General features: G+C 38.9%; 5 protein-coding genes across 17 annotated transcripts in view; all 5 read right to left on the minus strand.

Annotated features, from left to right (window-relative positions):
• Window positions 1–6,298: 6,298 nt before the first annotated feature.
• On the minus strand, window positions 6,299–45,621 carry LOC124854460. Of its 5 annotated transcripts, none has more exons than XM_047341961.1 (7): window positions 45,359–45,621; window positions 43,353–43,658; window positions 42,975–43,268; window positions 42,173–42,295; window positions 41,993–42,036; window positions 41,673–41,790; window positions 6,299–6,359 (listed from the first exon to the last, which is right to left on the minus strand). In XM_047341961.1, the coding sequence occupies exons 1-6, from the start codon at window positions 45,414–45,416 to the stop codon at window positions 41,674–41,676; spliced, it is 942 nt and encodes a 313-aa protein (XP_047197917.1). In that variant the 5' UTR covers window positions 45,417–45,621; the 3' UTR covers window positions 6,299–6,359; window position 41,673. The 5 variants fall into 5 exon arrangements, with proteins under 5 accessions (XP_047197917.1, XP_047197918.1, XP_047197915.1 ...); XM_047341959.1 differs by lacking the exon at window positions 6,299–6,359 and adding an exon at window positions 28,620–28,699 and having other exon boundaries at window positions 45,359–45,620; XM_047341960.1 differs by lacking the exon at window positions 6,299–6,359 and adding an exon at window positions 40,915–41,423.
• On the minus strand, window positions 13,183–17,316 carry LOC124854461. Its single transcript, XM_047341974.1, has 3 exons — window positions 17,172–17,316; window positions 13,539–13,844; window positions 13,183–13,454 (listed from the first exon to the last, which is right to left on the minus strand). Exons 1-3 carry the CDS (start codon window positions 17,227–17,229, stop codon window positions 13,183–13,185), a joined length of 636 nt encoding a protein of 211 aa, XP_047197930.1. The 5' UTR covers window positions 17,230–17,316.
• On the minus strand, window positions 17,668–39,596 carry LOC124851144. Its single transcript, XM_047341973.1, has 7 exons — window positions 39,448–39,596; window positions 37,422–37,727; window positions 37,044–37,337; window positions 36,499–36,609; window positions 36,035–36,078; window positions 35,551–35,927; window positions 17,668–18,033 (listed from the first exon to the last, which is right to left on the minus strand). Exons 1-6 carry the CDS (start codon window positions 39,503–39,505, stop codon window positions 35,883–35,885), a joined length of 858 nt encoding a protein of 285 aa, XP_047197929.1. The 5' UTR covers window positions 39,506–39,596; the 3' UTR covers window positions 17,668–18,033; window positions 35,551–35,882.
• LOC124854462 lies at window positions 19,319–24,038 on the minus strand. The gene is made up of 4 exons (XM_047341975.1): window positions 23,861–24,038; window positions 20,486–20,791; window positions 20,112–20,403; window positions 19,319–19,430 (listed from the first exon to the last, which is right to left on the minus strand). Exons 1-3 carry the CDS (start codon window positions 23,916–23,918, stop codon window positions 20,144–20,146), a joined length of 624 nt encoding a protein of 207 aa, XP_047197931.1. The 5' UTR covers window positions 23,919–24,038; the 3' UTR covers window positions 19,319–19,430; window positions 20,112–20,143.
• Window positions 45,622–47,036: 1,415 nt separating the features above from the next.
• LOC118118196 overlaps window positions 47,037–71,394 on the minus strand; it is a 30,525-nt gene continuing 6,167 nt past the window's right edge. The window contains exons 1-6 of one of the 9 annotated variants that reach the window (XM_047341972.1): window positions 50,920–51,095; window positions 49,550–49,855; window positions 49,172–49,465; window positions 48,388–48,503; window positions 47,379–47,422; window positions 47,037–47,271 (exon numbers count right to left, since the gene is read on the minus strand). In XM_047341972.1, the coding sequence (XP_047197928.1) occupies window positions 47,259–47,271; window positions 47,379–47,422; window positions 48,388–48,503; window positions 49,172–49,465; window positions 49,550–49,855; window positions 50,920–50,977 (831 nt within the window). In that variant the 5' untranslated portion in view covers window positions 50,978–51,095 and the 3' untranslated portion in view covers window positions 47,037–47,258. Of the gene's footprint in view, window positions 47,272–47,378; window positions 47,423–48,387; window positions 48,504–49,171; window positions 49,466–49,549; window positions 49,856–50,919; window positions 51,096–54,742; window positions 55,760–55,866; window positions 55,911–56,330; window positions 56,442–56,875; window positions 57,072–60,860; window positions 61,618–61,724; window positions 61,769–61,904; window positions 62,022–62,453; window positions 62,748–62,831; window positions 63,138–67,094; window positions 67,681–67,787; window positions 67,832–68,253; window positions 68,365–68,797; window positions 69,092–69,175; window positions 69,482–71,394 lie in introns of those variants that run through there. The other 8 variants (XM_047341964.1, XM_047341969.1, XM_047341970.1 and 5 more) reach the window with 8 other exon arrangements.

The following is a 71,394-nucleotide window of genomic DNA, read 5'->3' on the forward strand; positions in this document are numbered from 1 at the left end:
CACTGTGTCTACATTAGCCGCTTGTATAGTTTGCTGTATGTGCTTGTATCCTTAGCCGCACATGTTGGTATTGTTAGCTGCTAGCGTTAGCCGCATGCGTAGTATAATGGCTGCACGTCCTGGCTTGGTAAGAAGAAATGCCTAATTTTAAATAACTTATTTGTAAACAGAATTGCTCTAGATATACAGGTTCAATTGCCCAAGCTTTCAAATATTGCAAGTTCTCTAGTGGATGGTCTTATGTATGGGAGGTTGCAAGGAGTCAAAAGTGTTTCTTCTGTGGGTGTCAAGACCACCATGATGTTTGGAGAGGAGAGGCTTCTGCAGGAGATTTTTGGCAAAATGGCCCCTTTTTCTTCCAACAAGGATCTTGCTTGAACTGCAAAAACCAGAATTCTAATGAGCATGTTGAAGACCTCTTGTCTGCACAACAAAATTCAAATGAGTTAGGTAAGTGTTTCCTCTTTAAAAGCTTCTGAGACGCTAAATCAAATCTGTTGCATAATCATGATTTAAGTGTATTTTCATTTGTAAGTATTCTGACAATGTTATATTTTCATGTACTTTGCACCAAGGTTGGGACAGTGACCTGTATAGCATTCTGCTGTTGGTTTACCTACTTCCCCAACCTCAAAAGGCCACAAGAAGAATGCTAGAATTAGCTCATATCACGCTGTCAATCATGTTGTGAGATATCTGAGGTAGGCATTATTATTATTTATTTTTTATGCAGTGTTATAACACTGACACCGCTTTTATTTGAGTGCTTTCTCATAGTGCTCTATATCTCGTTTTGCAGGTTGGAACCAGTGTTGAGACCTTCCTTGCGTTTGGAACCAGGACAGCCCGCGTTCCTGCTGTGCGTTGGTGACAGAAGAACAACATCAACGGTTCTGTCATGCGTTGACCTGGGCCATCCCTTGCAGTGCCCAAACATCCTGGCCATAGCCGATGAACTCTTCAAAGCCATCAATCAATCAATCAATCCAAATTTTATTTGTATAGCCCATATTCACAAATCACAATTTGTCTCATAGGAGCTTTAACATGGTGTGACATCCTCTGCCCTTAACCCTCAACAAGAGCAGAAAAACTACTTAAAGCTATTTTAACAGGAAAAAGAACGTAGAAAACCTCCAGAGCCACATGTGAGGATCCCTCTCCCAGGACGGACAGAAGTGCAATGGATGTCAAGTGTAAGAGAACATCAAGATAAAGGTTTAGCAGCATTGATTAGGGTAAACATTTTGAGAGAGTATAACTGAAGGTCCAGTAGATTGGTGGATTAATGTCATTAATGGTCAAGTGTCTGAGGAGAAATACTATGTATCGAGCAGTCCTGCTGCAATCATAGTCCATGGTCAGCAGCAGCAAGATCATGATCCACCATCAAGATCGGATGCCACTATAGTCCACAGTTATTGTCCACTGCCGCCATTAGGATCATCATCAGCTGCCACCTCGGTCGTGGTCACTACCAGTATCCTGATGCCAACACGATAAAGGATCTGCCTTTGTTATCACGATCAGCCAGCACGATGCAGAATCGCCATACTGGATCCCACCATTACGACCTCGATCGTGATCCACAGATCTAATCATGATGTGGCCACAGCCGCGGCCCTGGGTCTGCGGACAATAAAACAAAGGACTCCAGGAGAGAAATCCAAGTCAATAACATGTATTGATGGGATATATATGAATTACTTTGATGTGACTAAAGATTGAGAAGGGGAAGGAGAAGCTGGAAAGAGAAGCTCCGTGTGTCATGTGTCCCCGACCTTCTAAACCTATAGCAGCTAACTAAGAGGCAGTCTAGGACAAGCCTGGACCGCTCTAACTATAAACTTTATCAAAAAGGAAGGTTTTAAGCCTACTCTTAAACGTACAGATGGTGTCTGCCTCCCGAACTGAGAGTGGAGATGATTCCACAGGAGAGGAGCTTGATAGCTGAAAGCTCTGGCTCCTACTCTACTTTGGGAACTTTAGGGACGACAAGTAAGCCTGAATTCTGGGGCCCAGCAGTGCTCTAGTGGAGTTGATAAGGTATACGCTCTTTAAAAGATATAATGGTGCCATATTGTTAAGGGCCTTGAAGGTGAGGAGGAGAATTTTAAATTCTATTCTAGATTTAACCGGAAGCCAGTGTAGTGAAGCTAATACTGGAGAAATGTGCTCTCTTTCTCGGTTCTTGTCAGGACACGTGCTGCGGCATTTTGGACAAGCTGCAGAGTCTTTAGGCTTACTGCTGGAGCCTGATAATAAAGATTACAATAATCAGTCTGGATGTAACAAGGCGTGGATTAGTTTTTCTGCATCCTTTTGAGAAAGGACATGTCTGATTTTGGAGATATTACGCCAAGTGAAAAAGGCGGTCCTAGAATTTGTTTAAGTGAGAATTAAAGGATAAATCCAGGATCAGTCACTCCCAAGTTCCTGACTGTTTCTGGAAATTTGGAAGCAAGGGCAATGTCGTCTAGCGCAGCTATATGGATTAGATAATGTATCTCTAAGGTGTTTAGGGCCAAATATTAGAACCTCTGTTTTATCTGAGTTTAATAAAGAAGGTGCAGGTCATCAGGTTTTATGTCCTTGAGACATGCTTGGAGTTTAGTTATTTGATTACTTTGTTCAGGTTTATTGACAAGTATAACTGGGTGTCCATCCGCATAGCAATTGGAAATTTACAGTGTGTCCTGATAATGTTTCCAAGTGGAAGCATATATAATGAGAATAAAATTGGGCCGAGCACAGAGCCTTGTGGAACACCATGGTTAACTTTTAGTGCGCTGAATGACTCATCATTAATTTGCACAATTGGGAGCGGTCTGAAAAATAGGATTTAAACCATTTGGGGCGGTTCCTTTAATGCTAATTAACTGTTCTAGTCTCTGTAATAAAATATTATGGTCAATTGTGTCCATCCTGCACTAAGATCTAACAGAACGAGGACAGACACAAACCCCCGATCTGAAGCTATTAGAAGATCGTTAGTGACTTACTGCCAGGCTGTCTCTGTGCTGTGATTGGCTCTAAGCCCTGACTGAAAGTCTTCATATATATTATTTTCTGGAGAAACTCACACAGCTGATTGGCTAGCTTTTCAGTTTTTAGACAGGAAGGGAGATTAGATATCAGACGATAATTGGCTAAACCTGCGGTCTAAGGTGGGTTTTGAGGGAGGGTTTGATTACAGCTATTTTAAAAGACTGTGGTACATATCCTGATGATAATGACAGATGTATTGTGTTCAGTAATGAACTGTCAATTAGGGAGCAGAATTTCTTTAAGTAATTTGTAGGAATGGGGTCTAGAGATAAATTGAGCTGGTTTAGAAGATGAGATTATTTTGGTCAGCTGATCGAGGCTGATCAGAAATATCTAAATAATTGGTAAGATTCTTAGCCGTTTCTGAGTTTTCTATTCTTGATGGGGTATTAGTGCTAGTGAGGGCAGGAGATGGTTGATTTGATTTCTAATGGTTAGAATTTTATCATTGAAATTCATAAAGATATTGCTTTTAGGGATCGAGAATACTGGAGTTCGGTGGAGTGTGACTCTCAGTCAGCCTGGCTACAGTGCTGAAAGAGAAACCTGGGTTGTTTTATTCTCTTCTATTAGTTTTGAATAGTAGGCAGCTCTTGCTTTGTGGAGGGCCTTCTTATATGCTTTAACGCTATTCTTCCAGTCTAGGAGATTTTCCAGCACGGTTGCTGGGCGCCACTTCCTTTCTAGTTTTCTTGATACTTGTTTTAACTCATGTGTCTTGGGATTATACCACGGAGCTAATTTACTATGTTTTATGTGTTTCTTTTAGAGGCGCTATTGAGTCTAATGTGTCGTAATGACCTTACAGAGCTATCGTGAGATGGGTAATCTCAGTGGAGCTAGGGTTTTTAATGAATTTGTTGTTTATATCTGACGGATAGTACGGGTTTAAACCATGGCAATCGGAATTATTTCCTTAAATTTAGCTTCTGTACACTTCATCTTCAGTGTTAACTACTCAGCAGCTTCTACACGTTCATCAAACCACGGTGTTCAACATAGATGGGAAGTGCAGGGTATCCCAGAGTCAAAGAGCTCAAGAGCAAGGGTTCCTGCACACTGACATTTGAAGTAAACACACATCGTTGGATTTAAAAATGCTCATTTGTTTATTTATGAGGACTTTACAAAAGTTCTGCATTGCTATGTCAGCATTTGAAATGTCACCATGGTTTGTATCCGGGGAAAGACATTCACGTTTGAAATGTGGTGAGCCGGAATGTTCCTTATCATTTGCACTTATTCAGGGTTAAGGAAACACCTCATCCGTTTGCACCCAGGGACACTGGTTCGATAATGCTATGGACATTGTGGACACTCAAAGAAAGGGATGAGCCATCAAGTTCTCCAGGCAGTCTGTGCCCCAGCCTCCAGTAACCAGAATGTGTGGTTCTGTTGTAGCAGAGATTGGGGCATCAGGTGTTACTGAGAGCACTGTCAAAGCAATGGTAGTTTATTCAAAAGCATCACTTTATGATACATTCTCCAAGGTGTATTCGAAAATAGGTTCTCCTCCACGTATGGTGCATGAGATTTGAGGCCAAACATAATTTTTTCCAAAAAGATCAGTTAAGATTTCAAAAATATCACAAAACCTTGGAAAAGACAACACCAGAGACAAGTAGCTTATCACTGGGATTTCCATTTCAGAGTTTGAGTTTGGTCTAGTGCGGAAGGAAATGATTAGGCAACTTGGAGGGTGGTGAACATAAGTGCAGTGTTTAATGTAAATGCATGCTGCAGCATGTCAACTACTAACTGGGTGAAGAACTATGGAACTGAGTATCACATTGGAATGTTTGTTTTGATTAGAACCGATACAGAAATTTCTGTTTGAAGATCAACAATATCATTATAAATGAAGATCAAGCTTCGTTTTTGACTGCAAAAGTTGACACACTTTATTTTGATGACCTTTAATGCATACTGTGTTGAGGAAAATTATTCATTTTCTGTAATTTCTTTGGAGGATTTAATCTATTGCAGACCCTATGACAAACAGTTTTCTAATGAGATGGATGAAAAAACATACATATTGCCACATTGCCATATTGTGTGAACTTTGCTTTTGAGGACTGATGGGAAAAGATGTAAAGCCAATGCTGTGTTATGTGGTGTGCGCACACAAATACAGTTTCATGTTAACTGCAAACTTCTTTGAATTGCTGATTCTTTCTTTCTTTCTTGTATATAGTTAACAGCCCCTGGCGTGAGTGAAGCTCGTTAAAAAAGGACAACAAATTACTAATTTAAATAACAGGATACATACTTCGAACATAAGTACAAAATAAAGCCCAACACAATAAAATCAATCTGTCAGTTTTACAATAGTTATAGTTTTAAAGGAATAATATCCACACAGTAAAGTGGGATTGGGGATTATAAATCGACTCCTAGAAGTGTTTTTAAAATATGAATCAACTCTATAAAGAGTTAAATATTGATTACATTTACATCCTCAATAGTGTTAATATGAAACTTTAACTCTAGTGTTAAAAAATCATACTTGTGGTGTTAACTTTGGACACTTTTCAATAGTGTTGCTTCAATTTAACACTGTAGTGTTGACGGTGTTAAATTTCAACTATAGAGAAGTTGCTGAACTCTGTCTGAGTGTTAATTCTTTAACACTTTCAAAAGTGTAGTTTTAACTCCCTACAGGTTGGACTGTAAACACTTGGAAGTTTTGTATTTGACTCTGTAGGAGTTGAATAAACTTACTGTTGTGCATGATAGTATAAAGGAAGGTTTTATACAAACAAGACAGAAAGCCGACAGGAAATGTCTGCTGTTTGGAATCATTCTGATTATTGGCTGTTAAACCTTCCTCGTCATCATATTAGTATTTTTTAAAGGAAGCATAACATGGTGAAGTAAGAACTTTTTTCATCAAAAATAATGTAGCAGCAAAATCACTTGAATTCATCCAAAATGAAACACTCATCAGGAATCTTTTTCCATAAGATATTAAATATATTACAATAACAGTTTTAAGTGCGTGAGCTGTTCCAGATATCCTGGTTCTGGTTCTGGATGAAAAAAACACTTCCCAGTGAAAATATAACATGACTCACGGCAACAATAATACTGGAAATTGTCCAAAAGGCAGAATGTGGAAGACAATTTCCAGATTTTCTTGAAGGCCAGGGCCGACTTGTCCACCTGAGCATACAGGCTCTCCAGGCTGATCGTGTCTCCGGCCTCAGTGGATTTCATGGACCTGCTTCGATCAAGCTGTAGATGGAGGACGGAGAAGGAGCTGCAGCATCATCAGTTGGATTCTGATCCACAAGTGGGTTCACGCTTTTGACCTGGAGATGAAATTAAATAAACTTTTTGCTACCGAGGTGGTGGCTCCGAAGTTTCCATTTTTAAATCACAGATTATATATCACTATTTTTAGTGGTGTGGTCGTACTGTGGCAACAAGTAAAGTAATCTCACTAAGTCTATATGACTCTTCTAATGCGGTGATGTGATTTGGGCCGTTGGCAGTTTAGTGGGAGACACATTGAAGAGTCAGCACACAAGCACAGCTCAGACACACAGGCTACAGACCTCAGAGGGATGTTTGGATGAATACAGCACAGTGCAGCTGGAAATTCGTCGCTTGATCCGCAGCAAAGTGTTTTGTTCGGTACAAGCAAACGGCACGAGCAGCGAGGCACACGTAGTGCTGCAGGAGCAAGCAACAGGACCAGGATCAGCAAAGGGTCAAGGTCATGTACAGTAACTACACCCCCTGTCGACAGATGAATTACAGCTGTGGATTTTATTTCATTGTTTATCTATTTATTTTTGCCCATTTCCTTTGCTCAAAACCATAAAATCTTGTTCTTGGAAGACAGATGTTAGAAAGATGACGTAACTTTACCTGAACAGTTTCTGCAGTGTATTTTCATTTCCTCTCCGTTTCATCTGCAAGAGAAGGTGACAAAAAGAATGTTCATTGGCTTTAATCACAAATTAATTTTAGACTGTTTTTTCTACTGAATCACATTTACATCACTGCAGCCACTGATTTTGGTGTTTGTGTGTTTGAGTTTCTCTGACGTACGTTTTCATTTTTCGATGTCCAACAAAAGCTGCTGTTACATGGCAAATATCACCAAAACCTTAATGACAGTGACAGAGACAAAGGCGATGAAAGCGCCCGATTTCAGAGGCTGTAATGTAAACAGAAAAAACTGATATTAGTTATTTTCAGAACTAATCACTTTAAAACATAAAAAATATTTCTTTAAAAACAATTACATGCTCTAAATTCAACTGAAAACTCTGCATTATAACCATAAAAATATAATTTATAATTTAAATATAATATGTACAAATACTTTTCTTACCAAGTTAAAAGAATGTTACAAATGAATTAAACAATAAGTGAAGCAGAGATAAAGTAGTTTTTCTTTTAAATAGAGTAAAGTTGAGAGATCGTTGTAGAAAGTCTAATGTCAACTGGTCATTCAGGTGTTTGAGAGGCCTGTCCGGCAAAAAGCGACAACCTAAACACCAATCAGGCTCTGAAAACTACCAGGAAACAAATATCAAGCTGAACTAAGATGCCACCCAGCATGACACATAGAAACCTGGTTTGTGTGAAGTCAATAATAAAATCTTAAAACAATGCAAGAAATGAACAGGGAGCCAGAATGTGAGTCATATGATCATGTTGTCTTAGAGCCAGTTATAATCAAAGCAGCAGCATTTTTGAACCAACTGAAGGAGAAAGTCTTTATGTCTAGTGCTAAATGTTGGAAAGATTTAATATTCAAATGAACTTAGTTGGAACTACTTCTATAAAAAAACTTATCAGCTGCTTGTGTTGTCGGTCACTTACCAGGATTTAGAAACAAAAGTCCCTAATCATTGTTGTGTGCTCGTCCGAGCAGCCTGGTGCTATGGTTACAGATAACTGAGAAGCCTTTGGACAGGTGGACACGGAGGAGTGCCAGAGGTCGTGACCTTGGACCTCTCCTCCTCCTCCTGGCTGCAGGTGTTGGTGTCACATCTAAAAGTGCTGTTGATGTGATGGGAGTCCTGTGTGCTGCAGGTCACTGTGAGGTTACAGGAGTCGGAGCTATTGAGAGTAAGTCCACTGTCCCATTAACCGGAGACACTGGATCTGAGGGGGAGGGACACAGGCATTAATGGGTTTAGAAGTTGGGCAGCTACTGTGTGTCGATATTTAAAATCTGAAGAAACCTACCTTGAACTGTGACGCTGTATTTACCCACATAATCGTCATTGTCCCCGAAAACACCTGCAGTGTAACGTCCACTGTCGGCTTGTTGCACATTCTTCAAAAGCAAAGAGTGATTTTGGAGAAAAATCTCGACCCTTCCATCATAGGGGCCAATTATTATTGTTTTGTTATCATGAAATAATCTTAATATGTTTGAATCATTAAATTGCCATCTAAAATCACTCCGTTTAACTATTTTAACAGGAGCCGTGACGTTGAGAAGCAGATCCTTCCCCTTCTGCACAAATACAGGAGTCACAGTGTCGGAGCCTGTAGAAACAACACAGCATCACTTTATTAGAAAGAAAAGACTTTGATTTAAACTGTAGTTTTTGTCCATTTTTACTTCTACTCATTAAACAGAGACTCATGAGACAAAACTACCTCGGCCCAGCAGGTTGTGTTTGCCCCTGTCTGTTGGTTGGTTGGTTTAATGATCAGCAGGTTTACTTAGAAACTGGATTTCCACAAGACTTGGTGGAAGGATGGGACATGGGCCGAGAAAGTTACATTTCAGGAAGATTCAGGATTTATTTTGTGAGACGCGGCTGTTTTTTATATTTTCCATGATTTCCCAGAGAATGAAATCAGGCATATTGAGGGGACTGAGACTTCTGATTACTTTAGTGCAGCTTGACTGAATTTAAGAACTTCTGGACCTCGGTGGAGGTAAATTGACATTCTAGTGTCTACAAATCTATTTTATTTGTATTGTTTTTCTCTTAACTTATTTCTAATTCATCCTCTTTATTTCTTTTACCTCTTTTATTCTACTCTTTTTATTCTTTTATTTGGCTTGTAAATTGTAAATAAAAGTGCCCTGCCTTGCCCGTCAGCAGGATTATTTAAAAGCCACTAAACTTTTTCCTTTAAATTTTGACGTGGATTCTGTGGATGCGAGAATTTTCTTTCACGTTCTTTAACATGGTGAGATACTATGTGTCTTCTGAAATATATTCCTCCTCATATAGGGCAGAATTATTATTATGAGCTAAATAAAAGCTTGTAGTCGTTGCTTTTCTTTCTCAGACCTAATTGCACACAGTGAGCAAAACTATTGGCGTTTAATAAATAATGTTCCTGCTGTGATGTTATTATTATTTATTGATTTGTAAATATCGGTTCTAGCAACATAGATTTGTCTGATTAATTAAAATGTTTTCAGTAGAGAATGAAAAGAGAGAAGTTTAGTTTCTGACGAGCTCGTGGTGTACATGTGGTTTGAGTCACAGTATTGACCCTTGACTACTTGTCTTCAGTGGAACCTGATGAATGTGGGAGGATGTGAACGTTACACTTATAACCAAAGTTAGCACTTTGAATATATAATCAAGCTTCCGTGAAAAGATAAATAACGAGTCCATCACACAACAGTTTCTGGAACTTAAACAAAACGTGTGAAAGAGGAAGTGACTCTGCAACGGTAGATGTTCCTCAACAGCTCATTTCTGACACGAAAAATTTACAGTGGACGTACAGAAATAGAGAGACAGACAGACAGACAGACAGACAGACAGACAGACAGACAGACAGACAGACAGACAGACAGACAGACAGACAGACAGAAAGACAGACAGACAGACAGACACGGACATGTAACAGGAAGCATCACTCTACGTTCCCTTCCTGTCACCGAGCCCTGTTTTAATATCTAGCTTCCTCTAGGTTAAGTTTCCTAATAAATCTGTTCTGTTCTTTGAGTCGCTGCCACAGGACATTACATTAATATTCAGTTTTGTTGGTTTTACAAGCTTTTAATAAAGTTTCTCCACGTCTGTTATCAATCATTATATATTTTATAATGAATTCAAGCGTAGAACTCAACTTGAAAAACCACAGATATATGGAAGGAAGTTTTACTGAGTGAATCGTCAATCAACGAGTCATAATTTGAATATAGTTATCATTTTAATATTTATAGAATAATGAAATAAACAATTATTAACAACAACAACACAATTCTAAACAAGGTACATTGCTGAAACAGTCACAAAGTGCAACAAGAACAGAGCAATAAAACTATATTTGAAGAAGAAATGTGATAAAAATGTAGTGTTTACCTCGGGCTTCATATGCGTGAAGCAGAGAAATGACAAAGAGAAGAATGATGGGATGCATTCTGTCAAATGTGCCGTACGAGGAAGTGGATCAGAGTTTAGACCTCAATCAGCCCAGCAGCAGTCAGGGTGCTCGTCTCTCATCCACACGTCTCAGTGTTTTCAAACTGACTCACGGAAATACCTCAGGTTTATGAATATGTTTAGACAAATCTGCAGTGAGGAGGTGTAAACTCTGTGGGCGTGGCCTAATACTCAGAGTGTCGTCCACATGAACCAAAACATGACAATAGATGAATAACAATGATTGTCTCCTAACAAGAGAACATATCGAGGTCTGTCAGTAAACACTTTGATCTTGTTCAAGTTTTGATAATGTGAGGAACTGACTGCTGGTTTCAGGGGAGATGTTTCAGCACCAGGACAGACTGCTTGGTGGATTGTGTGGAACATCTTGGTTTGTTTTCCATGTGTCGCGTGAGGGAAGCGGGGAAATGAGGTATGGCAACAGCGCCACCTGGCGACTTTCACCTCCAGGAAAGGTGCAACAGCACAGGTTCGTTGATGTCACGAGGCAAGAGACGGCTTTACTTGTAGAAAAGACACAACTTTTATTTAACTTAATAAATGCATAATTCAACAAAAAGCTAAATGAAACAACAATCACCAGAAACAAACCATCACATGAAGTTAAACACTGAGACAAGAGAAGAGCACCGGGACTTTTGAGTGAGTGAGAGAGAGAGAGAGAGAGAGAGAGAGAGAGAGAGAGAGAGAGAGAGAGAGAGAGAGAGAGAGAGATATTAACTGTGTTAAAATGTTATTTTTTGGTCTGTTAAACCTTCCTCGTCATCATATTAGTATTTTTTACGTATGTTTTGTAAATTTCAGGATGTTGATTTAACTAAAACATTTATAATCCCCAATATTTTTTAAAACACTTGGGTGAAGTAAGAACTTTATTGTACGTGCACCAACACTGGACACTCATCAAAAATAATGTAGCAGCCAAAATCACTTTAGGTTTTTATTGAGTTTTTCATGGAAATTTGGTCAAATTAACACAATGTACAATAAAAGAATATTAAACTCTCTTTTAAAAAAAATAAAAAATCTAATAACACAAGACTCAATCGAGATTAACTTAAAGGAACAATTCAAAGAACCATTACAAACTTTTGTCTTTTAAAACATTGAAAAGCTGCTTAAGCTGCAACACATGAATGAGTTGAACCAGGTCTTTAGAAAGAATGTATTTGTATTTATCTGTACGAGAAATACTATATTTACAACAGCATTCATCCACAATGTCAAACACTCATCAGGAATCTTTTTAAATAAGATATGAAATATATTACAATAACAGTTTTAAAGTGGGCGGAGCTGTTCCAGATGCTCCTGGTTCTGGTTCTGGATGAAAAAAAATCCCAAAACTTCCCAGGGAAAATATAACATGACGCACAGCAACAATAATACTGGAAATTGTCCAAAAGGCAGAATGTGGAAGACAATTTCAGATTTTCTTCAGGCCAGGGCCGACTTGTCCACCTGAGCATACAGGCTCTCAGGCTGAGTCGTGTCTCCGGCCTCAGTGGATTTCATGGACCTGCTTCGATCAAGCTGTAGATGGAGGACGGAGAAGGAGCTGCAGCATCATCGGTTGGATTCTGATCCAGAAGTGGTGTTCACACTTTTGACCTGGAGAGATAAAGTCAAATAGAAGTTAGTACACAGTTCAACGTATTGTGGCAACAAGTAAAGTAATCTCACTTAGACAGATGTTAGAAAAGATGACGTAACTTTACCTGAGCATTTTCGTACACTGTATTTTCCGTGTCCACACTTTCATCTGCAAGAAGGTCACAAAGAATGTTCATTGGCTTTAAATCACAAATTAATTTAGACTGTTTTCTACTGAATCACATTTACATCACTGCACCCACTGATTTTGGTTTTCGTGTGTTTTGTCATTTTTGTGATTTTGGTGACCCCTAGTGGTTTTATATAAACACAGCATTGCTTTTCTAAAATTCTGTTGATAGACAGATACAATCAAATAAAACCTACACACACAGACATTCATCTTGATATTATCTATATGCTAAATAACGAACAGTGGATTCCCATCCGTACTGTAAACTGGGAAAGGATCTCAGATATTGTCAATGACCCTAAAGGTGGTGGATCAGTGAATAAAGTGAAGGACACAGTGAAAATGCTGAATTCCCATTTACAATATTTGCAGAGTTGAATTTTTACTCTAACGTACGTTTTCCTTTTATTCGATGTCCAACAAAAGCTGCTGTTATGGCAATTATCACCAAAACCTTAATGACAGTGACAGAGACAAAGGCGATGAAAGCGCCCGGTGGTTCAGGGGCTGTAATGGAAAAAAGAAAAACTGATTTTAGTTATTTTCAGAACTTATTCACTTTGACACGTAAAAATATTTCTTAAAAAATAAATTACATGCTCTAAATTCAACTGACAACTCTGCATTATTACCATAAAAATATAATTTATAATTTACATATAATCTGTACAGTACTTTTCTTACCAAAGTTAAAAGTGTTACAAAGGAATTTAACAACAATTAAAACAAAGATAAAAGTAGTTTTTTCTTTTAAATGAAGTAAAGTTGAGAATTTGTCGTAGATATAATCCAAGCAGCAGCATTTTGAACCAATTGAAGGAGAAAGTCTTTATCTAGTCTTTAAATGTTGGGAAAGATTTAAATTTCAAAATGAACTTAAGTTGGAACACAACCTTCTATAAAACAAAGTTATCAGCTGCTTGTGTTGTCGGTCACTTACCAGGATTTGAGAAACAAAAGTCCCTAAATCATTGTTGTGTGCTCGTCCGAGCTGACCTGGTTGCTATGGTTACAGATAACTGAGAAGCCTTTGGACAGGTAGACACGGAGGGAGGTGCCTGAGGTCGTGACCTTGGACCTCTCTCCTCCCTCCTCCTGGCTGCAGGTGTTGGTGTCACATCTAAAAGTGCTGTTGATGTGATGGGAGTCCTGTGTGCTGCAGGTCACTGTGAGGTTACAGGAGTCGGAGCTCGAGGAGAGTAAGTCCACTGTCCCATTAACCGGAGACACTGGATCTGAGGGGGAGGGACACAGGCATTAATGGGTTTAGAAGTTGGGCAGCTACTGTGTGTCGATATTTAAAATCTGAAGAAACCTACCTTGAACTGTGACGCTGTATTTACCCACATAAGTGTTATTGACCCCGAAAACACCTGCAGTGTAACGTCCACTGTCGGCTTGTTGCACATTCTTCAAAAGCAAAGAGTGATTTTGGAGAAAAATCTCGACCCTTCCATCATAGGTGTCAATTGTTATTGTTTCGTTATCATCAAATAATCTAAATATGTTTGAATCATTAAATCTCCATCTAAAATCACTCCGTTTAACTATTTTAACAGGAGCCGTGACGTTGAGAAGCAGATCCTTCCCCTTCTGCACAAATACAGGAGTCACAGTGTCGGAGCCTGTAGAAACAACACAGCATCACTTTATTAGAAAGAAGAGACTTTGATTTAAACTGTAGTTTTGGTCCATTTTACTTCTACTCATTAAACAGAGACTCATGATACAAAACTACCTCGGCCCAGCAGGTTGTGTTTGCCCCTGTCTGTTGGTTGGTTGGTTTAATGATCAGCAGGTTTACTTAGAAACTGGATTTCCACAAGACTTGGTGGAAGGATGGGACATGGGCCAAGAAAGTTACATTTCAGGAAGATTCAGGATTTATTTTGTGAGACGGGGCTGATTTTTATATTTTCCATGATTTCCCAGGGAATGAAATCAGGCATATTGAGGGGGACTGAGACTTCTGATTACTTTAGTGCAGCTTGACTGAATTTAAGAACTTCTGGACCTCGGCGGAGGTAAATTGACATTCTAGTGTCTACAAATCTATTTTATTTGTTTTGTTTTCCTCTTTGAACTTATTTCTAATTCATCCTTTTTATTTCTTTTACCTCTTTTATTCTACTCTTTTTATTCTTTCATTCTGCGTGTAAATTGTAAATAAAAGTGGCCTGCCTTGCCCGTCAGCAGGATTATTTGAAAGCCACTAAACTGATTTCCTTTGAATTTTGACGTGGATTCTGTGGATGCGAGAATTTTCTTTCACCTTCTTTAACATGGTGAGATACTATGTGTCTTCTGAAATATATTCCTCCTCATATAGGGGCAGAATTATTATTATGAGCTAAATAAAAAGCTTGTAATCCTTGCTTTTCTTTCTCAGACCTAATTGCACACAGTGAGCAAAACTATTGGCGTTTAATAAATAATGTTCCTGCTGTGATGTTATTATTATTTATTGATTTGTAACATATCAGTTCTAGCAACATAGATTTGTCTGATTAATTAAAATGTTATTCAGTCGAGAATGAAAAGAGAGAAGTTTAGTTTCATGACGAGCTCGTACGTGTACATGTGGTTTGAGTCACAGTATTGACCCTTGACTACTTGTCTTCAGTGGAACCTGATGAATGTGGGGAGTGATGTGAACGTTACACTTATAACCAAAGTTAGCACTTTGAATTTATAATCAAGCTTCTTTGAAAAGATGATAAACGAGTCCATCACACAACAGTTTCTGGAACTTAAACAAAACGTGTGAAAGAGGAAGAGACTCTGCAACGGTAGATGTTCCTCAACAGCTCATTTCTCACACGGAAAATGTCCAGTGGACGTACACTACCGTTCAAAAGTTTGGGGTCACCCAGACAATTTCGTGTTTTCCATGAAAACTCACACTTTGATTTATCAAATGAGTTGCAAAATGAATAGAAAATATAGTCAAGACATTGACAAGGTTAGAAATAATGATTTTTATTTGAAATATTAATTTTGTTCTTCAAACTTTGCTTTCGTCAAAGAATGCTCCATTTGCAGCAATTACAGCATTGCAGACCTTTGGCATTCTAGCTGTTAATTTGTTGAGGTAATCTGTAGAAATTTCACCCCCCGCTTCCTGAAGCCCCTCCCACAAGTTGGATTGGCTTGATGGGCACTTCTTGCGTACCATACGGTCAAGCTGCTCCCACAACAGCTCAATGGGGTTGAGATCTGGTGACTGCGCTGGCCACTCCATTACAGACAGCATACCAGCTGCCTGCTTCTTCCCTAAATAGTTCTTGCATAATTTGGAGGTGTGCTTTGGGTCATTGTCCTGTTGTAGGAGGAAATTGGCTCCAATCAAGCGCTGTCCACAGGGTATGGCATGGCGTTGCAAAATGGAGGAGTGATAGCCTTCCTTATTTAAAATCCCTTTTACCTTGTACAAATCTCCCACTTTACCAGCACCAAAGCAGCCCCAGACCATCACATTACCTCACCATGCTTGACAGATGGCGTCAGGCACTCTTCCAGCATCTTTTCACCTGTTCTGCGTCTCACAAATGTTCTTCTGTGTGATCCAAACACCTCAAACTTTGATTCGTCTGTCCATAACACTTTTTCCAATCTTCCTCTGTCCAATGTCTGTGTTCTTTTGTCCATATCAATCTTTTCTTTTCATTGGCCAGTCTCAGATATGGCTTTTTCTTTGCCACTCTGCCTAGAAGGCCAGCATCCCGGAGTCGCCTCTTCACTGTAGACGTTGACACTGGCGGTTTGCGGGTACCATTTAAAGAAGCTGCCAGTTGAGGACCTGTGAGGCGTCTATTTCTCAAACTAGAGACTCTAATATACTTGTCTTCTTGCTGAGTTGTGCACCGGGGCCTCCCACTTCTCTTTCTACTCTGGTTAGAGCCCGTTTGTGCTGTTCTCTGAAGGGAGTAGTACACACCGTTGTAGGAAATTTTCAGTTTCTTCGCAATTTCTCGCATGGAATAGGCTTCATTTCTAAGAACAAGAATAGACTGGCGAGTTTCACATGAAAGTTCTCTTTTTCTGGCCATTTTGAGAGTATAATCGAACCCACAAATGTGATGCTCCAGATACTCAACTAGCTCAAAGGAAGGCCAGTTTTATAGCTTCTCTCACCAGCAAAACAGTTTTCAGCTGTGCTAACATAATTGCACAAGGATTTTCAAGGGTTTTCTAATCATCCATTAGTCTTCTAAGGCGATTAGCAAACACAATGTACCATTAGAACACTGGAGTGATAGTTGCTGGAAATGCGCCTCTATATACCTATGTAGATATTTCATTAAAAACCAGACGTTTCCACCTAGAATAGTCATTTACCACATTAACAATGTATAGAGTGTATTTCTGATTAATTTAATGTCATCTTCATTGAAAAAAACAGTGCTTTTCTTTGAAAAATAAGGAAATTTCTAAGTGACCCCAAACTTTTGAACGGTAGTGTACAGAAATAGACACTGACATGTAACAGGAAGCATCACTCTACGTTCTCTTCCTGTCACCGAGCCCTGTTTTAATATCTAGCTTTGTCAATAAAAGGTAAAGTTTCCTAATCAATCTGTTCTGTTCTCTGAGTCGCTGCCACAGGACATTACATTAATATTCAGTTTTGTTGGTTTTACAAGCTTTTTAAAAAGTTTCTCCACGTCTGTTATCACTCATTATATATTTTAAATCGAATTCAAGCGTAGAACTCAACTTGAAAAACCACAGATATATGGAAGGAAGTTTTACTGAGTGAATCTTCAATCAACAAGTCATAATTTGAATATAGTCATCATTTTAATATTTATAGAATAATGAAATAAACAATTATTAACAACAACAACAAAATTTGAAACAAGCTACATTGCTGAAACAGTCACAAAGTGCAACAAGAACAGAGCAATAAAACTATATTTGAAGAAGAAATGTGATAAAAATGTAGTGTTTACCTCGGGCTTCATATGCGTGAAGCAGAGAAATGACAAAGAGAAGAATGATGGGATGCATTCTGTCAAATGTGCCGTACGAGGAAGTGGATCCGAGTTTAGACCTCAATCAGCCCAGCAGCAGTCAGGGTGTCTGTTGGGCGTGGCCTAATACTCAGTGTTATCCACATGAACCAAAACATGACAATAGATGAATAACAATGATTGTCTCCTAACAAGAGAACATATCGAGGTCTGTCAGTAAACACTTTGATCTTGTTCAAGTTTTGATAATGTGAGGAACTGACTGCTGGTTTCAGGGGAGATGTTTCAGCACCAGGACAGACTGCTTGGTGGATTGTGTGGAACATCTTGGTTTGTTTTTCATGTGTCGCGTGAGGGAAGCGGGGAAATGAGGTATTGCAACAGCGCCACCTGGCGACTTTCACCTCCAGGAAAGGTGCAACAGCAACAGCACAGGTTCGTTGATGTCACGAGGCAAGAGACGGCTTTACTTGTAGAAAAGACACAACTTTTATTGAACTTAATAAATGCATAATTCAACAAAAAGCTAAATGAAACAACAATCACCAGAAACAAACCATCACATGAAGTTAAACACTGAGACAAGAGAAGAGCACCGGGCTGGGACTGACCACGGAGACAAAACACCTGCTGCAACACAGGAGACGAGCGGAAACGGAAGTAGGGAGAGCTGTGCACGGCCGCTTCCTGAAACATGGGGGAAGCACGACGTCGCCTAGCAACCAGCGCGCCATGAAAGCAGCCACAGCGCCACGCAGCGGCAGGGAGGGAGCGCGCCTCCGGCTCCACGTGTTAACAGGTTGGAGTGACCACAGTTTCTGCATGAGCCTGTCAGCTGCTCCTGGTCAGCAGCGATAACATGAGGATGTGGAAATGATGGGGGGGCGGCTGTGGGAGGGGAATTTTTATTTGTTCAGCGTGGGGTTAAGAATAGGATATAGGCATCTTCATATTTCCATACACATGAGAGAGAGAGAGAGAGAGAGACGTTATCGTATTAGTATTTTTTTAAAGGAAGCATATTTGTATGTTTTGTAAATGTCACAATGTTGTTTAACTAAAACATTTATAATTCCCAATAAAAAATGTTTAAAACACTTGGGTGAAGTAAGAACTTTATTGTACGTGCACCAACACTGGACACTCATCAAAAATAATGTAGCTGCCAAAATCACTTGAGGTCTTAATTGAGTTTTTCATGGAAATCTGGTCAAATTAACACAACGTACAATAAAAGAATATTAAAATCTCTTTCTATCAAAATATCTAATTACACAAGACTCGATTGAGATTCATTTAAAGGAACAATTTAAAGAACTGTTACAAACTTTTGTCTTTTTAAACATTGAAAAGCTGCTTAAGCTGCAACACATAAATGAGTTGAACCAGGTCTTTAGAAAGAATAAATACACATCTGTACAAGAAATACTAGATTTACAACAGCATTCATCCAAAATGTCAAACACTCATCAGGAATCTTTTTCAATAAGACATGAAATATATTACAAAAACAGTTTTAAAGTGGGCGGAGCTGTTCCAGATGCTCCTGCTTCTGGTTCTGGATGAAAAAAAAAACTTCCCAGGGAAAATATAACATGACTCACAGCAACAATAATACTGGAAATTGTCCAAAAGGCAGAATGTGGAAGACAATTTCAGATTTTCTTGAGGCCAGGGCCGACTTGTCCACCTGAGCATACAGGCTCTCAGGCTGAGTCGTGTCTCCGGCCTCAGTGGATTTCATGGACCTGCTTCGATCAAGCTGTAGATGGAGGACGGAGAAGGAGCTGCAGCATCATCGGTTGGATTCTGATCCAGAAGTGGGGTTCACGCTTTTGAACTGGAGAGATAAAGTCAAATAAAACTTAGTTCACAGTTCAACGTACTGTGGCAACAAGTAAAGTAATCTCACTAAGACAGATGTTAGAAAAGATGACGTAACTTTACCTGAACATTTGTGTACACTGTTTTTTTCATGTCCACACTTTCACCTGCAAGAAGGTCACAAAGAATGTTCATTGGCTTTAAATCACAAATTAATTTAGACTGTTTTCTACTGAATTACATTTACATCACTGCAGCCACTGATTTTGGTCTTTGTGTGTTTGAGTTTTTACTCTGACGTACGTTTTCCTTTTTTTCGATATCGAACCAAAGCTGCTATGGCAAATATCACCAAAACCACAATGACTGTGACAATGACAAAGGCGATAGTGATATAGTTCGGTGGTTCAGGGGCTGTAATGGAAAAAAGAAAAAATGATATTAGTTATTTTCAGAACTTATTCACTTTAACACGTACAAATATTTCTTTAAAAAACAATCACATGCTCTAAATTCAACTGACAAGTCTACATTATAACCATAACAATATCATTTATAATTTAAATATAAGCTTCATATGTATAATACTTTTCTTACCAAAGTTAAAAAGGGTTACAAAGGAATTAAACAATAATTAAAACAGAGATAAAAGTAGTTTTTTCTTTTAAATAGAGTAAAGTTGAGAATTTGTTGTAGAAAGTCTAATGTCAACTGGTCATTCAGGTGTTTGGGGGCCTGTCCGGCAAAAGCACGACAACCTAAACCACCAATCAGGCTCTGAAACTACCAGGAAACAAATATCAGCTGAACCAAGATGCCACCCAGCATGACACATAGAAACCTGGTTGTGTAAAGTCAACAATAAAATCTTAAAACAATGCAGAAATGAACAGGGAGCCAGAATGTGTGTCATATGATCATGTTGTCTTGAGCCAGTTATAATCCAAGCAGCAGCATTTTGAACCAACTGAAGGAGAAAGTCTTTATCTAGTCTTTAAAAGTTGGGAAAGATTTCATATTTCAAAATGAACTTAAGTTGGAACACAACCTTCTATAAAACAAAGTTATCAGCTGCTTGTGTTGTCGGTCACTTACCAGGATTTGAGAAACAAAGTCCCTAATCATTGTTATGTGCTCGTCCGAGCTGACCTGGTTGCTATGGTTACATATAACTGAGAAGCCTTCGGACAGGTGGACACGGAGGAGGTGCCTGAGGTCGTGACCTTGGACCTCTCTCCTCCCTCCTCCTGGCTGCAGGTGTTGTTGTCACATCTAAAAGTGCTGTTGATGCGATGGGAGTCCTGTGTGCTGCAGGTCACTGTGAGGTTACAGGAGTCGGAGCTCGAGGAGAGTAAGTCCACTTTCCCATTAACCGGAGACACTGGATCTGAGGGGAGGACACAGGCTTTAATGGGTTTAGAAATTGGGCAGCTACTGTGTGTCGATATTTAAAATCTGAAGAAACCTACCTTGAACTGTGACGCTGTATTTACCCACATAATCGTCATTTTCCCCGGAAACACCTGCAGTGTAATGTCCACTGTCGGCTTGTTGCAAATTCTCCAAAAGCAAAGAGTGATTTTGGAGAAAAATCTTGAGCCTTCCATCATAGGGGCCAATTATTATTGATCTGTTATCATCAAATAATCTAAATATGTTTGAATTATTAAATTTCCATCTAAAATCACTCCGTTCAACTATTTTAACAGGAGCCGTGACGTTGAGAAGCAGATCCTTCCCCTTCTGCACAAATACAGGAGTCACAGTGTCGGAGCCTGTAGAAACAACACAGCATCACTTTATTAGAAAGAAAAGACTTTGATTTAAACTGTAGTTTTGTCCATTTTACTTCTACTCATTAAACAGAGACTCATGAGACAAAACTACCTCGGCCCAGCAGGTTGTGTTTGCCCCTGTCTGTTGGTTGGTTGGTTTAATGATCAGCAGGTTTACTTAGAAACTGGATTTCCACAAGACTTGGTGGAAGGATGGGACATGGGCCAAGAAAGTTACATTTCAGGAAGATTCAGGATTTATTTTGTGAGACGGGGCTGTTTTTTATATTTTCCATGATTTCCCAGGGAATGAAATCAGGCATATTGAGGGGGACTGAGACTTCTGATTACTTTAGTGCAGCTTGACTGAATTTAAGAACTTCTGGACCTCGGCGGAGGTAAATTGACATTCTAGTGTCTACAAATCTATTTCATTAGGGGCCGAGCACCGAACGGTGGGAGGCCCTATTGAAATTGTAAGGATTCGTCTTCTTATTATTCTCTGCCAAATGAATTGGCTTTTTGAGGGCTTTAACATGCTCAAATTCTTACCAAAGTTTGCAGGAAATTCAAAAGTCGGAGAAATTGACGTATTCTGGAGTAATTTGAAATGGGCGTGGCAAAATGGCTCAACAGCGCCACCTATACACAGCCCCTGAGTTCACTTTGACCGATCTTCACGAAAAATTGATACACAGGTGTATCATGTTCAGACGCACAAAAAAGTCTCAAGGAGCATTATGTAAAACGCAACAGGAAGCCCGCCATTTTGCATTTAGTGGCCATTTTGGCCATATTCCACATTTTTACTTTGATGAACTTGTCCCATGGCTTTCATCAAATCAACTTCATATGGAGATGAATGTCATCTCAACAAGATGGAGATATAAACTACCTCGGTATATATGATTTCATCACACGGTGTGACCGTGGCGTGGCATCAAAGTTTGATTACACACCATCAAAACATGAGGTTCTGTATCTCGGACATATTTGGTCCAATCGAGTCCAAACTAGACATGTAAGACAAGAGTCCGGCCTGATGACATCTACACAGAAATCATGACTTAAAATCACAGCGCCCCTGCTGGCTACAGGAAGTGACATGTTTTATACTTTGATGAACTGCTCCTGGCTGCTTTACAATAAACAGCTCAAAAGAGCTCAGTCAAGTCATTGGACCATGGTCGGAATTGTGACATTTCCTCAAACCGTGTAAACATTGAGGTGCTGCGAAGGATCATCCTTCGCCAAAGGAGACGATGTTGTCATAACTCAACTGTGCATTGTCCTATCACCACCAAACTTCTGTCTGTATGTGTCAATATTTCCTCAGGGTCATAGCACCACCTACTGATTCACCATGAAACAGGAAGTACTTTGTAAATCCAGTCTGCATTATCCCATTCTGCCCTATGATCACAATCCTGACCTGAACAGCTCCATATATTAATATTAGTGCAGGGTCATAGCGCCACCTACTGATCAGTGTGAAAATTAAGTTGTTGTAACATTGTCCAATTGACACAATATTGCTCACGCTACATGAGAGCCCCTACTTGAACAGATCTATTAATCTGTATGTAATAATAGTGATGGCGCCACCTACTGGCAGCAGGAAGTAAGCTTTGTTTTACAACTATCATTCGATTTACATAAAATGTTCACAGTGTGATGTGCAATTGATAGCGTGGACCGTAATGAGCAATTAGCAGGCAAGGATCGACATCGCGATTCGGACGCAGGAAGTGAAGCGTTTATCCTTGCCACAGTGCGAAACGCATGCAACGCGGAGCGCGGCGCTTGGTCATTGATCGCTCTCTCCACTAACTGCAACAGGCTTCAAAATGCCTGTGCTCGGGCCCGTTAGTGCTACAACGTAGCCCCAGTTTGTATTGTGTTTCTCTTTAACTTATTTCTACGTTTTCATACAGATTCATCCTTTTATTTCTTTTACCTCTTTTATTCTCTTTTTATTCTGTTATTTGGCTGGTAAATTGTAAATAAAAGTGCCCTGCCTTGCCCGTCAGCAGGTTTACTCCAAACCTACAAAACTGATTTACTTAAAATTTTGACGTGGATCTGCAGAATTTTCTTTCACGTTCTTTAACATGGTGAGATATTATGTGTCTTCTGCGTTTAATAAATAATGTTCCTGCTGTGATGTTATTATTAGTTATTGATTGGTAACATATCAGTTCTAGCAACATAGATTTGTCTGATTAATTAAAATGTTATTCAGTAGAGAATGAAAAGAGAAGTTTAGTTTCATGACGAGCTCGTACGTGTAGATGTGGTTTGAGTCACAGTATTGACCCTTGACTACTTGTCTTCAGTGGAACCTGATGAATGTGGGGAGTGATGTGAACGTTACACTGATAACCAAAGTTAGCACTTTGAATTTATAATCCAGCTTCTGTGAAAAGATAACAGTTTTTGGAACTTAAACAAAACGTGTGAAAGAGGAAGTGACTCTGCAACGGTAGATGTTCCTCAACAGCTCTTTTCTCACACGGAAAATGTACAGTGGACGTACAGAAATAGAGACACAGACAGACAGACAGACAGACAGAAAGACAGACAGACAGACAGACAGACACTGACCTGTAACAGGAAGCATCACTCTAGGTTCTCTTCCTGTCACTGAGCCCTGTTTAATATCTAGCTTCCTCTAAAAGGTTAAGTTTCCTAATCAATCTGTTCTGTTCTCTGAGTCGCTGCCACAGGACATTACATTAATAGTCAGTTTTGTTGGTTTTACAAGCTTTTTAAAAGTTTCTCCACGTCTGTTATCACTCATTATATATTTTATAATGAATTCAAGCGTAGAACTCAACTTGAAACACCACAGATATATGGAAGGAAGTTTTACTGAGTGAATCGTCAATCAACAGTCATAATTTGAATATAGTCATCATTTTAATATTTATAGAATAATGAAATAAGCAAATTATTAACAACAACAAAATTCTAAACAAGCTACATTGCTGAAACAGTCACAAAGTGCAACAAGAACAGAGCAATAAAACTATATTTGAAGAAGAAATGTGATAAAAATGTCGTGTTTACCTCGGGCTTCATATGCGTGAAGCAGAGAAATGACAAAGAGAAGAATGATGGGATGCATTCTGTCAAATGTGCCGTACGAGGAAGTGGATCCGAGTTTAGACCTCAATCAGCCCAGCAGCAGTCAGGGTGCTCGTCTCTCATCCACACGTCTCAGTGTTTTCAAACTGACTCACGGAAATACCTCAGGTTTATGAATATGTTTAGACAAATCTGCAGTGAGAGGTGTAAACTCTGTGGGCGTGGCCTAATAGAGTGTCATCCACATGAACCAAAACATGACAATAGATGAATAACAATGATTGTCTCCTAACAAGAGAACATATCGAGGTCTGTCAGTAAACACTTTGATCTTGTTCAAGTTTTGATAATGTGAGGAACTGACTGCTGGTTTCAGGGAGATGTTTCAGCACCAGGACAGACTGCTTGGTGGATTGTGTGGAACATCTTGGTTTGTTTTCCATGTGTCGCGTGAGGGAAGCGGGGAAATGAGGTATGGCAACAGCGCCACCTGGCGAATTTCACCTCCAGGAAAGGTGCAACAGCAACAGCACAGGTTCTCTGATGTCACGAGGCAAGAGACGGCTTTACTTGTAGAAAAGACACAACTTTTATTTAACTTAATAAATGCATAATTCAACAAAAAGCTAAATGAAACAACAATCACCAGAAACAAACCATCACATGAAGTTAAACACTGAGACAAGACTGCAAACCAACAGAACGGGTCGTGAAGAAAACGCAACCACCAGGGATTGGGTCGCCGCCTCAGCCCCACAGCACCTGTCCAACAATAAAAAGATCATTAAACCATGTCACAAGTGTTAAATGCTGATGAAAACAAACATAAAATAAATAATAAACCAAATCCAAACCAATGTAAAGAACAATTTGAAAGTCCTCTGAGGTGGTCACTCTGAGCTTCTAATCAAATGAGCAGCGGGAGAGAGAGAGAGAAGAGGGGGTATATTTGAGTTTTAATTATTAGCTCTGCAGAGGGTTACACAGCAACAAGGCTTCAGAGTGCAGCCACACAGCAAAAATCAAAAGTGTTATATTTTCAGTGTTAGACTTGGGAGTTTAAATATTGAGTCATTTCAACTCTCATTCAACTACAAGGTCGTCTATCTCTGGCTCTTCTGGGTGGGGCACTGACTGTGACGGTTGCCTTAGTCGAAGCGGGAAACTTGGACTTTCTAACTTGGAGGATTAGCGCCATGTGTAAGTAACATGTACACATTATTAAATTTTCGACCCAGGAGCCTAGTGCTTGTTTTTATTTCTGAAGGTCGCTAAATGCTAAATTATCTAGCTGGTACTATACAACTGCTGTTAGCTGGCAGCAGGTGTGCTGTTTGGGTAACCTAACTAACTGTGCTGCTAACTAACCAGCAGGTAAGCTGTCACTTAACCAGCTCACCCTCAACTCATGTAATGCACTGTGTCTACATTAGCCGCTTGTATAGTTTGCTGTATGTGCTTGTATCCTTAGCTGCACATGTTGGTATTGTTAGCTGCTAGCGTTCGTGGCATGCGCTAGTATAATGAGCTGCACGTCCTGGCTTGGTAAGAAAGAAATGCCTAATTTTGAATAACTTATTTGTAAACAATTGCTCTAGATATACAGGTTCAGTTGCCCAAGCTTTCAAATATTGCAAGTTCTCTAGTGGATGGTCTTATGTATGGGAGGGGTTGCAAGGAGTCAAAGTGTTTCTTCTGTAGATTGACCAAGACTTCACCATGATGTTTGGAGAGGAGGCTTCTGGGAGATTTTTGGCAAAATGGCCCACTTTCTTCCAACCAAGGATCTTGGCAGACTGCAAGAACCAGAATTCTAATGAGCATGTTGAAGACCTCTTGTCTGCACAACAAAATTCAAATGAGTTGGGTAAGTGTTTCCTCTTTAAAAGCTTCTGAGACCTTTAAATCAAATCTGTTGCATAATCATGATTTAAGTGTATTTTCATTTGTAAATTATTCTGACAATGTTATATTTTCATGTACTTTGCACCAAGGTTGGGACAGTGACCTGTCAAGCATTCTGCTGTTGGTTTACCTACTTCCCCCAACCTCAAAAGGCCACAAGAAGAATGCTAAGATTAGCTCATATCACGCTGTCAATCATGTTGTGAGATATCTGAGGGTAGGCATTATTATTATTTATTTTTTTATGCAATTGTTATAACACTGACACCACTTTTATTTGAGTGCTTTCTCATAGTGCTCTATATCTCTACGTTTTTGCAGGTTGGAACCAGTGTTGAGACCTTCCTTGCACGTTTGGAACCAGGACAGCCCTTCCTGCTGTGCGTTGGTGAACAGAAGAACAACATCCAACGGTTCTGTCATCGTTGACCACAAGGCCATCCCTTGCAATGCCCAAACATCCCTGGCCGCCTTCGATGAACTCTTCAAAGCACACTTCATCTTCAGTGTTAACTACTCAACAGCTTCTACACGTTCATCCAAACCACGGTGTTCAACATAGACGTGGGAAGTGCCAAGGAATGTCCCAGAGTCAAAGAGCTCAGAGCAAGGTTCCTGCACACTGACATTTGAAGTGACACACATCGTTGGATTTAAAAATGCTCATTTGTTTTATTTGTAAGGGACACCACAAAAGTTCTGCATTGCTATGTCAGCATTTGAAATGTCACCATGGTTTGTATCCGGGAAAGACATTACGTTTGAAATGTGGTGAGCCGGAATGTTCCTTATCATTTTGCACTTATTCAGGGTTAAAGAAACACCTCATCCGTTTGCACAGGGACACTGGTTCGACAAATACTATGGACAATGTGGACACTCAAAGAGAAAGGGATGAGCCATCAAGTTCTCAGGCAGTCTGTACTGACACTCCAGTAACCAGAATGTGTGGTTCTGTTGTAGCGAAGTTACAAGCATCAGGTGTTGCTGAGAGCACTGTCAAAGCAATGGTAGTTTATTCCAAAGCATCACTTTATGATACATTCTCCAAGGTGTATTCGAAAAATAGGTTCACTCCTCCACGTATGGTGCATGAGATTTGAGGCCAAACATAATTTTTTCCAAAAGATCAGTTAAGAATTTCAAAAATATCACAAAAACCTTGGAAAGACAACACCAGAGACAAGTAGCTTATCACTGGGAGAATTTCCATTTTCAGAGGTTTGAGTTTGGTCTAGTGCGGAAGGAAATGATTGACAGCTTGGAGGGTGGTGAGACTTTAAGTGCAGTGTTTAATGTAAATGCACACTGTGACATGTCAACTACTAACTGGGTGAAGAACTATGGAACTGAGTATCACATTGGAATGTTTGTTTTGATTAGAACCGATACAGAAATTTCTGTTTTTGGAAAGATCAACAATATCATTATAAATGAAGATCAAGCTTGCTTTTTGACTTGCAAAGTTGACACACTTTATTTTGATGACCACTTTAATGCATACTGTGTTGAGGAGAGAACTGATTCATTTTCTGTAATTTCTTTGGAGGATTTAATCTATTACAGACCCTATGACAAACAGTTTTCTAATGAGATGGATGAAAAAACATACATATTGCCACATTGCCATATTGTGTGAACTTTGCTTTTGAGGACTGATGGGAAAAGATGTAAAGCCAATGCTGTGTTATGTGGTGTGCTTACACAAATACAGTTTCATGTTAACTGCAAACTTCTTTGAATTGCTGATTCTTTCTTTCTTTCTTGTATATAGTTGTAACAGCCCCTGGCGTGAGTCGCTACGTTTAAAAGGACAAGAAATTACTAATTTAAATAACAGGATACATACTTGAACATAAATTACAAAATAAACCCAACACAAATAAATCAATCTGTCAGTTACAATAGTTATAGTTTTTAAAGGAATAATATCACACAGTAAGTGGGATTGGGGATTATAAATCGACTCCCTACAGTGTTTTTAAAATATGAATCAACTCTATAAAGAGTTAAATATTGAGTTACATTTTACATCCTCAATAGTGTTAATATGACTTTAACTCTAGTGTTAAAAAAAATCATACTTGTGGTGTTAACTTTGGACACTGCACAATAGTGTTGCTTCAATTTAACACTGGCCAGTGTTGACCGGTGTTAAATTTCAACTATAGAAAGAGTTGCTGGATCTCTGTCTGTGTTAATTCTTTAACACTTTCAAAAGTGTAGTTTTAACTCCCTACAGGTTGGACCTATATAAACACTTGGAAGTTTTGTATTTGACTCTATAGGAGTTGAATAAACACTGTTGTGCATGAGTAGTGTAAAAGGAAGGTTTTTATACAAACAAGACAGAAAGCCGACAGGAAATGTCTGCTGTTTGGAATCATTCCTGGTTGTTGGCTGTTAAACCTTCCTCGTCATCATATTAGTATTTTTTTTAAAGGAAGCATAACACTTGGGTGAAGTAAGAACTTTTTTTTTCATCAAAAATAATGTAGCAGCAAAATCACTTCGGAATTCATCCAAAATGTCAAACACTCATCAGGTATCTTTTTCAATAAGATATGAAATATATTACAATAACAGTTTTAAAGTGGGCGGAGCTGTTCCAGATGCTCCTGGTTCTGGTTCTGGATGAAAAAAAAATAAAAACTTCCCAGGGAAAATATAACATGACTCACGGCAACAATAATACTGGAAATTGTCCAAAAGGCAGAATGTGGAAGACAATTTCAGATTTTCTTCAGGCAAGGGCCGACTTGTCCACCTGAGCATACAGGCTCTCAGGCTGAGTCGTGTCTCCGGCCTCAGTGGATTTCATGGACCTGCTTCGACCAAGCTGTAGATGGAGGACGGAGAAGGAGCTGCAGCATCATCGGTTGGATTCTGATCCACAAGTGGGTTCACGCTTTTGACCTGGAGAGATAAAGTCAAATAAAACTTAGTTCACAGTTCAACGTACTGTGGCAACAAGTAAAGTAATCTCACTTAGACAGATGTTAGAAAAGATCACGTAACTTTACCTGAACATCTTCGTACACTGTATTTTCCGTGTCCACACTTTCATCTGCAAGAAGGTCACAAAGAATGTTCATTGGCTTTAAATCACAAATTAATTTAGACTGTTTTCTACTGAATCACATTTACATCACTGCACCCACTGATTTTGGTTTTCGTGTGTTTTGTCATTTTGTGATTTTGGTGACCCTAGTGGTTTATATAAACACAGCATTGCTTTTCTAAAATTCTGTTGATAGACAGATACAATAAAATAAAACCTACACACAGACATTCATCTTGATATTATCTATATGCTAAATAACGAACAGTGGATTCCATCCGTACTGTAAACTGGGAAAGGATCTCAGATATTGTCATTGACCTAAGGTGGTGGATCAGTGAATAAAGTGAAGGACACAGTGAAAATGCTGAATTCCATTAACAATATTTGCAGAGTTGAATTTTTACTCTGACGTACGTTTTCCTTTTTTTCGATGTCCAACAAAAGCTGCTGTTATGGCAATTATCACCAAAACCTTAATGACAGTGACAGAGACAAAGGCGAAGAAAGCGCCCGTTGGTTCAGGGGCTGTAATGGAAAACAGAAAAACTGATTTTAGTTATTTTCAGAACTTATTCACTTTGACACGTAAAAATATTTCTTAAAAAATAAATTACATGCTCTAAATTCAACTGACAACTCTGCATTATTACCATAAAAATATAATTTATAATATACATATAATCTGTACAGTACTTTTCTTACCAAAGTTAAAAGTGTTACAAAGGAATTTAACAACAATTAAAACACAGACAAAAGTAGTTTTTCTTTTAAATGAAGTAAAGTTGAGAATTTGTCGTAGTTATAATCCAAGCAGCAGCATTTTGAACCAATTGAAGGAGAAAGTCTTTATCTAGTCTTTAAATGTTGGGAAAGATTTAATATTTCAAAATGAACTTAAGTTGGAACACAACCTTCTATAAAACAAAGTTATCAGCTGCTTGTGTTGTCGGTCACTTACCAGGATTTGAGAAACAAAAGTCCCTAATCATTGTTGTGTGCTCGTCCGAGCTGACCTGGTTGCTATGGTTACAGATAACTGAGAAGCCTTTGTACAGGTGGACACGGAGGGAGGTGCCGGAGGTCGTGACCTTGGACCTCTCTCCTCCCTCCTCCTGGCTGCAGGTGTTGGTGTCACATCTAAAAGTGCTGTTGATGCGATGGGAGTCCTGTGTGCTGCAGGTCACTGTGAGGTTACAGGAGTCGGAGCTATTGGAGAGTAAGTCCACTGTTCCATTAACCGGAGACACTGGATCTGAGGGGGAGGGACACAGGCTTTAATGGGTTTAGAAGTTGGGCAGCTACTGTGTGTCGATATTTAAAATCTGAAGAAACCTACCTTGAACTGTGACGCTGTATTTACCCACATAAGTGTTTTTGATCCCGAAAACACCTGCAGTGTAACGTCCACTGTCGGCTTGTTGCACATTCTTCAAAAGCAAAGAGTGATTTTGAAGAAAAATCTCGATTCTTCCATGATAGGGGCCAATTGTGTTTGTGTCGTTATCATCAAATAATCTAAATATGTTTGAATCATTAAATCTCCATCTAAAATCACTCCGTTTAACTAATTTAACAGGAGCCGTGACGTTGAGAAGCAGATCCTTCCCCTTCTGCACAAATACAGGAGTCACAGTGTCGGAGCCTGTAGAAACAACACAGCATCACTTTATTAGAAAGAAGAGACTTTGATTTAAACTGTAGTTTTTGTCCATTTCTACTTCTACTCATTAAACAGAGACTCATGAGACAAAACTACCTCGGCCCAGCAGGTTGTGTTTGCCCCTGTCTGTTGGTTGGTTGGTTTAATGATCAGCAGGTTTACTTAGAAACTGGATTTCCACAAGACTTGGTGGAAGGATGGGACATGGGCCGAGAAAGTTACATTTCAGGAAGATTCAGGATTTATTTTGTGAGACGGGGCTGTTTTTTATATTTTCCATGATTTCCCAGGGAATGAAATCAGGCATATTGAGGGGGACTGAGACTTCTGATTACTTTAGTGCAGCTTGACTGAATTTAAGAACTTCTGGACCTCGGCGGAGGTAAATTGACATTCTAGTGTCTACAAATCTATTTTATTTGTTTTGTTTTCCTCTTTGAACTTATTTCTAATTCATCCTTTTTATTTCTTTTACCTCTTTTATTCTACTCTTTTTATTCTTTTATTTGGCTTGTAAATTGTAAATAAAAGTGCCCTGCCTTGCCCGTCAGCAGGATTATTTAAGCCACTAAACTGATTTCCTTTCAATTTTGAAGTGGATTCTGTGGATGCGAGAATTTTCTTTCACCTTCTTTAACATGGTGAGATACTATGTGTCTTCTGAAATATATTCCTCCTCATATAGGGGCAGAATTATTATTATGAGCTAAATAAAAAGCTTGTAATCGTTGCTTTTCTTTCTCAGACCTAATTGCACACAGTGAGCAAAACTATTGGCGTTTAATAAATAATGTTCCTGCTGTGATGTTATTATTATTTATTGATTTGTAACATATCAGTTCTAGCAACATAGATTTGTCTGATTAATTAAAATGTTATTCAGTAGAGAATGAAAAGAGAGAAGTTTAGTTTCCTGACGAGCTCGTACGTGTACATGTGGTTTGAGTCACAGTATTGACCCTTGACTACTTGTCTTCAGTGGAACCTGATGAATGTGGGGAGTGATGTGAACGTTACACTTATAACCAAAGTTAGCACTTTGAATTTATAATCAAGCTTCCGTGAAAAGATGATAAACGAGTCCATCACACAACAGTTTCTGGAACTTAAACAAAACGTGTGAAAGAGGAAGTGACTCTGCAACGGTAGATGTTACTCAACAGCTCATTTCTCACACGGAAAATGTCCAGTGGCGAAGAACTACTGTTCAAAAGTTTGGGGTCACCCAGACAATTTCGTGTTTTCCATGAAAACTCACACTTTGATTTATCAAATGAGTTGCAAAATGAATAGAAAATATAGTCAAGACATTGACAAGGTTAGAAATAATGATTTTTATTTGAAATATTAATTTTGTTCTTCAAACTTTGCTTTCGACAAAGAATGCTCCATTTGCAGCAATTACAGCATTGCAGACCTTTGGCATTCTAGCTGTTAATTTGTTGAGGTAATCTGTAGAAATTTCACCCCACGCTTCCTGAAGCACCTCCCCAAGTTGGATTGGCTTGATGGGCACTTCTTGCGTACCATACGGTCAAGCTGCTCCCACAACAGCTCAATGGGGTTGAGATCTGGTGACTGCGCTGGCCACTCCATTACAGACAGCATACCAGCTGCCTGCTTCTTCCCTAAATAGTTCTTGCATAATTTGGAGGTGTGCTTTGGGTCATTGTCCTGTTGTAGGAGGAAATTGGCTCCAATCAAGCGCTGTCCACAGGGTATGGCATGGCATTGCAAAATGGAGTGATAGCCTTCCTTATTTAAAATCCCTTTACCTTGTACAAATCTCCCACTTTACCAGCACCAAAGCAGCCCCAGACCATCACATTACCTCACCATGCTTGACAGATGGCGTCAGGCACTCTTCCAGCATCTTTTCACCTGTTCTGCGTCTCACAAATGTTCTTCTGTGTGATCCAAACACCTCAAACTTTGATTCGTCTGTCCATAACACTTTTTCCAATCTTCCTCTGTCCAATGTCTGTGTTCTTTGCCCATATCAATCTTTTCTTTTCATTGGCCAGTCTCAGATATGGCTTTTCTTTGCCACTCTGCCTAGAAGGCCAGCATCCCGGAGTCGCCTCTTCACTGTAGACGCTGACACTGGCGTTTTGCGGGTACCATTTAAAGAAGCTGCCAGTTGAGGACCTGTGAGGCGTCTATTTCTCAAACTAGAGACTCTAATATACTTGTCTTCTTGCTGAGTTGTGCACGGGGCCTCCCACTTTCTTTCTACTCTGGTTAGAGCCCGTTTGTGCTGTTCTCTGAAGGAGTAGTACACACCGTTGTAGGAAATTTTCAGTTTCTTCACTCTCGCATGGAATAGGCTTCATTTCTAAGAACAAGAATAGACTGGCGAGTTTCACATGAAAGTTCTCTTTTTCTGGCCATTTTGAGAGTATAATCGAACCCACAAATGTGATGCTCCAGATACTCAACTGGCTCAAAGGAAGGCCAGTTCTATAGCTTCTCTCACCAGCAAAACAGTTTTCAGCTGTGCTAACATAATTGCACAAGGGTTTTCAAGGGTTTTCTAATCATCCATTAGTCTTCTAAGGCGATTAGCAAACACAATGTACCATTAGAACACTGGAGTGATAGTTGCTGGAAATGCGCCTCTATACACCTATGTAGATATTTCATTAAAAACCAGACGTTTCCACCTAGAATAGTCATTTACCACATTAACAATGTATAGAGTGTATTTCTGATTAATTTAATGTCATCTTCATTGAAAAAAACAGTGCTTTTCTTTGAAAAATAAGGACATTTCTAAGTGACCCCAAACTTTTGAACGGTAGTGTACAGAAATAGACACTGACATGTAACAGGAAGTATCACTCTACGTTCTCTTCCTGTCACCGAGCCCTGTTTTAATATCTAGCTTTGTCAATAAAAGGTAAAGTTTCCTAATCAATCTGTTCTGTTCTCTGAGTCGCTGCCACAGGACATTACATTAATATTCAGTTTTGTTGGTTTTACAAGCTTTTTAAAAAGTTTCTCCACGTCTGTTATCACTCATTATATATTTTAAATCGAATTCAAGCGTAGAACTCAACTTGAAAAACCACAGATATATGGAAGGAAGTTTTACTGAGTGAATCTTCAATCAACAAGTCATAATTTGAATATAGTCATCATTTTAATATTTATACAATAATGAAATAAGCAAATTATTAACAACAAAAACAAAATTCTAAACAAGGTACATTGCTGAAACAGTCACAAAGTGCAACAAGAACAGAGCAATAAAACTATATTTGAAGAAGAAATGTGATAAAAATGTCGTGTTTACCTCGGGCTTCATATGCGTGAAGCAGAGAAATGACAAAGAGAAGAATGATGGGATGCATTCTGTCAAATGTGCCGTACGAGGAAGTGGATCCGAGTTTAGACCTCAATCAGCCCAGCAGCAGTCAGGGTGCTCTCTCATCCACACGTCTCAGTGTTAAACTGACTAGAAATACTCAGTTTATGAATATGTTTAGACAAATCTGCAGTGAGAGGTGTAACTCTGTGGGCGTGGCCTACTAGAGTGTCATCCACATGAACCAAAACATGACAATAGATGAATAACAATGATTGTCTCCTAACAAGAGAACATATCGAGGTCTGTCAGTAAACACTTTGATCTTGTTCAAGTTTTGATAATGTGAGGAACTGACTGCTGGTTTCAGGGGAGATGTTTCAGCACCAGGACAGACTGCTTGGTGGATTGTGTGGAACATCTTGGTTTGTTTTCCATGTGTCGCATCACCTCCAGGAAATGACTAAACCCTTTTGTGTGCAACAGCACAGGTTCGTTGATATCACGAGGCAAGAGACGGCTTTACTTGTAGAACTTTTATTTAACTTAATGAATGAATAATTGAACAAAAAGCAAAATGAAACAACAATCACCAGAAACAAACCTCGCCGCTTCCTTAAACATGGGGTTAGCACGACGTCGCCTAGCAACCAGCACGCAGGCACAGTGCTGTTTTACTTCGTTCCACTTTACCAAAGGCCACTTATATTATGTCAGACTCGTGTCCAACATATATACCTTGCCTTGTTGTGAAAACCCAATGTCGACACACTTCCAGGAGGCAGGTAAATCTTGAAAAGGGTTTATTTTCCAGTTCCAGCACAATTTACAGACAGATCTTATATCGATCCTTTACCGAATTGGCGATGCTGTCTTTTCAACCTGTCACAATGTCACGTTTTCACGGTCAAAAACTTATTTCAATCCACTCCTCAGACTTTGCACTCACTACGATGTTCACACGCTAAATAACAACAACGCGCATGTGCAATGAACTGCATTACGGCATCCTCAACTGTCGCAAACAACAAGCCGCAAACAGCGCCCAAAACAGAATATAGTTAAATACAGCAGACACACTATACAAAATATATTTTAACTGTATAAAAATAAAACTACAAACCTGGATAATTTCAGAACATTTCAAACCAACATTAATATTTATCTACACACACGCAGGCTGCATGGTGGCTGTTACAGATAGATAGAAAAAGATGAACTGTGATAAAATGGTTTTTTTTGGCTGTTAAACATTCCTCGTCATCATATTAGTATTTTTTACGTATGTTTTGTAAATTTCACGATGTTGATTTAACTAAAACATTTATAATTCCCAATATTTTTTTTAAAACACTTGGGTGAAGTAAGAACTTTATTGTACGTGCACCAACACTGGACACTCATCAGAAATAATGTAGCAGCCAAAATCATTTTAGGTTTTTATTGAGTTTTTCATGGAAATTTGGTCAAATTAACACAATGTACAATAAAGTAATATTAAAATCTTTTTTTATAAAATTAAAAAATCTAATTACACAAAACTCGATTGAGATTAACTTAAAGGAACAATTCAAAGAACCATTTCAAACATTTTCATTTAAAAAATATCTTTATTCAGTAATTTCCCACATTGAAAATCTGCTTAAGCTGCAACACATAAATGAGTTGAACCAGGTCTTTAGAAAGAATAAGTACACATCTGTACGAGAAATATTATATTTACAATTCATATTAACATTCATCAGGTATCTTTTTCAATAAGATATGAAATATATTACAATAACAGTTTTAAAGTGGGCGGAGCTGTTCCAGATGCTCCTGGTTCTGGTTCTGGATGAAAAAAAAAAACTTCCCAGGGAAAATATAACATGACTCACGGCAACAATAATACTGGAAATTGTCCAAAAGGCAGAATGTGGAAGACAATTTCAGATTTTCTTCAGGCCAGGGCCGACTTGTCCACCTGAGCATACAGGCTCTCAGGCTGAGTCGTGTCTCCGGCCTCAGCGGATTTCATGGACCTGCTTCGATCAAGCTGTAGATGGAGGACGGAGAAGGAGCTGCAGCATCATCGGTTGGATTCTGATCCAGAAGTGGTGTTCACGATTTTGACCTGGAGAGATAAAGTCAAATAGAAGTTAGTTCACAGTTCAACGTATTGTGGCAACAAGTAAAGTAATCTCACTTAGACAGATGTTAGAAAAGATCACGTAACTTTACCTGAACATCTTCGTACACTGTATTTTCCGTGTCCACACTTTCATCTGCAAGAAGGTCACAAAGAATGTTCATTGGCTTTAAATCACAAATTAATTTAGACTGTTTTCTACTGAATCACATTTACATCACTGCACCCACTGATTTTGGTTTTCGTGTGTTTTGTCATTTTTGTGATTTTGGTGACCCCTAGTGGTTTTATATAAACACAGCATTGCTTTTCTAAAATTCTGTTGATAGACAGATACAATAAAATAAAACCTACACACACAGACATTCATCTTGATATTATCTATATGCTAAATAACGAACAGTGGATTCCCATCCGTACTGTAAACTGGGAAAGGATCTCAGATATTGTCATTGACCCTAAAGGTGGTGGATCAGTGAATAAAGTGAAGGACACAGTTAAAATGCTGAATTCCCATTAACAATATTTGCAGAGTTGAATTTTTACTCTAACGTACGTTTTCCTTTTATTCGATGTCCAACAAAAGCTGCTGTTATGGCAATTATCACCAAAACCTTAATGACAGTGACAGAGACAAAGGTGATGATAGAGCCCGGTGGTTCAGGGGCTGTAATGGAAAACAGAAAAACTGATATTAGTTATTTTCAGAACTTATTCACTTTGACACGTAAAAATATTTCTTAAAAAATAAATTACATGCTCTAAATTCAACTGACAACTCTGCATTATTACCATAAAAATATAATTTATAATTTACATATAATCTGTACAGTACTTTTCTTACCAAAGTTAAAAGTGTTACAAAGGAATTTAAAAATAATTAAAACAGAGATAAAAGTATTTTTTTCTTTTAAATAAAGTAAAGTTGAGAAGTTGTCGTAGATATAATCCAAGCAGCAACATTTTGAACCAACTGAAGGAGAAAGTCTTTATCGAGTCTTTAAATGTTGGGAAAGATTTAATATTTCAAAATGAACTTAAGTTGGAACACAACCTTCTATAAAACAAAGTTATCAGCTGCTTGTGTTGTCGGTCACTTACCAGGATTTGAGAAACAAAAGTCCCTAATCATTGTTGTGTGCTCGTCCGAGCTGACCTGGTTGCTATGGTTACAGATAACTGAGAAGCCTTTGGACAGGTAGACACGGAGGGAGGTGCCTGAGGTCGTGACCTTGGACCTCTCTCCTCCCTCCTCCTGGCTGCAGGTGTTGGCCTCACATCTAAAAGTGCTGATGATGTGATGGGAGTCCTGTGTGCTGCAGGTCACTGTGAGGTTACAGGAGTCGGAGCTATTGGAGAGTAAGTCCACTGTCCCATTAACTGGAGACACTGGATCTGAGGGGGAGGGACACAGGCTTTAATGGGTTTAGAAGTTGGGCAGCTACTGTGTGTCGATATTTAAAATCTGAAGAAACCTACCTTGAACTGTGACGCTGTATTTACCCACATAATTGATCTCAATCCCGAAAACGGCTGCAGTGTAACGTCCACTGTCGGCTTGTTGCACATTCTTCAAAAGCAAAGAGTGATTTTGGAGAAAGATCTCGACCCTTCCATGATAGGGGCCAATTATTATTGTTTCGTTATCATCAAATAATCTAAATATGATTGAATCTTTAAATTGCCATTTAAATTCACTCCGTTTAACTAATTTAACAGGAGCCGTGACGTTGAGAAGCAGATCCTTCCCCTTCTGCACAAATACAGGAGTCACAGTGTCGGAGCCTGTAGAAACAACACAGCATCACTTTATTAGAAAGAAAAGACTTTGATTTAAACTGTAGTTTTTGTCCATTTCTACTTCTACTCATTAAACAGAGACTCATGATACAAAACTACCTCGGCCCAGCAGGTTGTGTTTGCCCCTGTCTGTTGGTTGGTTGGTTTAATGATCAGCAGGTTTACTTAGAAACTGGATTTCCACAAGACTTGGTGGAAGGATGGGACATGGGCCAAGAAAGTTACATTTCAGGAAGATTCAGGATTTATTTTGTGAGACGGGGCTGTTTTTTATATTTTCCATGATTTCCCAGAGAATGAAATCAGGCATATTGAGGGGGACTGAGACTTCTGATTACTTTAGTGCAGCTTGACTGAATTTAAGAACTTCTGGACCTCGGCGGAGGTAAATTGACATTCTAGTGTCTACAAATCTATTTTATTTGTTTTGTTTTTCTCTTTGAACTTAATTCTATGTTTTCATACAGATTTATCCTTTTTATGTCTTTTACCTCTTTTCATTCTGCGTTTAAATTGTTAATAAAAGTGCCCTGCCTTGCCCGTCAGCAGGATTATTTAAAAGCCACTAAACGGATTTCCTTTAAATTTTGACGTGGATTCTGTGGATGCGAGAATTTTCTTTCACGTTCTTTAACATGGTGAGATACTATGTGTCTTCTGAAATATATTCATCCTCATATAGGGGCAGAATTATTATTATGAGCTAAATAAAAAGCTTGTAATCGTTGCTTTTCTTTCTCTGACCTAATTGCACACAGTGAGCAAAACTATTGGCGTTTAATAAATAATGATCCTGCTGTGATGTTATTATTAGTTATTGATTTGTAACATATCAGTTCTAGCAACATAGATTTGTCTGATTAATTAAAATGTTATTCAGTAGAGAATGAAAAGAGAGAAGTTTAGTTTCCTGACGAGCTCGTACGTGTAGATGTGGTTTGAGTCACAGTATTGACCCTTGACTACTTGTCTTCAGTGGAACCTGATGAATGTGGGGAGTGATGTGAACGTTACACTGATAACCAAAGTTAGCACTTTGAATATATAATCAAGCTTCTGTGAAAGGATAACACTTTTTGGAACTTAAACAAAACGTGTGAAAGAGGAAGTGACTCTGCAACGGTAGATGTTCCTCAACAGCTCTTTTCTCACACGGAAAATGTACAGTGGACGTACAGAAATAGAGAGACAGACAGACAGACAGACAGACAGAAAGACAGACAGACAGACAGACAGACACTGACCTGTAACAGGAAGCATCACTCTAGGTTCTCTTCCTGTCACCGAGCCCTGTTTAATATCTAGCTTCCTCTAGGTTAAGTTTCCTAATCAATTTGTTCTGTTCTCTGAGTCGCTGCCACAGGACATTACATTAATAGTCAGTTTTGTTGGTTTTACAAGCTTTTTTAAAAGTTTCTCCACGTCTGTTATCACTCATTATATATTTTATAATGAATTCAAGCGTAGAACTCAACTTGAAACACCACAGATATATGGAAGGAAGTTTTACTGAGTGAATCGTCAATCAACGAGTCATAATTTGAATATAGTTATCATTTTAATATTTATAGAATAATGAAATAAGCAAATTATTAACAAAAAAATTATAAACAAGCTACATTGCTGAAACAGTCACATAGTGCAACAAGAACAGAGCAATAAAACTATATTTGAAGAAGAAATGTGATAAAAATGTAGTGTTTACCTCGGGCTTCATATGAGTGAAGCAGAGAAATGACAAAGAGAAGAATGATGGGATGCATTCTGTCAAATGTGCCGTACGAGGAAGTGGATCCGAGTTTAGACCTCAATCAGCCCAGCAGCAGTCAGGGTGTCTGTGGGGCGTGGCCTAATACTCAGTGTTTTCAAACTGACTCACGGAAATACCTCAGGTTTCTGAATATGTTTAGACAAATCTGCAGTGAGGAGGTGTAAACTCTGTGGGCGTGGCCTAATAGAGTGTCATCCACATGAACCAAAACATGACAATAGATGAATAACAATGATTGTCTCCTAACAAGAGAACATATCGAGGTCTGTCAGTAAACACTTTGATCTTGTTCAAGTTTTGATAATGTGAGGAACTGACTGCTGGTTTCAGGGGAGATGTTTCAGCACCAGGACAGACTGCTTGGTGGATTGTGTGGAACATCTTGGTTTGTTTTCCATGTGTCGCGTGAGGGAAGCGTGGAAATGAGGTATTGCAACAGCGCCACCTGGCGACTTTCACCTCCAGGAAAGGTGCAACAGCAACAGCACAGGTTCGTTGATGTCACGAGGCAAGAGACGGCTTTACTTGTAGAAAAGACACAACTTTTATTGAACTTAATAAATGAATAATTCAACAAAAAGCTAAATGAAACAACAATCACCAGAAACAAACCATCACATGAAGTTAAACACTGAGACAAGAGAAGAGCACCGGGCTGGGACTGACCACGGAGACAAAACAACTGCTCCACCACAGGAGACGAGCGGAAACGGAAGTAGGGAGAGCTGTGCACGGCCGCTTCCTGAAACATGGGGGAAGCACGACGTCGCCTAGCAACCAGCGCGCCATGAAAGCAGGAACAGCGCCACGCAGCGGCAGGGAGGGAGCGCGCCTCCGGCTCCACGTGTTAACAGGTTGGAGTGACCACAGTTTCTGCATGAGCCTGTCAGCTGCTCCTGGTCAGCAGCGATAACATGAGGATGTGGAAATGATGGGGGGGCGGCAGTGGGAGGGGAATTTTTTTATTTGGTTAGCCCGGGGATAGGATATAGGCAATTGGCATCTTCATATTTCCATATACATAATCACAGAGAGAGAGAGAGAGAGAGAGAGAATGTTTTTTTGGCTGTTAAACATTCCTCGTCATCGTATTAGTATTTTTTTAAATGAAGCATATATGTATGTTTTGTAAATTTAACTAAACTAAAACATTTAGAATTCCCAATATTTTTAAAAACACTTGGGTGAAGTGAGAACTTTATTGTACGTGCACCAACACTGGACACTCATCAAAAATAATGTAGCAGCCAAAATCACTTGAGGTCTTAATTGAGTTTTCATGGAAATCTGGTCAAATTAACACAACGTACAATAAAAGAATACTAAAATCTCTTTTTATCAAAATATCTAATTACACAAGACTCGATTGAGATTCATTTAAAGGAACAATTTAAAGAACTATTACAAACTTTTGTCTTTTTAAACATTGAAAAGCTGCTTAAGCTGCAACACATAAATGAGTTGAACCAGGTCTTTAGAAAGAATAAGTACACATCTGTACAAGAAATACTAGATTTACAATTCATATTAACACTCATCAGGTATCTTTTTCAATAAGACATGAAATATATTACATTAACAGTTTTAAAGTGGGCGGAGCTGTTCCAGATGCTCCTGGTTCTGGTTCTGGATGAAAAAAAAAAAAACTTCCCAGGGAAAATATAACATGACTCACGGCAACAATAATACTGGAAATTGTCCAAAAGGCAGAATGTGGAAGACAATTTCAGATTTTCTTCAGGCCAGGGCCGACTTGTCCACCTGAGCATACAGGCTCTCAGGCTGAGTCGTGTCTCCGGCCTCAGTGGATTTCATGGACCTGCTTCGATCAAGCTGTAGATGGAGGACGGAGAAGGAGCTGCAGCATCATCGGTTGGATTCTGATCCACAAGTGGGTTCACGATTTTGACCTGGAGAGATAAAGTCAAATAAAACTCTTTTTGCTACCGAGGGGGCCGAAGTTTCCTTTTTAAATCACAGATTATATATATCACTATTTTCAGTGGTGTGATCGTACTGTGGCAACAAGTAAAGTAATCTCACTAAGAATCTATATGACTCTTCTAATGTAGTGATGGGATTTTGGCCAGTGGCAGTTTAGTGGGAGACACATTGAGAAGAGTCAGCACACAAGCACAGCTCAGACACAGGCTACAGACCTCAGAGGGATGTTTGGATGAATGCAGCACGGTGCAGCTGGAAATTCGCCTCTGATCCGCAGCAAAGTGTTTTGTTCGAGCACAAGCAAGCAGCACGAGCAGCGAGGCACACGTAGTGCTGCAGGAGCAAGCAACAGGACCAGGATCAGCAAAGGGTCAAAGGTCATGTACAGTAACTACACCACCTGTCGACAGATGAATTACAGCTGTGGCTTTTATTTTATTTATGTATCTATTTATTTTTTGCCCATTTCCTTTGCTCAAAACCATAAAATCTCGTTCTTGGAAGACAGATGTTAGAAAAGATGACATAACTTTACCTGAGCATTTTCGTACAGTGTATTTTCCATGACCACACTTTCATCTGCAAGAAGGTGACAAAGAATGTTCATTGGCTTAAAATCACAAATTAATTTAGACTGTTTTCTACTGAATTACATTTACATCACTGCACCCACTGATTTTGGTGTTTGTGTGTTTGAATTTTTACTCTGACGTACGTTTTTCTTTTTTTCGATATCGAACCAAAGCTGCTGCTATGTAAATTATCACCAAAACCACAATGACAGGTACAATGGTGATAATGACAATGGTGATAATGATACGGCGCCATGGTTCAGGGGCTGTAATGGAAAACAGAAAAACTGATATTAGTTATTTTCAGAACTTGTTCACTTTAACACGTAAAATATTTCATTAAATAAAATGACATGCACCATTACCATTATAAAACCAACAGCATTATAAAAATATAATTTATAATTTAAACATAATAAGCTTCATATGTATAATACTTTTCTTACCAAAGTTAAAAAAGGTTACAAATGAATTAAACAATAATTAAAACAGAGATAAAAGTAGTTTTTTCTTTTAAATAGAGTAAAGTTGAGAATTTGTTGTAGAAAGTCTAATGTCAACTGGTCATTCAGGTGTTTGGGGGCCTGTCCGGCAAAAGCACGACAACCTAAACCACCAATCAGGCTCTGAAAACTACCAGGAAACAAATATCAGCTGAACCAAGATGCCACCCAGCATGACACATAGAAACCTGGTTGTGTGAAGTCAATAATAAAATCTTAAAACAATGCAGAAATGAACAGGGAGCCAGAATGTGAGTCATATGATCATGTTGTCTTGAGCCAGTTATAATCCAAGCAGCAGCATTTTGAACCAACTGAAGGAGAAAGTCTTTATCTAGTCTTTAAATGTTGGGAAAGATTTAATATTTCAAAATGAACTTAAGTTGGAACACAACCTTCTATAAAACAAAGTTATCAGCTGCTTGTGTTGTCGGTCACTTACCAGGATTTGAGAAACAAAAGTCCCTAATCATTGTTGTGTGCTCGTCCGAGCTGACCTGGTTGCTATGGTTACAGATAACTGAGAAGCCTTTGGACAGGTAGACACGGAGGGAGGCGCCAGAGGTCGTGACCTTGGACCTCTCTCCTCCCTCCTCCTGGCTGCAGGTGTTGGTGTCACATCTAAAAGTGCTGTTGATGTGATGGGAGTCCTGTGTGCTGCAGGTCACTGTGAGGTTACAGGAGTCGGAGCTATTGGAGAGTAAGTCCACTGTCCCATTAACCGGAGACACTGGATCTGAGGGGGAGGGACACAGGCATTAATGGGTTTAGAAGTTGGGCAGCTACTGTGTGTCGATATTTAAAATCTGAAGAAACCTACCTTGAACTGTGACGCTGTATTTACCCACATAAGTGTTATTGACCCCGAAAACACCTGCAGTGTAACGTCCACTGTCGGCTTGTTGCACATTCTTCAAAAGCAAAGAGTGATTTTGGAGAAAAATCTCGATTCTTCCATGATAGGGGCCAATTGTGTTTGTGTCGTTATCATCAAATAATCTAAATATGTTTGAATCATTAAATCTCCATCTAAAATCACTCCGTTTAACTATTTTAACAGGAGCCGTGACGTTGAGAAGCAGATCCTTCCCCTTCTGCACAAATACAGGAGTCACAGTGTCGGAGCCTGTAGAAACAACACAGCATCACTTTATTAGAAAGAAAAGACTTTGATTTAAACTGTAGTTTTTGTCCATTTTTACTTCTACTCATTAAACAGAGACTCATGAGACAAAACTACCTCGGCCCAGCAGGTTGTGTTTGCCCCTGTCTGTTGGTTGGTTGGTTTAATGATCAGCAGGTTTACTTAGAAACTGGATTTCCACAAGACTTGGTGGAAGGATGGGACATGGGCCAAGAAAGTTACATTTCAGGAAGATTCAGGATTTATTTTGTGAGACGGGGCTGTTTTTTATATTTTCCATGATTTCCCAGAGAATGAAATCAGGCATATTGAGGGGGACTGAGACTTCTGATTACTTTAGTGCAGCTTGACTGAATTTAAGAACTTCTGGACCTCGGCGGAGGTAAATTGACATTCTAGTGTCTACAAATCTATTTTATTTGTTTTGTTTTTCTCTTTGAACTTAATTCTATGTTTTCATACAGATTTATCCTTTTTATGTATTTTACCTCTTTTCATTCTGCGTGTAAATTGTAAATGAAAGTGCCCTGCCTTGCCCGTCAGCAGGATTTTTTAAAAGCCACTAAACGGATTTCCTTTAAATTTTGACGTGGATTCTGTGGATGCGAGAATTTTCTTTCACGCTCTTTAACATGGTGAGATACTATGTGTCTTCTGAAATATATTCCTCCTCATATAGGGGCAGAATTATTATTATGAGCTAAATAAAAAGCTTGTAATCGTTGCTTTTCTTTCTCAGACCTAATTGCACACAGTGAGCAAAACTATTGGCATTTAATAAATAATGATCCTGCTGTGATGTTATTATTAGTTATTGATTTGTAACATATCAGTTCTAGCAACATAGATTTGTTTGATTAATTAAAATGTTATTCAGTAGAGAATGAAAAGAGAGAAGTTTAGTTTCCTGACGAGCTCGTACGTGTACATGTGGTTTGAGTCACAGTATTGACCCTTGACTACTTGTCTTCAGTGGAACCTGATGAATGTGGGGAGTGATGTGAACGTTACACTTATAACCAAAGTTAGCACTTTGAATATATAATCAAGCTTCTGTGAAAAGATGATAAACGAGTCCATCACACAACAGTTTCTGGAACTTAAACAAAACGTGTGAAAGAGGAAGAGACTCTGCAACGGTAGATGTTCCTCAACAGCTCATTTCTCACACGGAAAATGTACAGTGGACGTACAGAAATAGACACTGACATGTTACAGGAAGCATCACTCTACGTTCTCTTTCTGTCACCGAGCCCTGTTTTAATATCTAGCTTTGTCAATAAAAGGTAAAGTTTCCTAATCAATCTGTTCTGTTCTCTGAGTCGCTGCCACAGGACATTACATTAATAGTCAGTTTTGTTGGTTTTACAAGCTTTGAATAAAGTTTCTCCACGTCTGTTATCAATCATTATATATTTTATAACGAAATTCAAGCGTAGAACTCAACTTGAAACACCACAGATATATGGAAGGAAGTTTTACTGAGTGAATCGTCAATCAACGAGTCATAATTTGAATATAGTTATCATTTTAATATTTATAGAATAATGAAATAAACAATTATTAACAACAACAACACAATTCTAAACAAGGTACATTGCTGAAACAGTCACATAGTGCAACAAGAACAGAGCAATAAAACTATATTTGAAGAAGAAATGTGATAAAAATGTAGTGTTTACCTCGGGCTTCATATGCGTGAAGCAGAGAAATGACAAAGAGAAGAATGATGGGATGCATTCTGTCAAATGTGCCGTACGAGGAAGTGGATCCGAGTTTAGACCTCAATCAGCCCAGCAGCAGTCAGGGTGTCTGTGGGGCGTGGCCTAATAGAGTGTCATCCACATGAACCAAAACATGACAATAGATGAATAACAATGATTGTCTCCTAACAAGAGAACATATCGAGGTCTGTCAGTAAACACTTTGATCTTGTTCAAGTTTTGATAATGTGAGGAACTGACTGCTGGTTTCAGGGGAGATGTTTCAGCACCAGGACAGACTGCTTGGTGGATTGTGTGGAACATCTTGGTTTGTTTTTCATGTGTCGCGTGAGGGAAGCGGGGAAATGAGGTATTGCAACAACGCCACCTGGCGACTTTCACCTCCAGGAAAGGTGCAACAGCAACAGCACAGGTTCGTTGATGTCACGAGGCAAGAGACGGCTTTACTTGTAGAAAAGACACAACTTTTATTTACCTTAATGAATGCATAATTCAACAAAAAGCTAAATGAAACAACAATCACCAGAAACAAACCATCACAGGAAGTTAAACACTGAGACAAGAGAAGAGCACCGGGCTGGGACTGACCACGGAGACCAAACACCTGCTCCACCACAGAAGACGAGCGGAAACGGAAGTAGGGAGAGCTGTGCACGGCCGCTTCCTGAAACATGGGGGAAGCACGACGTCGCCTAGCAACCAGCGCGCCATGAAAGCAGGCACAGCGCCACGCAGCGGCAGGGAGGGAGCGCGCCTCCGGCTCCACGTGTTAACAGGTTGGAGTGACCACAGTTTCTGCATGAGCCTGTCAGCTGCTCCTGGTCAGCAGCGATAACATGAGGATGTGGAAATGATGGGGGGGCGGCAGTGGGAGGGGAATCTTTATTTGTTCAGCGTGGGGTTAAGAATAGGATATAGGCATCTTCATATTTCCATACACATAATCCAGATAGATAGATATTAACTTTGTTAAAATGTTTTTTTGGCTGTTAAACCTTCCTCGTCATCATATTAGTATTTTTTCAAAGGAAGCATATTTGTATGTTTTGTAAATTTCAGGATGTTGATTTCACTAAAACATTTATAATTCCCAATATTTTTTTTAAAACACTTGGATGAAGTAAGAACTTTATTGTACGTGCACCAACACTGGACACTCATCAGAAATAATGTAGCAGCCAAAATCACTTTAGGTTTTTATTGAGTTTTTCATGGAAATTTGGTCAGATTAACACAACGTACAATAAAAGAATATTAAACTCTCTTTTTAAAAAAATAAAAAATCTAATTACACATGACTCAATCGAGATTAACTTAAAGGAACAATTCAAAGAACCATTACAAACTTTTGTCTTTTAAAACATTGAAAAGCTGCTTAAGCTGCAACACATGAATGAGTTGAACCAGGTCTTTAGAAAGAATAAGTACACATCTGTACGAGAAATACAATATTTACAACAGCATTCATCCAAAATGTCAAACACTCATCAGGAATCTTTTTCAATAAGATATGAAATAAATTACAATATATTACAATAACAGTTTTAAAGTGGGCGGAGCTGTTCCAGATGCTCCTGGTTCTGGTTCTGGATGAAAATCTCCCAAAATTTCCAGGGAAAATATAACATGACGCACAACAACAATAATACTGGAAATTGTCCAAAAGGCAGAATGTGGAAGACAATTTCAGATTTTCTACAGGCCAGGGCTGACTTGTCCACCTGAGCATACAGGCTCTCAGGCTGAGTCGTGTCTCCAGCCTCAGTGGATTTCATGGACCTGCTTCGATCAAGCTGTAGATGGAGGACGGAGAAGGAGCTGCAGCATCATCGGTTGGATTCTGATCCAGAAGTGGTGTTCACGATTTTGACCTGGAGAGATAAAGTCAAATAAAACTTAGTTCACAGTTCAACCTACTGTGGCAACAAGTAAAGTAATCTCACTTAGACAGATGTTAGAAAAGATCACGTAACTTTACCTGAGCATTTTCGTACACTGTATTTTCCGTGTCCACACTTTCATCTGCAAGAAGGTCACAAAGAATGTTCATTGGCTTTAACTCACAAATTAATTTAGACTGTTTTGTAATGAATCACATTTACATCACTGCACCCACTGATTTTGGTTTTCGTGTGTTTTGTCATTTTTGTGATTTTGGTGACCCCTAGTGGTTTTATATAAACACAGCATAGCTTTTCTAAAATTCTGTTGATAGAAAGATACAATAAAATAAAACCTACATACACAGACATTCACCTTGATATTATCTATATAATAAAATAACGAAGAAGTGGATTCCCATCCGTACTGTAAACTGGGAAAGGATCTCAGATCGTGTTGGCATCAGATACTGGTAGTGGACCACGACCGAGGTGGCAGCTGATGATGGATCCTAATGGCGGCAGTGGACAATGACTGTGGACTATAGTGGCATCCGATCTTGATGGTGGATCATGATCTTGCTGGCTGCTGACCATGGACTATGATTGCAGCAGGACTGCTCGATACATAGTATTTCTCATCAGACACTTGACCATTAATGACATTAATCCACCAATTCACTGACCTTCAGTTATACTTCAAAATGTTTACCCTAATCAATGCTGCTAAAACCTTTATCTTGATGTTCTCCTTTACACTTGACATCCATTGCACTTCTGTCCATCCTGGGAGAGGGATCCCTCACATGTGGCTCTCTCTGAGGTTTCTACGTTCTTTTTTTTCCCTGTTAAAAGGGTTTTTGAGTAGTTTTTCCTTACTCTTGTTGAGGGTTAAGGGCAGAGGATGTCACACCATGTTAAAGCCCTATGAGACAAATTGTGATTTGTGAATATGGGCTATACAAATAAAATTTGATTGATTGATTGATTGAGATATTGTCAATGACCCTAAAGGTGGTGGATCAGTGAATAAAGTGAAGGACAAAGTGAAAATGCTGAATTTCTATTTACACGGATTTGTAAAGTTGAATTTTGACTCTGACGTACGTTTTCCTTTTTTTTCCGATGTCGAACACAAGCTGCTGCTATGGCAATTATCACCAAAACCTTAATGACAGTGACAGTGACAATGGCGATAAAGATAGCGCTCAGTGGTTCAGGGACTGTAATGGAAACAGAAAAACTGATATTAGTTATTTTCAGAATTTATTCACTTTAACACATAAAAACATTACTTACAAAATAAATTGCATGCTCTAAATTCAACTGACAACTCTGCATTATTACCATAAAAATATTATTTAAATATAATATGTATAATACTTTTCTTACCAAAGTTAAAAAGGGTTACAAATGAATTAAACAATAATTAAAATACAGATAAAAGTAGTGTTTTCTTTTAAATAGAGTAAAGTTGAGAATTTGTTGTAGAAAGTCTAATGTCAACTGGTCATTCAGGTGTTTGGGGGCCTGTCCGGCAAAAGCACGACAACCTAAACCACCAATCAGGCTCTGAAAACTACCAGGAAACAAATATCAGCTGAACCAAGATGCCACCCAGCATGATACATAGAAACCTGGTTGTGTGAAGTCAATAATAAAATCTTAAAACAATGCAGAAATGAACAGGGAGCCAGAATGTGAGTCATATGATCATGTTGTCTTGAGCCAGTTATAATCCAAGCAGCAGCATTTTGAACCAATTGAAGGAGAAAGTCTTTATCTAGTCTTTAAATGTTGGGAAAGATTTAATATTTCAAAATGAACTTAAGTTGGAACACAACCTTCTATAAAACAAACTTATCAGCTGCTTGTGTTGTCGGTCACTTACCAGGATTTGAGAAACAAAAGTCCCTAATCATTGTTATGTGCTCGTCCAAGCTGACCTGGTTGCTATGGCTACAGATAACTGAGAAGCCTTTGGACAGGTGGACACGGAGGGAGGTGCCGGAGGTCGTGACCTTTGACCTCTCTCCTCCCTCCTCCTGGCTGCAGGTGTTGGTGTCACATCTAAAAGTGCTGTTGATGTGATGGGAGTCCTGTGTGCTGCAGGTCACTGTGAGGTTACAGGAGTCTGAGCTATTGGAGAGTAAGTCCACTGTCCCATTAACCGGAGACACTGGATCTGAGGGGGAGGGACACAGGCATTAATGGGTTGAGAAGTTGGGCAGCTACTGTGTGTCGATATTTAAAATCTGAAGAAACCTACCTTGAACTGTGACGCTGTATTTACCCACATAAGTGTTATTGACCCCGAAAACACCTGCAGTGTAACGTCCACTGTCGGCTTGTTGCACATTCTTCAAAAGCAAAGAGTGATTTTGAAGAAAAATCTCGATCCTTCCATGATAGGGGCCAATTGTGTTTGTTTCGTTATCATCAAATAATCTAAATATGTTTGAATCATTAAATCTCCATCTAAAATCACTCCGTTTAACTAATTTAACAGGAGCCGTGACGTTGAGAAGCAGATCCTTCCCCTTCTGCACAAATACAGGAGTCACAGTGTCGGAGCCTGTAGAAACAACACAGCATCACTTTATTAGAAAAGAAAGACTTTGATTTAAATTGTAGTTTGTGTCCATTTCTACTTCTACTCATTAAACAGAGACTCATGATACAAAACTACCTCGGCCCAGCAGGTTGTGTTTGCCCCTGTCTGTTGGTTGGTTGGTTTAATGATCAGCAGGTTTACTTAGAAACTGGATTTCCACAAGACTTGGTGGAAGGATGGGACATGGGCCAAGAAAGTTACATTTCAGGAAGATTCAGGATTTATTTTGTGAGACGGGGCTGTTTTTTATATTTTCCATGATTTCCCAGGGAATGAAATCAGGCATATTGAGGGGGACTGAGACTTCTGATTACTTTAGTGCAGCTTGACTGAATTTAAGAACTTCTGGACCTCGGCGGAGGTAAATTGACATTCTAGTGTCTACAAATCTATTTTATTTGTATTGTTTTTCTCTTTGAACTTATTTCTGAAAGAGGAAGAGACTCTGCAACGGTAGATGTTCCTCAACAACTCATTTCTCACACGGAAAATGTCCAGTGGATGTACAGAAATAGAGACACAGACAGACAGACAGACAGACAGACAGACACTGACCTGTAACAGGAAGCATCACTCTCGTTTCCCTTTCTGTCACTGAGCCCTGTTTTAATATCTAGCTTTGTCTATAAAAGGTAAAGTTTCCTAATCAATCTGTTCTGTTCTCTGAGTCGCTGCCACAGGACATTACATTAATATTCAGTTTTGTTGGTTTTACAAGCTTTTAATAAAGTTTCTCCACGTCTGTTATCAATCATTATATATTTTATAACGAAATTCAAGCGTAGAACTCAACTTGAAAAACCACAGATATATGGAAGGAAGTTTTACTGAGTGAATCGTCAATCAACAAGTCATAATTTGAATATAGTTATCATTTTAATATTTATAGAATAATGAAATAAACAATTATTAACAACAACACAATTATAAACAAGGTACATTGCTGAAACAGTCACAAAGTGCAACAAGAACAGAGCAATAAAACTATATTTGAAGAAGAAATGTGATCAAAATGTCGTGTTTACCTCGGGCTTCATATGCGTGAAGCAGAGAAATGACAAAGAGAAGAATGATGGGATGCATTCTGTCAAATGTGCCGTACGAGGAAGTGGATCCGAGTTTAGACCTCAATCAGCCCAGCAGCAGTCAGGGTGCTCGTCTCTCATCCACACGGCTCAGTGTTTTCAAACTGACTCACGGAAATACCTCAGGTTTATGAATATGTTTAGTCAAATCTGCAGTGAGGAGGTGTAAACTCTGTGGGCGTGGCCTAATACTCAGAGTGTCATCCACATGAACCAAAACATGACAATAGATGAATAACAATGATTGTCTCCTAACAAGAGAACATATCGAGGTCTGTCAGTAAACACTTTGATCTTGTTCAAGTTTTGATAATGTGAGGAACTGACTGCTGGTTTCAGGGGAGATGTTTCAGCACCAGGACAGACTGCTTGGTGGATTGTGTGGAACATCTTGGTTTGTTTTTCATGTGTCGCGTGAGGGAAGCGGGGAAATGAGGTATGGCAACAGCGCCACCTGGCGACTTTCACCTCCAGGAAAGGTGCAACAGCAACAGCACAGGTTCGTTGATGTCACGAGGCAAGAGACGGCTTTACTTGTAGAAAAGACACAACTTTTATTGAACTTAATAAATGCATAATTCAACAAAAAGCTAAATGAAACAACAATCACCAGAAACAAACCATCACATGAAGTTAAACACTGAGACAAGACTGCAAACCAACAGAACGGGTCGTGAAGAAAACGCAACCACCAGGGATTGGGTCGCCGCCTCAGCCCCACAGCACCTGTCCAACAATAAAAAGATCATTAAACCATGTCACAAGTGTTAAATGCTGATGAAAACAAACATAAAATAAATAATAAACCAAATCCAAACCAATGTAAAGAACAATTTGAAAGTCCTCTGAGGTGGTCACTCTGAGCTTCTAATCAAATGAGCAGCGGGAGAGAGAGAGAGAGAAGAGGGGGGGGTATATTTGAGTTTTAATTATTAGCTCTGCAGAGGGTTACACAGCAACAAGGCTTCAGAGTGCAGCCACACAGCAAAAATCAAAAGTGTTATATTTTCAGTGTTAGACTTGGGAGTTTAAATATTGAGTCATTTCAACTCTCATTCAACTACAAGGTCGTCTATCTCTGGCTCTTCTGGGTGGGGCACTGACTGTGACGGTTGCCTTAGTCGAAGCGGGAAACTTGGACTTTCTAACTTGGAGGATTAGCGCCATGTGTAAGTAACATGTACATTTTATTAAATTTTCGACCCAGGAGCCTAGTGCTTGTTTTTATTTCTGAAGGTCGCTAAATGCTAAATTATCTAGCTGGTACTATACAACTGCTGTTAGCTGGCAGCAGGTGTGCTGTTTGGGTAACCTAACTAACTGTGCTGCTAACTAACCAGCAGGTAAGCTGTCACTTAACCAGCTCACCCTCAACTCATGTAATGCACTGTGTCTACATTAGCCGCTTGTATAGTTTGCTGTATGTGCTTGTATCCTTAGCTGCACATGTTGGTATTGTTAGCTGCTAGCGTTAGCCGCATGCGCTAGTATAATGAGCTGCACGTCCTGGCTTGGTAAGAAAGAAATGCCTAATTTTGAATAACTTATTTGTAAACAATTGCTCTAGATATACAGGTTCAGTTGCCCAAGCTTTCAAATATTGCAAGTTCTCTAGTGGATGGTCTTATGTATGGGAGGGGTTGCAAGGAGTCAAAGTGTTTCTTCTGTAGATTGACCAAGACTTCACCATGATGTTTGGAGAGGAGGCTTCTGGGAGATTTTGGCAAATGGCACACTTTCTTCCAACCAAGGATCTTGGCAGACTGCAAGAACCAGAATTCTAATGAGCATGTTGAAGACCTCTTGTCTGCACAACAAAATTCAAATGAGTTGGGTAAGTGTTTCCTCTTTAAAAGCTTCTGAGACCTTTAAATCAAATCTGTTGCATAATCATGATTTAAGTGTATTTTCATTTGTAAATTATTCTGACAATGTTATATTTTCATGTACTTTGCACCAAGGTTGGGACAGTGACCTGTCAAGCATTCTGCTGTTGGTTTACCTACTTCCCCCAACCTCAAAAGGCCACAAGAAGAATGCTAAGATTAGCTCATATCACGCTGTCAATCGTGTTGTGAGATATCTGAGGGTAGGCATTATTATTATTTATTTTTTGTATGCAATTGTTATAACACTGACACCACTTTTATTTGAGTGCTTTCTCATAGTGCTCTATATCTCTACGTTTTGCAGGTTGGAACCAGTGTTGAGACCTTCCTTGCACGTTTGGAACCAGGACAGCCCTTCCTGCTGTGCGTTGGTGAACAGAAGAACAACATCCAACGGTTCTGTCATCGTTGACCACAAGGCCATCCCTTGCAATGCCCAAACATCCCTGGCCGCCTTCGATGAACTCTTCAAAGCACACTTCATCTTCAGTGTTAACTACTCAACAGCTTCTAACGTTCATCCAAACCACGGTGTTCAACATAGACGTGGGAAGTGCCAAGGAATGTCCCAGAGTCAAAGAGCTCAGAGCAAGGTTCCTGCACACTGACATTTGAAGTGACACACATCGTTGGATTTAAAATGCTCATTTGTTTTATTTGTAAGGGACACCACAAAGTTCTGCATTGCTATGTCAGCATTTGAAATGTCACCATGGTTTGATCCGGGAAAGACATTACGTTTGAAATGTGGTGACGGAATGTTCCTTATCATTTTGCACTTATTCAGGGTTAAAGAAACACCTCATCCGTTTGCACAGGGACACTGGTTCGACAAATACTATGGACAATGTGGACACTCAAAGAGAAAGGGATGAGCCATCAAGTTCTCAGGCAGTCTGTACTGACACTCCAGTAACCAGAATGTGTGGTTCTGTTGTAGCGAAGTTACAAGCATCAGGTGTTGCTGAGAGCACTGTCAAAGCAATGGTAGTTTATTCCAAAGCATCACTTTATGATACATTCTCCAAGGTGTATTCGAAAAATAGGTTCACTCCTCCACGTATGGTGCATGAGATTTGAGGCCAAACATAATTTTTTCCAAAAGATCAGTTAAGAATTTCAAAAATATCACAAAAACCTTGGAAAGACAACACCAGAGACAAGTAGCTTATCACTGGGAGAATTTCCATTTTCAGAGGTTTGAGTTTGGTCTAGTGCGGAAGGAAATGATTGACAGCTTGGAGGGTGGTGAGACTTTAAGTGCAGTGTTTAATGTAAATGCATACTGTGACATGTCAACTACTAACTGGGTGAAGAACTATGGAACTGAGTATCACATTGGAATGTTTGTTTTGATTAGAACCGATACAGAAATTTCTGTTTTTGGAAAGATCAACAATATCATTATAAATGAAGATCAAGCTTCGTTTTTGACTTGCAAAGTTGACACACTTTATTTTGATGACCACTTTAATGCATACTGTGTTGAGGAGAGAACTGATTCGTTTTCTGTAATTTCTTTGGAGGATTTAATCTATTACAGACCCTATGACAAACAGTTTTCTAATGAGATGGATGAAAAAACATACATATTGCCACATTGCCATATTGTGTGAACTTTGCTTTTGAGGACTGATGGGAAAAGATGTAAAGCCAATGCTGTGTTATGTGGTGTGCTTACACAAATACAGTTTCATGTTAACTGCAAACTTCTTTGAATTGCTGATTCTTTCTTTCTTTCTTGTATATAGTTGTAACAGCCTCGCGTGAGTCGCTACGTTTAAAAGGACAACAAATTACTAATTTAAATAACAGGATACATACTTGAACATAAATTACAAAATAAACCCAACACAAATAAATCAATCTGTCAGTTACAATAGTTATAGTTTTTAAAGGAATAATATCACACAGTAAGTGGGATTGGGGATTATAAATCGACTCCCTACAGTGTTTTTAAAATATGAATCAACTCTATAAAGAGTTAAATATTGAGTTACATTTTACATCCTCAATAGTGTTAATATGACTTTAACTCTACTGTTAAAAAAAATCATACTTGTGGTGTTAACTTTGGACACTGCACAATAGTGTTGCTTCAATTTAACACTGGCCAGTGTTGACCGGTGTTAAATTTCAACTATAGAAAGAGTTGCTGGATCTCTGTCTGTGTTAATTCTTTAACACTTTCAAAAGTGTAGTTTTAACTCCCTACAGGTTGGACCTATATAAACACTTGGAAGTTTTGTATTTGACTCTATAGGAGTTGAATAAACACTGTTGTGCATGAGTAGTGTAAAAGGAAGGTTTTTATACAAACAAGACAGAAAGCCGACAGGAAATGTCTGCTGTTTGGAATCATTCCTGGTTGTTGGCTGTTAAACCTTCCTCGTCATCATATTAGTATTTTTTTTAAAGGAAGCATAACACTTGGGTGAAGTAAGAACTTTTTTTTTCATCAAAAATAATGTAGCAGCAAAATCACTTCGGAATTCATCCAAAATGTCAAACACTCATCAGGTATCTTTTTCAATAAGATATGAAATATATTACAATAACAGTTTTAAAGTGGGCGGAGCTGTTCCAGATGCTCCTGGTTCTGGTTCTGGATGAAAAAAAAATAAAAACTTCCCAGGGAAAATATAACATGACTCACGGCAACAATAATACTGGAAATTGTCCAAAAGGCAGAATGTGGAAGACAATTTCAGATTTTCTTCAGGCAAGGGCCGACTTGTCCACCTGAGCATACAGGCTCTCAGGCTGAGTCGTGTCTCCGGCCTCAGTGGATTTCATGGACCTGCTTCGACCAAGCTGTAGATGGAGGACGGAGAAGGAGCTGCAGCATCATCGGTTGGATTCTGATCCACAAGTGGGTTCACGCTTTTGACCTGGAGAGATAAAGTCAAATAAAACTTAGTTCACAGTTCAACGTACTGTGGCAACAAGTAAAGTAATCTCACTTAGACAGATGTTAGAAAAGATCACGTAACTTTACCTGAACATCTTCGTACACTGTATTTTCCGTGTCCACACTTTCATCTGCAAGAAGGTCACAAAGAATGTTCATTGGCTTTAAATCACAAATTAATTTAGACTGTTTTCTACTGAATCACATTTACATCACTGCACCCACTGATTTTGGTTTTCGTGTGTTTTGTCATTTTTGTGATTTTGGTGACCCCTAGTGGTTTTATATAAACACAGCATTGCTTTTCTAAAATTCTGTTGATAGACAGATACAATAAAATAAAACCTACACACACAGACATTCATCTTGATATTATCTATATGCTAAATAACGAACAGTGGATTCCCATCCGTACTGTAAACTGGGAAAGGATCTCAGATATTGTCATTGACCCTAAAGGTGGTGGATCAGTGAATAAAGTGAAGGACACAGTGAAAATGCTGAATTCCCATTAACAATATTTGCAGAGTTGAATTTTTACTCTGACGTACGTTTTCCTTTTATTCGATGTCCAACAAAAGCTGCTGTTATGGCAATTATCACCAAAACCTTAATGACAGTGACAGAGACAAAGGCGATGAAAGCGCCCGGTGGTTCAGGGGCTGTAATGGAAAACAGAAAAACTGATTTTAGTTATTTTCAGAACTTATTCACTTTGACACGTAAAAATATTTCTTAAAAAATAAATTACATGCTCTAAATTCAACTGACAACTCTGCATTATTACCATAAAAATATAATTTATAATTTACATATAATCTGTACAGTACTTTTCTTACCAAAGTTAAAAGTGTTACAAAGGAATTTAACAACAATTAAAACAAAGATAAAAGTAGTTTTTTCTTTTAAATGAAGTAAAGTTGAGAATTTGTCGTAGATATAATCCAAGCAGTAGCATTTTGAACCAATTGAAGGAGAAAGTCTTTATCTAGTCTTTAAATGTTGGGAAAGATTTAATATTTCAAAATGAACTTAAGTTGGAACACAACCTTCTATAAAACAAAGTTATCAGCTGCTTGTGTTGTCGGTCACTTACCAGGATTTGAGAAACAAAAGTCCCTAATCATTGTTGTGTGCTCGTCCGAGCTGACCTGGTTGCTATGGTTACAGATAACTGAGAAGCCTTTGGACAGGTAGACACGGAGGGAGGCGCCAGAGGTCGTGACCTTGGACCTCTCTCCTCCCTCCTCCTGGCTGCAGGTGTTGGTGTCACATCTAAAAGTGCTGTTGATGTGATGGGAGTCCTGTGTGCTGCAGGTCACTGTGAGGTTACAGGAGTCTGAGCTATTGGAGAGTAAGTCCACTGTCCCATTAACCAGAGACACTGGATCTGAGGGGGAGGGACACAGGCATTAATGGGTTTAGAAGTTGGGCAGCTACTGTGTGTCGATATTTAAAATCTGAAGAAACCTACCTTGAACTGTGACGCTGTATTTACCCACATAAGTGTTATTGACCCCGAAAACACCTGCAGTGTAACGTCCACTGTCGGATTGTTGCACATTCTTCAAAAGCAAAGAGTGATTTTGGAGAAAATCTCGATTCTTCCATGATAGGGGCCAATTGTGTTTGTGTCGTTATCATCAAATAATCTAAATATGTTTGAATCATTAAATCTCCATCTAAAATCACTCCGTTTAACTAATTTAACAGGAGCCGTGACGTTGAGAAGCAGATCCTTCCCCTTCTGCACAAATACAGGAGTCACAGTGTCGGAGCCTGTAGAAACAACACAGCATCACTTTATTAGAAAGAGAAGACTTTGATTTAAACTGTAGTTTTTGTCCATTTTTACTTCTACTCATTAAACAGAGACTCATGAGACAAAACTACCTCGGCCCAGCAGGTTGTGTTTGCCCCTGTCTGTTGGTTGGTTGGTTTAATGATCAGCAGGTTTACTTAGAAACTGGATTTCCACAAGACTTGGTGGAAGGATGGGACATGGGCCGAGAAAGTTACATTTCAGGAAGATTCAGGATTTATTTTGTGAGATGCGGCTGTTTTTTATATTTTCCATGATTTCCCAGGGAATGAAATCAGGCATATTGAGGGGGACTGAGACTTCTGATTACTTTAGTGCAGCTTGACTGAATTTAAGAACTTCTGGACCTCGGCGGAGGAAAATTGACATTCTAGTGTCTACAAATCTATTTTATTTGTTTTGTTTTCCTCTTTGAACTTATTTCTAATTCATCCTTTTTATTTCTTTTACCTCTTTTATTCTACTCTTTTTATTCTTTTATTTGGCTTGTAAATTGTAAATAAAAGTGCCCTGCCTTGGCCAGCAGGATTTTTAAGCCACTAAACTGATTTCCTTTCAATTTTGAAGTGGATTCTGTGGATGCGAGAATTTTCTTTCACCTTCTTTAACATGGTGAGATACTATGTGTCTTCTGAAATATATTCCTCCTCATATAGGGGCAGAATTATTATTATGAGCTAAATAAAAAGCTTGTAATCGTTGCTTTTTCTTCTCAGACCTAATTGCACACAGTGAGCAAAACTATTGGCGTTTAATAAATAATGTTCCTGCTGTGATGTTATTATTATTTATTGATTTGTAACATATCAGTTCTAGCAACATAGATTTGTCTGATTAATTAAAATGTTATTCAGTAGAGAATGAAAAGAGAGAGTTTAGTTTCCTGACGAGCTCAGATGTACATGTGGTTTGAGTCACAGTATTGACCCTTGACTACTTGTCTTCAGTGGAACCTGATGAATGGGGAGTGATGAACGGTTACACTTATAACCAAAGTTAGCACTTTGAATTTAATCAAGCTTCTTTGAAAAGATGATAAACGAGTCCATCACACAACAGTTTCTGGAACTTAAACAAAACGTGTGAAAGAGGAAGAGACTCTGCAACGGTAGATGTTACTCAACAGCTCATTTCTCACACGGAAAATGTCCAGTGGACGTACACTACCGTTCAAAAGTTTGGGGTCACCCAGACAATTTCGTGTTTTCCATGAAAACTCACACTTTGATTTATCAAATGAGTTGCAAAATGAATAGAAAATATAGTCAAGACATTGACAAGGTTAGAAATAATGATTTTTATTTGAAATATTAATTTTGTTCTTCAAACACCTATGTAGATATTTCATTAAAAACCAGACGTTTCCACCTAGAATAGTCATTTACCACATTAACAATGTATAGAGTGTATTTCTGATTAATTTAATGTCATCTTCATTGAAAAAAACAGTGCTTTTCTTTGAAAAATAAGGAAATTTCTAAGTGACCCCAAACTTTTGAACGGTAGTGTACAGAAATAGACACTGACATGTAACAGGAAGCATCACTCTACGTTCTCTTCCTGTCACCGAGCCCTGTTTTAATATCTAGCTTTGTCAATAAAAGGTAAAGTTTCCTCATCAATCTGTTCTGTTCTCTGAGTCGCTGCCACAGGACATTACATTAATATTCAGTTTTGTTGGTTTTACAAGCTTTTAAAAAGTTTCTCCACGTCTGTTATCACTCATTATATATTTTAAATCGAATTCAAGCGTAGAACTCAACTTGAAAAACCACAGATATATGGAAGGAAGTTTTACTGAGTGAATCTTCAATCAACAAGTCATAATTTGAATATAGTCATCATTTTAATATTTATAGAATAATGAAATAAACAATTATTAACAACAACAACAAAATTCTAAACAAGCTACATTGCTGAAACAGTCACATAGTGCAACAAGAACAGAGCAATAAAACTATATTTGAAGAAGAAATGTGATAAAAATGTAGTGTTTACCTCGGGCTTCATATGCGTGAAGCAGAGAAATGACAAAGAGAAGAATGATGGGATGCATTCTGTCAAATGTGCCGTACGAGGAAGTGGATCCTAGTTTAGACCTCAATCAGCCCAGCAGCAGTCAGGGTGCCTGCCTCTCATCCACACGTCTCAGTGTTTTCAAACTGACTCACGGAAATACCTCAGGTTTATGAATATGTTTAGTCAAATCTGCAGTGAGGAGGTGTAACTCTGTGGGCGTGGCCTAATACTCAGAGTGTCATCCACATGAACCAAAACATGACAATAGATGAATAACAATGATTGTCTCCTAACAAGAGAACATATCGAGGTCTGTCAGTAAACACTTTGATCTTGTTCAAGTTTTGATAATGTGAGGAACTGACTGCTGGTTTCAGGGGAGATGTTTCAGCACCAGGACAGACTGCTTGGTGGATTGTGTGGAACATCTTGGTTTGTTTTCCATGTGTCGCGTGAGGGAAGCGGGGAAATGAGGTATGGCAACAGCGCCACCTGGCGACTTTCACCTCCAGGAAAGGTGCAACAGCACAGGTTCGTTGATGTCACGAGGCAAGAGACGGCTTTACTTGTAGAAAAGACACAACTTTTATTTAACTTAATAAATGAATAATTCAACAAAAAGCTAAATGAAACAACAATCACCAGAAACAAACCATCACATGAAGTTAAACACTGAGACAAGAGAAGAGCACCGGGATGGGACTGACCACGGAGACAAAACACCTGCTGCAACACAGGAGACGAGCGGAAACGGAAGTAGGGAGAGCTGTGCACGGCCGCTTCCTGAAACATGGGGGAAGCACGACGTCGCCTAGCAACCAGCGCGCCATGAAAGCAGCCACAGCGCCATGCAGCGGCAGGGAGGGAGCGCGCCTCCGGCTCCACGTGTTAACAGGTTGGAGTGACCACAGTTTCTGCATGAGCCTGTCAGCTGCTCCTGGTCAGCAGCGATAACATGAGGATGTGGAAATGATGGGGGGGGCGGCTGTGGGAGGGGAATTATTTGATTTGTTCACCGTGGGGTTAAGAATAGGATATAGGCATCTTCATATTTCCATACACATAATCCAGATAGAAAGAGATTAACTGTTTTTAAATGTTTTTTTGGCTGTTAAACATTCCTCGTCATCATATTAGTATTTTTTTTAAAGGAAGCATATATGTATGCTTTGTTAATTTCAGGATGTTGATTTAACTAAAACATTTATAATTCCCAATATATATGTTTAAAACACTTGGGTGAAGTAAGAACTTTATTGTACGTGCACCAACACTGGACACTCATCAAAAATAATGTAGCAGCCAAAATCACTTTAGGTTTTATTTTGAGTTTTTCATGGAAATTTGGTCAAATTAACACAATGTACAATAAAAGAATATTAAACTCTTTTAAAAAAAATAAAAAATCTAATTACACATGACTCAATCGAGATTAACTTAAAGGAACAATTCAAAGAACCATTACAAACTTTTGTCTTTTTAAACATTGAAAAGCTGCTTAAGCTGCAACACATAAATGAGTTGAATCAGGTCTTTAGAAAGAATAAGTACACATCTGTACAAGAAATACTATATTTACAACAGCATTCATCCAAAATGTCAAACACTCATCAGGAATCTTTTTCAATAAGATATGAAATATATTACAATATATTACAATAACAGTTTTAAAGTGGGCGGAGCTGTTCCAGATGCTCCTGGTTCTGGTTCTGGATTAAAAAACTTCCCAAAACTTCCCAGGGAAAATATAACATGACGCACAGCAACAATAATACTGCAAATTGTCCAAAAGGCAGAATGTGGAAGACAATTTCAGATTTTCTACAGGCCAGGGCCAACTTGTCCACCTGAGCATACAGGCTCTCAGGCTGAGTCGTGTCTCCGGCCTCAGTGGATTTCATGGACCTGCTTCGATCACGCTGTAAATGGAGGACGGAGAAGGAGCTGCAGCATCATCGGTTGGATTCTGATCCAGAAGTGGTGTTCACGATTTTGAACTGGAGAGATAAAGTCAAATAGAAGTTAGTACACAGTTCAACGTATTGTGGCAACAAGTAAAGTAATCTCACTAAGACAGATGTTAGAAAAGATGACGTAACTTTACCTGAACATTTGTGTACACTGTTTTTTTCATGTCCACACTTTCACCTGCAAGAAGGTGACAAAGAATGTTCATTGGCTTTAAATCAAAAATTAATTTTGACTGTTTTCTACTGAATCACATTTACATCACTGCACCCACTAATTTTGGTGTTTGTGTGTTTGAATCTTTACTCTAACGTACATTTTCCTTTTTTTCGATGTTGAACAAAAGCTGCTATGGCAATTATCACCAAAACCACAATGACAGTGACAATGACAGAGACAATGGTGATAATGATACGGCGCCATGGTTTAGGGGCTGTAATGGAAAACAGAAAAACTGATATTAGTTATTTTCAGAACATAATCACTTTAACATGTAAAAATATTTCTTAAAAAACAATTACATGCTCTAAATTCAAGTGAAAACTCTGCATTATTACCACAAAAATATAATTTATAATTTCAATATAATATGTACAGTACTTTTCTTACCAAAGTTAAAAGTGTTACAAAGGAATCAAACAATAATTAAAAGAGAGATAAAAGTAGTTTTTTCTTTTAAATAAAGTAATTTGAGAAGTTGTCGTAGATATAATCCAAGCAGCAGCATTTTGAACCAATTGAAGGAGAAAGTCTTTATCTAGTCTTTAAATGTTGGGAAAGATTTAATATTTCAAAATGAACTTAAGTTGGAACACAACCTTCTATAAAACAAAGTTATCAGCTGCTTGTGTTGTCGGTCACTTACCAGGATTTGAGAAACAAAAGTCCCTAATCATTGTTGTGTGCTCGTCCGAGCTGACCTGGTTGCTATGGTTACAGATAACTGAGAAGCCTTTGGACAGGTAGACACGGAGGGAGGTGCCGGAGGTCGTGACCTTGGACCTCTCTCCTCCCTCCTCCTGGCTGCAGGTGTTGTTGTCACATCTAAAAGTGCTGTTGGTGCGATGGGAGTCCTGTGTGCTGCAGGTCACTGTGAGGTTACAGGAGTCGGAGCTATTGGAGAGTAAGTCCACTTTCCCATTAACCGGAGACACTGGATCTGAGGGGGAGGGACACAGGCTTTAATGGGTTTAGAAGTTGGGCAGCTACTGTGTGTCGATATTTAAAATCTGAAGAAACCTACCTTGAACTGTGACGCTGTATTTACCCACATAATTGATTTCATCCCAGATAACACCTGCAGTGTAACGTCCACTGTCGGCTTGTTGCACATTCTTCAAAAGCAAAGAGTGATTTTGGAGAAAGATCTCGACCCTTCCATGATAGGGGTCAAATATTTTGGGTTTGTTATCATGTAATAATCGTATTATGCTTGAACCATTAAATCGCCATCTAAAATCACTCCGTTTAACTATTTTAACAGGAGCCGTGACGTTGAGAAGCAGATCCTTCCCCTTCTGCACAAATACAGGAGTCACAGTGTCGGAGCCTGTAGAAACAACACAGCATCACTTTATTAGAAAGAAAAGACTTTGATTTAAACTGTAGTTTTTGTCCATTTTTACTTCTACTCATTAAACAGAGACTCATGAGACAAAACTACCTCGGCCCAGCAGGTTGTGTTTGCCCCTGTCTGTTGGTTGGTTGGTTTAATGATCAGCAGGTTTACTTAGAAACTGGATTTCCACAAGACTTGGTGGAAGGATGGGACATGGGCCAAGAAAGTTACATTTCAGGAAGATTCAGGATTTATTTTGTGAGACGGGGCTGTTTTTTATATTTTTCATGATTTCCCAGAGAATGAAATCAGGCATATTGAGGGGGACTGAGACTTCTGATTACTTTAGTGCAGCTTGACTGAATTTAAGAACTTCTGGACCTCGGCGGAGGTAAATTGACATTCTAGTGTCTACAAATCTATTTTATTTGGGCCCGAGCACCGAACGGTGGGAGGCCCTATTGAAATTGTAAGGATTCTTCTTCTTATTATTCTCTGCCAAATGAATTGGCTTTTTGAGGGCTTTAACATGCTCAAATTCTTACCAAAGTTTGCAGGAAATTCAAAAGTCGGAGAAATTGACGTATTCTGGAGTAATTTGAAATGGGCGTGGCAAAATGGCTCAACAGCGCCACCTATACACAGCCCCTGAGTTCACTTTGACCGATCTTCACGAAAAATTGATACACAGGTGTATCATGTTCAGACGCACAAAAATGTCTCAAGGAGCATTATGAAAAACGCAACAGGAAGCCCGCCATTTTGCATTTAGTGGCCATTTTGGCCATATTCCACATTTTTACTTTGATGAACTTGTCCCAGGGCTTTCATCAAATCAACTTCATATGGAGATGAATGTCATCTCAACAAGATGGAGATATAAACTACCTCGGTAAATATGATTTCATCACACGGTGTGACCGTGGCGTGGCATCAAAGTTTGATTACACACCATCAAAACATGAGGTTCTGTATCTCGGACATATTTGGTCCAATCGAGTCCAAACTAGACATGTAAGACAGGAGTCCCGGCCTGATGACATCTACACAGAAATCATGACTTAAAATCACAGCGCCCCCTGCTGGCTACAGGAAGTGACATGTTTTATACTTTGATGAACTGCTCCTGGCTGCTTTACAATATACAGCTCAAATGAGCTGAGACAAGTCATTGGACCATGGTCGGAATTGTGACATTTCCTCAAATCATGTAAACATTGAGGTGCGGCGAAGGATCATCCTTCGCCAAAGGAGACGATGTTGTCATAACTCAACTGTGCATTGTCCTGTCACCACCAAACTTCTGTCTCATGATTATAGTCCAAGCCTGAACAGCTCTATGTGTCAATATTTCCTCAGGGTCATAGCGCCACCTACTGATTCACCATGAAACAGGAAGTACTTTGTAAATCCACTCTGCATTATTCAACCGGCCCCCAAATTCTGCCCTATGATCACAATCCTGACCTGAACAGCTCCATATATTAATATTAGTGCAGGGTCATAGCGCCACCTACTGATCAGTGTGAAAATTAAGTTGTTGTAACATTGTCCAATTGACACAATATTGCTCACGCTACATGAGATTCCCTACTTGAACAGATCTATTAGTCTGTATGTAATAATAGTGATGGCGCCACCTACTGGCAACAGGAAGTAAGCTTTGTTTTACAACTATCATTCGATTTACATAAAATGTTCACAGTGTGATGTGCAATTGATAGCGTGAACCGTAATGAGCAATTAGCAGGCAAGGATCGACATCGCGCTGACGCAGGAAGTGAAGCGTTTATCCTGCCACAGTGCGAAAACGCATGCAACGCGGAGACGCGGCGCTTGGTCATTGATCGCTTTCTCCACTAACTGCAACAGGCTTCAAAATGCCTGTGCTCGGGCCCGTTAGTGCTACAACGTAGCCCTAGTTTGTATTGTTTTTCTCTTTGAACTTATTTCTACGTTTTCATACAGATTTATCCTTTTTATTTCTTTTACCTCTTTTATTCTCTTTTTATTCTGTTATTTGGCTGGTAAATTGTAAATAAAAGTGCCCTGCCTTGCCCGTCAGCAGGTTTACTCCAAACCTACAAAACTGATTTACTTAAAATTTTGACGTGGATTCGGTGCTGCGAGAATTTTCTTTCACGTTCTTTAACATGGTGAGATATTATGTGTCTTCTGCGTTTAATAAATAATGTTCCTGCTGTGATGTTATTATTAGTTATTGATTGGTAACATATCAGTTCTAGCAACATAGATTTGTCTGATTAATTAAAATGTTATTCAGTAGAGAATGAAAAGAGAGAAGTTTAGTTTCATGACGAGCTCGTACGTGTAGATGTGGTTTGAGTCACAGTATTGACCCTTGACTACTTGTCTTCAGTGGAACCTGATGAATGTGGGGAGTGATGTGAACGTTACACTTATAACCAAAGTTAGCACTTTGAATTTATAATCCAGCTTCTGTGAAAAGATAACAGTTTTTGGAACTTAAACAAAACGTGTGAAAGAGGAAGTGACTCTGCAACGGTAGATGTTCCTCAACAGCTCTTTTCTCACACGGAAAATGTACAGTGGACGATAGAGACAAGACAGACAGACAGACAGACAGACAGACAGACAGACAGACAGACAGACAGACAGACAGACACTGACCTGTAACAGGAAGCATCACTCTAGGTTCTCTTCCTGTCACCGAGCCCTGTTTAATATCTAGCTTTGTCTATAAAAGGTTAAGTTTCCTAATCAATTTGTTCTGTTCTCTGAGTCGCTGCCACAGGACATTACATTAATATTCAGTTTTGTTGGTTTTACAAGCTTTTTTAAAAGTTTCTCCACGTCTGTTATCACTCATTATATATTTTATAATGAATTCAAGCGTAGAACTCAACTTGAAACACCACAGATATATGGAAGGAAGTTTTACTGAGTGAATCGTCAATCAACGAGTCATAATTTGAATATAGTTATCATTTTAATATTTATAGAATAATGAAATAAGCAAATTATTAACAAAAAAATTATAAACAAGCTACATTGCTGAAACAGTCACAAAGTGCAACAAGAACAGAGCAATAAAACTATATTTGAAGAATAAATGTGATAAAAAATGTAGTGTTTACCTCGGGCTTCATTTGCGTGAAGCAGAGAAATGACAAAGAGAAGAATGATGGGATGCATTCTGTCAAATGTGCCGCATGAGGAAGTGGATCCGAGTTTAGACCTCAATCAGCCCAGCAGCAGTCAGGGTGCTCGTCTCTCATCCACACGTCTCAGTGTTTTCAAACTGACTCACGGAAATACCTCAGGTTTATGAATATGTTTAGTCAAATCTACAGTGAGGAGGTGTAAACTCTGTGGGCGTGGCCTAATACTCAGAGTGTCATCCACATGAACCAGAACATGACAATAGATGAATAACAATGATTGTCTCCTAACAAGAGAACATATCGAGGTCTGTCAGTAAACACTTTGATCTTGTTCAAGTTTTGATAATGTGAGGAACTGACTGCTGGTTTCAGGGGAGATGTTCCAGCACCAGGACAGACTGCTTGGTGGATTGTGTGGAACATCTTGGTTTGTTTTCCATGTGTCGCGTGAGGGAAGCGGGGAAATGAGGTATTGCAACAGCGCCACCTGGCGAATTTCACCTCCAGGAAAGGTGCAACAGCAACAGCACAGGTTCGTTGATGTCACGAGGCAAGAGACGGCTTTACTTGTAGAAAAGACACAACTTTTATTTAACTTAATAAATGCATAATTCAACAAAAAGCTAAATGAAACAACAATCACCAGAAACAAACCATCACATGAAGTTAAACACTGAGACAAGAGAAGAGCACCGGGACTTTTGAGAGAGTGAGAGAGAGAGAGAGTGAGAGTGAGAGTGAGAGTGAGAGAGTGAGAGTGAGAGAGAGAGAGAGAGAGAGAGAGATATTAACTGTGTTAAAATGTAATTTTTTGGTCTGTTAAACCTTCGTCGTCATCATATCAGTATTTTTTACGTATGTTTTGTAAATTTCAGGATGTTGATTTAACTAAAACATTTATAATCCCCAATATTTTTTTTAAACACTTGGGTGAAGTAAGAACTTTATTGTACGTGCACCAATACTGGACAACAGCATTCATCCAAAATGTCAAACACTCATCAGGAATCTTTTTCAATAAGATATGAAATAAATTACAATATATTACAATAACAGTTTTAAAGTGGGCGGAGCTGTTCCAGATGCTCCTGGTTATGGTTCTGGATGAAAAAACTTCCCAAAACTTCCCAGGGAAAATATAACATGACGCACAGCAACAATAATACTGCAAATTATCCAAAAGGCAGAATGTGGAAGACAATTTCAGATTTTCTTGAGGCCAGGGCCGACTTGTCCACCTGAGCATACAGGCTCTCAGGCTGAGTCGTGTCTCCGGCCTCAGTGGATTTCATGGACCTGCTTCGATCAAGCTGTAGATGGAGGACGGAGAAGGAGCTGCAGCATCATTGGTTGGATTCTGATCCAGAAGTGGTGTTCACGATTTTGACCTGGAGAGATAAAGTCAAATAAAACTTAGTTCACAGTTCAACGTACTGTGGCAACAAGTAAAGTAATCTCACTTAGACAGATGTTAGAAAAGATGACGTAACTTTACCTGAGCATTTTCGTACACTGTATTTTCCGTGTCCACACTTTCATCTGCAAGAAGGTCACAAAGAATGTTCATTGGCTTTAAATCACAAATTAATTTAGACTGTTTTCTACTGAATCACATTTACATCACTGCACCCACTGATTTTGGTTTTCGTGTGTTTTGTCATTTTTGTGATTTTGGTGACCCCTAGTGGTTTTATATATACACAGCATTGCTTTTCTAAAATTCTGTTGATAGACAGATACAATCAAATAAAACCTACACACACAGACATTCATCTTGATATTATCTATATAATAAAATAATGAAGAAGTGGATTCCCATCCGTACTGTAAACTGGGAAAGGATCTCAGATATTGTCAATGACCCTAAAGGTGGTGGATCAGTGAATAAAGTGAAGGACACAGTTAAAATGCTGAATTCCCATTTACAATATTTGCAGAGTTGAATTTTTACTCTAACGTACGTTTTCCTTTTATTCGATGTCCAACAAAAGCTGCTGTTATGGCAATTATCACCAAAACCTTAATGACAGTGACAGAGACAAAGGCGATGAAAGCGCCCGGTGGTTCAGGGGCTGTAATGGAAAAAAGAAAAAAATATTTTAGTTATTTTCAGAACTTATTCACTTTGACACGTAAAAGTATTTCTTAAAAAATAAATTACATGCTCTAAATTCAACTGACAACTCTGCATTATTACCATAAAAATATAATTTATAATTTACATATAATCTGTACAGTACTTTTCTTACCAAAGTTAAAAGTGTTACAAAGGAATTTAAAAATAATTAAAACAAAGATAAAAGTAGTTTTTTCTTTTAAATAAAGTAATTTGAGAATTTGTCGTAGATATAATCCAAGCAGCAGCATTTTGAACCAACTGAAGGAGAAAGTCTTTATCTAGTCTTTAAATGTTGGGAAAGATTTAATATTTCAAAATGAACTTAAGTTGGAACACAACCTTCTATAAAACAAAGTTATCAGCTGCTTGTGTTGTCGGTCACTTACCAGGATTTGAGAAACAAAAGTCCCGAATCATTGTTGTGTGCTCGTCCGAGCTGACCTGGTTGCTATGGTTACAGATAACTGAGAAGCCTTTGGACAGGTAGACACGGAGGGAGGTGCCAGAGGTCGTGACCTTGGACCTCTCTCCTCCCTCCTCCTGGCTGCAGGTGTTGGTGTCACATCTAAAAGTGCTGATGATGTGATGGGAGTCCTGTGTGCTGCAGGTCACTGTGAGGTTACAGGAGTCGGAGCTATTGGAGAGTAAGTCCACTGTCCCATTAACCGGAGACACTGGATCTGAGGGGGAGGGACACAGGCATTAATGGGTTTAGAAGTTGGGCAGCTACTGTGTGTCGATATTTAAAATCTGAAGAAACCTACCTTGAACTGTGACGCTGTATTTACCCACATAAGTGTTTTTGATCCCGAAAACACCTGCAGTGTAACGTCCACTGTCGTCTTGTTGCACATTCTTCAAAAGCAAAGAGTGATTTTGGAGAAAAATCTCGACCCTTCCATCATAGGGGCCAATTATTATTGTTTTGTTATCATGAAATAATCTAAATATGCTTGAATCTTTAAATAGCCATTTAAATTCACTCTGTTCAACTAATTTAACAGGAGCCGTGACGTTGAGAAGCAGATCCTTCCCCTTCTGCACAAATACAGGAGTCACAGTGTCGGAGCCTGTAGAAACAACACAGCATCACTTTATTAGAAAGAAAAGATTTAGATTTAAACTGTAGTTTGTGTCCATTTTTACTTCTACTCATTAAACAGAGACTCATGATACAAAACTACCTCGGCCCAGCAGGTTGTGTTTGCCCCTGTCTGTTGGTTGGTTGGTTTAATGATCAGCAGGTTTACTTAGAAACTGGATTTCCACAAGACTTGGTGGAAGGATGGGACATGGGCCAAGAAAGTTACATTTCAGGAAGATTCAGGATTTATTTTGTGAGACGGGGCTGATTTTTATATTTTCCATGATTTCCCAGGGAATGAAATCAGACATATTGAGGGGGACTGAGACTTCTGATTACTTTAGTGCAGCTTGACTGAATTTAAGAACTTCTGGACCTCGGCGGAGGTAAATTGACATTCTAGTGTCTACAAATCTATTTTATTTGTTTTGTTTTCCTCTTTGAACTTATTTCTAATTCATCCTTTTTATTTCTTTTACCTCTTTTATTCTACTCTTTTTATTCTTTTATTTGGCTTGTAAATTGTAAATAAAAGTGCCCTGCCTTGCCCGTCAGCAGGATTATTTAAGCCACTAAACTGATTTCCTTTCAATTTTGAAGTGGATTCTGTGGATGCGAGAATTTTCTTTCACCTTCTTTAACATGGTGAGATACTATGTGTCTTCTGAAATATATTCCTCCTCATATAGGGGCAGAATTATTATTATGAGCTAAATAAAAAGCTTGTAATCGTTGCTTTTCTTTCTCAGACCTAATTGCACACAGTGAGCAAAACTATTGGCGTTTAATAAATAATGTTCCTGCTGTGATGTTATTATTATTTATTGATTTGTAACATATCAGTTCTAGCAACATAGATTTGTCTGATTAATTAAAATGTTATTCAGTAGAGAATGAAAAGAGAGAAGTTTAGTTTCCTGACGAGCTCGTACGTGTACATGTGGTTTGAGTCACAGTATTGACCCTTGACTACTTGTCTTCAGTGGAACCTGATGAATGTGGGAGTGATGTGAACGTTACACTTATAACCAAAGTTAGCACTTTGAATTTATAATCAAGCTTCTTTGAAAAGATGATAAACGAGTCCATCACACAACAGTTTCTGGAACTTAAACAAAACGTGAAAGAGGAAGAGACTCTGCAACGGTAGATGTTACTCAACAGCTCATTTCTCACACGGAAAATGTCCAGTGGACGTACACTACCGTTCAAAAGTTTGGGGTCACCCAGACAATTTCGTGTTTTCCATGAAAACTCACACTTTGATTTATCAAATGAGTTGCAAAATGAATAGAAAATATAGTCAAGACATTGACAAGGTTAGAAATAATGATTTTTATTTGAAATATTAATTTTGTTCTTCAAACTTTGCTTTCGTCAAAGAATGCTCCATTTACAGCAATTACAGCATTGCAGACCTTTGGCATTCTAGCTGTTAATTTGTTGAGGTAATCTGTAGAAATTTCACCCCACGCTTCCTGAAGCACCTCCCACAAGTTGGATTGGCTTGATGGGCACTTCTTGCGTACCATACGGTCAAGCTGCTCACACAACAGCTCAATGGGGTTGAGATCTGGTGACTGCGCTGGCCACTCCATTACAGACAGCATACCAGCTGCCTGCTTCTTCCCTAAATAGTTCTTGCATAATTTGGAGGTGTGCTTTGGGTCATTGTCCGGTTGTAGGAGGAAATTGGCTCCAATCAAGCACTGTCCACAGGGTATGGCATGGCGTTGCAAAATGGAGGAGTGATAGCCTTCCTTATTTAAAATCCCTTTTACCTTGTACAAATCTCCCACTTTACCAGCACCAAAGCAGCCCCAGACCCTCACATGACCTCCACCATGCTTGACAGATGGCGTCAGGCACTCTTCCAGCATCTTTTCACCTGTTCTGCGT

Source organism: Hippoglossus stenolepis, chromosome 11 (genome assembly GCF_022539355.2).
Source record: "Hippoglossus stenolepis isolate QCI-W04-F060 chromosome 11, HSTE1.2, whole genome shotgun sequence".
NCBI lineage: Eukaryota > Metazoa > Chordata > Actinopteri > Pleuronectiformes > Pleuronectidae > Hippoglossus > Hippoglossus stenolepis.

Bases quoted from the DNA above. Each gene is read 5' to 3' on its own strand.
- LOC124854461 (XM_047341974.1), bottom strand. From the start codon at position 17,229: ATGCATCCCATCATTCTTCTCTTTGTCATTTCTCTGCTTCACGCATAT. The intron at 13,845-17,171 runs GTAAACACTACA...TTGTTTCTACAG, and splicing joins TCACGCATATGAAGCCCGAG to GCTCCGACACTGTGACTCCT. The intron at 13,455-13,538 runs GTAGGTTTCTTC...CCTCCCCCTCAG, and splicing joins ATACAGCGTCACAGTTCAAG to ATCCAGTGTCTCCGGTTAAT.
- LOC124854462 (XM_047341975.1), bottom strand. From the start codon at position 23,918: ATGCATCCCATCATTCTTCTCTTTGTCATTTCTCTGCTTCACGCATAT. The intron at 20,792-23,860 runs GTAAACACGACA...TTGTTTCTACAG, and splicing joins TCACGCATATGAAGCCCGAG to GCTCCGACACTGTGACTCCT. The intron at 20,404-20,485 runs GTAGGTTTCTTC...TCCTCCCCTCAG, and splicing joins ATACAGCGTCACAGTTCAAG to ATCCAGTGTCTCCGGTTAAT.
- LOC124851144 (XM_047341973.1), bottom strand. From the start codon at position 39,505: ATGCATCCCATCATTCTTCTCTTTGTCATTTCTCTGCTTCACTCATAT. The intron at 36,610-37,043 runs GTAAGTGACCGA...TTTCCATTACAG, and splicing joins CTTTTGTTTCTCAAATCCTG to CCCCTGAACCACCGGGCTCT. The intron at 36,079-36,498 runs GTACGTTAGAGT...ACCTTCTTGCAG, and splicing joins ACATCGAATAAAAGGAAAAC to ATGAAAGTGTGGACACGGAA.
- LOC124854460 (XM_047341961.1), bottom strand. From the start codon at position 45,416: ATGCATCCCATCATTCTTCTCTTTGTCATTTCTCTGCTTCACGCATAT. The intron at 43,269-43,352 runs GTAGGTTTCTTC...CCTCCCCCTCAG, and splicing joins ATACAGCGTCACAGTTCAAG to ATCCAGTGTCTCCGGTTAAT. The intron at 42,296-42,974 runs GTAAGTGACCGA...TTTCCATTACAG, and splicing joins CTTTTGTTTCTCAAATCCTG to CCCCTGAACCATGGCGCCGT.